General features: G+C 38.3%; 1 protein-coding gene across 2 annotated transcripts; it reads right to left on the bottom strand.

Annotated features, from left to right (window-relative positions):
- Nucleotides 1-9,348: 9,348 nt before the first annotated feature.
- LOC114315747 (potassium channel AKT1) lies at nt 9,349-25,162 on the bottom strand. Of its 2 annotated transcripts, none has more exons than XM_082903217.1 (11): nt 24,885-25,162; nt 20,457-20,822; nt 20,286-20,343; nt 19,873-20,190; nt 19,532-19,777; nt 19,345-19,443; nt 18,969-19,001; nt 18,643-18,828; nt 18,201-18,395; nt 18,028-18,103; nt 9,349-10,463 (listed from the first exon to the last, which is right to left on the bottom strand). In XM_082903217.1, exons 1-11 carry the CDS (start codon nt 25,067-25,069, stop codon nt 9,562-9,564), a joined length of 2,664 nt encoding a protein of 887 aa, XP_082759343.1. In that variant the 5' UTR covers nt 25,070-25,162; the 3' UTR covers nt 9,349-9,561. The 2 variants fall into 2 exon arrangements, with proteins under 2 accessions (XP_082759343.1, XP_082759344.1); XM_082903218.1 differs by lacking the exon at nt 24,885-25,162 and having other exon boundaries at nt 19,873-19,934; nt 20,063-20,190; nt 20,457-20,711.
- Nucleotides 25,163-72,089: the final 46,927 nt, after the last annotated feature.

A 72,089-nucleotide genomic window follows, 5' to 3' on the forward strand; every position in this document is an offset into this window, starting at 1 on the left:
CCACCCTCAAAATGCTGATATGAGCTAAAGCACACAGATTCATATCAAAAAGCAGCACACAGATTGAGCCCAGACTGCGTGGCACAAGGCATTATCATCACAGACGCATAAAAAAAACGAAACTGTGCTTGAGCAGAGCAGACTAGCAGATCAGAACAGATACAAACAGACTACCAGATCAGCAACAACCATCTTAATACATCTCCGGATCAAAAAGCAAAGCCCATCATTAATTTGCTGATATGAGCTAAACCATTGAACTGATAAATCTGGACAGCATGAGAGTAGATGAACCACTGTTGGTTCTATACCAGAAAGAACAAGCAGACTGCACAGCTACAGAATCCCAGCATATGTACATTACACAGATGCAAGTCAACACAGTACAAACACTATAGCAGAGGCTCCCTTCATCACAACTCCAGCCGTTCAGTCCATTGCACCTACCCCTCCCAAACACCTCCTTATTTGCCTCAGATTGGTACCAAAATCCTGTACAGAGAACTGAAAGTCTCTTAGATATGGGTTTACCCAGAAAGCAATCCTGATTTTAATTAATTCACAGATATCCTCTAAATTTGGGGGAGTTGCTCTAAAGACACACTCATTCCTGCATCTCCAGACTGACCACATTACTGCCAATGGAATTGCCCCCCAAATCAACCTTTCTTTCTTCTTTAACTTTCCCCCAGCCCACCACAGGAGGAGACTCTCCACAGTGCACGGCAAAGCAGATTGGACATCCCACCACTTTAGCATTTCAGTCCATATGTTCCACACAAATGGGCACCAAATTAAGACATGGTTCAATGACTCACTTTCGCTGTTACAAAACACACAAACTGTGGGGTCATTTTCACAGATCACTCCCAGCCTTTGTAGAAACTCCCTGGTCTTAATTCTTCCTTTCCAGGCAAACCACCCAAACAATTGAACCTTTGGAGGGACATGTTTGAGCCACAACAATTTAGTAATTCTCAGGGTGGCACCAGCATTACTCACCATAAAACTATACAAATCTGCTGTTTTTAGGATCCCAAGAGATGAAGCTGCCCAAACTGGATGATCTTCACACTCAACACATAGATCAGGGGCTGCTACCAGGAAATTATTGAGCCTAACCAATTCCATCTCCTCCCAGTCATATAGTTGTCTTCTAAAGTCAAGAGACCAAGCCCCTGCTATGGTTTTTTTATCAACCAACACTCTCAAGCACTCTCTTTTTTCCAAGGACAACCGATACAGAGTTGGAAATTCATCTTTCAAACACACAGATTGACACCAAGCATCTGACCAAAATTTGATCCGCACCCCATCCCCTACTTTCAGCTTGAAATTATGCAAATAAAACTCCTTTAGGCTACTACACTGTTCAGCAACCGAGACAATTCCATTCCACACCGCTGAGTACCCAATTGATGGATTTAAAGATGGAAGCCAACTAGTCACCTTCATCTTATATCTACTGCAAATGATTCTTTTCCACAAAGCATCCTTTTCGCTACCAAACCTCCACCACCACTTGACTAGCAAGCATTTATTTACATCCCTCAAATTTCTAATGCCCAAACCACCTTGATCTACTCTTTTTGACATGTCCTCCCATTTTATCATATGAATTTTCCTTTTCGCATCAGAACCACCCCATAAAAAATTAGCTTGAAGCTTCTCCAATTCTTTAGCAACCCCCTCAGGCATTTTAAACAAAGATAAATAAAACATTGGCAAAGCTGAAGATACTGATTTAATCAGTATTAACCTTCCGGCAAAAGACAGCATCTTCCTCTTCCACCCAGCTAATTTACTTTTCACTTTTTCCACTACTGGTTTCCAAGTAGCTAGCCTCCTTGGATTAGCACCTAGTGGCATCCCTAGATAAGTGAGTGGCAACGATTTAACTTTACAATTTAGGATTGCAGCCATATCATTCATCATCTCCGCAGAAACACCCACACCACAAACCACGCTCTTGTGAAAATTTATCTTCAAACCCGACATGATTTCAAAGCACCTTAGCACCCTTTTCAGTTTCCTCACCTCCTCCACCTTTGCTTCACTGAATAAGAGTGAATCATCCGCAAACTGTAAATGAGTTAACACCACCCCCTCACAACCTACTTTTACCCCTTTGATTAGGTTTAGCTCACGAGCTCTACTCAACAACATGTGTAGGCCTTCAGCTACTAAATTGAACAGGAAAGGGGATAGAGGGTCACCTTGCCTTAGCCCCCTTTGAGGGCTAAACTCTTCGGTAGGAGAACCATTGACGAGTACTGAGACCCTTGCAGTTGTAACACACTCCTTCATCCAATTAATCCATTTAGTTCCAAACCCAAACTTGGAGAACATATCAAACAAAAAACCCCAATTAATAGAGTCATATGCTTTCTCAAAATCCAGCTTAATGAGCACACCCTTCTTCTTGGCCTTCTTCCAACCCTCTACAACCTCATTAGCAACAAGTACTCCATCTAGAATATTCCTCCCGCTTAAAAATGCAGACTGGGGTTCACTAATAATATGTGCCATTATGGTTTTCAATCTGTTTGCCAACAGTTTTGCTATGATCTTGTACATGGAGCCTACCAAACTTATTGGTCTGTAGTCAGAAAGCCCTAATGGATTATCTCTCTTCGGAATGAGGGTTATGAAAGAGCTATTTATACCTTTAACCAATTTGCCATTCGTATGAAATTCTTTCACAAAATTAATGACATCGCCTTTCATCACCTTCCAAAACTTTTGATAACATAGCAAATTAAACCCATCCGGACCTGGTGCTTTATTCCCATCACAATCCATCACTGTAGATTTAATTTCTGATTCTGTAAATTCTGCTTCTAGCAGTCCGACACACACCCTGCCTTCAACTGATGGAAACTGACCCCCCAACACAGGTCTAGAAGGCCATAGCTCTGCATACTGTAACTTAAAAAATTCCAGCACTTTACTCTTCACTTGGCTTGGATCATCAACCACCACCTCCCCTTCTGAAATGGAGTTTATCTCATTTCTTATTGTTCTACACTTTGTAACGACATGAAAAAATCTTGTATTTTTATCCCCTTTCATGGCCCAGTTAAGCCTAGACTTTTGCAACCATAGCCACTCCACCATCCTACTCAACCTCCACATTTCAGCCCTAGCCTTACTTCTCTTCATTTTTTCCTCCCCATCAAGGGTTCTAATCTCAGCCAGCAGATCAAAACTATGAAGCTCACCCTCTACTAACTTCAATTTATTTATAACATTACCAAACACCTCCACATTCCAACTTTTAAGACCATTTTTCAAGAACTTAAGTTTCTGTGCCAGAATAAAACCAGCCCAGCCCACAACATTGGCCTCTCCCCATTTAGACTCCCAGAATCTTCTAAAATTTTTATGCAAAAACCAAGCATTTAGAACCCTAAAAGGCTTTGGGCCCCAATCCCTCTCATCCTCCATCATAAGGAGAGGGCAGTGATCCGAGACCAAACGAGGCAAACCCCATAACTTTAACTTGAACACCTCAAGCCATTTTGGATCCACTAACACTCTATCTATTTTGCTCCACTTCTCCCCAGCAAATGAATTACACCACGTAAATCTCCTTCCAAGTAAAGGTAATTCCGAAACCTCGCACTTATCAATGAACTCATTAAATTCATTCATACCTCTATCCCTTCTTGAGCACCCTCTCCTTTCCCCAATCTGTCTAATCTCATTGAAGTCTCCTCCTAAACACCAAGGATCAGGAAACTCCTCCTTCAATTTCAATAAACAATTCCACAGTTTCCCTCTTGAGCCGACATCATTCGGAGCATAAATGTTTATAATAACACAATTGAACAGATGGAATAAAGTACCTGATAATAGGATGAACCTTCTATTACTGCAGCAATCCTTCACTTGGAATACATCTGGGTCCCATATACATAATAACCCTCCTGCCGAGCCGTCAGCATCCACCACCATAAACTCCATTTTAGCTTTAACCCATATAGATCTGACATCTTCCTCAGAGAACTCTATCTTTTTTGTCTCTTGGAACAGAGCCATGTCTACACTCCTCTCCTTTAAGAGCTTCTTCACTTTGCTTCTCTTCTCCCTCCTACCCAACCCTCTAACATTCCATGAGAGCAACTTCATAATTAACCATGTTTACTCCTATCTACACCCCTGCTACTGTACTTTATAGCCCAGCTTTCTTCCCCTCTTCAATAAGCTCCATATCCTTCAATTCAAGATTCACTATTTCCTTCACCACTTCAGCCCTCTTGCCATTAAACTGCATCCCCAGAATTTCTCCCATTTTTACGGTTGCTTCGGCTTCATTCAGTATAAATCTCCCGTTGTCGACTCCACCCTCTCTGGAAGCAGATAGAGACGTTGCCGCCACCGCAGTACGCCAAGCTGCTGCCTTACGCATGGTTCGACTAGTTGAAGCACCTTTACTCCCATACAGCCTCATCATCTCGAATGGTCTTCTCCTTAACATGTTCTGATTAGATTTTCTCCTACTGTTACTTCTCTCCTTTACCTTTTCCTTCCCCTTCCTACATCTTGAATGCTTATTACTTGGCTCCTTCTCTTGGGCTTCGGAGAGGCTTGACAGTCCCCCACAATGCCGTACTTTAGCAGCCTTAATTCTTTTAGAGGATTCCTGCTGCCCCAGCCCAGTTTCAATTGGCCCCAGCCCAATTTCTGCCTGACACAGCCCACCCCCTTTCTTTAATAAATTATTATCACCCAAGACTACTTCTATGTTCACACCAGACTTTTCAAGGCTAGACCCTCGAAGACTTCTAACAAAACCTGGCGTATCCACTTGGTTCTCCAAACTCTCCCTGACAACCGTCTCCTCCTCCGAGCTGGTCCTCTGGCTTCGCACTTCCAGCATTTCCTTGCACAACTCATCACTCCTTTCTTTCCCCCCATCACTTCGAAAATTTTGGGCTTCACCTACACTCCTCCAGCATGTCACATTTTCCACCTCCTTTCCCACACTAGGACTACTTGGTCTGGTTTCTTGGCCCACCCCAAAGCCAACCTCCAGGTCCGCAGCTAACTCCTCCTCCATATCAGTAGCATCATCTACTTTCGTTCTGTACTTTCTATCCTCATCTTGTTCTCCCAGCACATTTGAACTACCAAACTCATCTACAACTTGTTGCTTATGACATGTACATGTAAATTTCAAAGCTCTGACCGTTACCACCTGTTCTTCGCAAACTCTTACTGGAAATACCATACCTCTGCATTCCAGTTGCACTACTGAGTTGATGGGCTCCATCCATTTAGTTGATACCTTGAGCTTAGCACACACAAAGGATATTGGTTGACTCATGTCCCCTTCAAGACATAGCACCTGCCCCCAAATCCCACCTATCTTTCTGAGGTTGGAACTATTCCACAGATGTAATGGGATTCCATAGCAACTTAACCATACACATCTTTCCTGCTCCAGGACCTGCCCAGCTTGTCCTTCAGTAATATCTTCACACCAATCCTTGATCAGCTCCTTAATAGCTGGTAGCTTCAATGCCCTCTCCTCCTTAGATTTGAACGTAATTACTACATCTCTTCCCCCACTTTCCCTCACCATGATATCCTCCACTCCTATTGCTGCCAATTCCTTTTTCAGACTAGCATCAGCAAATTGGGCCTTCAATCTTACAATAATGCTCTCAAACAACCATCTGTTGCCTGCCTCCTCTGTCTTTAATAGGATGTTTCCTATTTCCCCTATCCTTTTGCCTTCCACCGCCTCTGCATAGGATCTCATATCTCTGATGCCACGAGCCCCATCTCTAATCACTCCAGCTTGTACAGCGTTTGCTACTGGTCTCTGCACTTGCCTATGTACTGGTATTTTTCCATCTTTTTCAATTCCCTTCTCCTTCCCAAACTCTGCGTGGTTAACCTGTAATGGTCGATCGTCCACCCACAAGCCATGTGCCTTCTGTACAGCTATCTTGGCTGCTACACAGCAATTAAATCTCACAAAGCCAAACCTCGTATTAGAAACCTTCCTTCTCTTCTGCGGTATATAGACATCGAGGACCACTCCAAACTTTGAAAACAGATGAAACAGCTCCTTAGGGTTCAGCGATTCTGGTAGGTTATCCACGAACACGGTGAACACACTTGCACTTCCCCTCGATCTCCATGGCCCTGATCTTCCTCTGCCCTTCACGACTGGTATCCACCCTCCTGCCCTGACTGCCCTGAATCGTAACAGAGAACTTACACAATCTGCTTTCTGCCTTTTCGTAGTTCCTTTGCCTTGATCTTTTACTGAGAATCTTCAATGATACTTCGCACTTTGATCAGCGATCGGTGGAGAGATGATCGGCGATCGCTTTCCTCTCCTCTTCTCCTCTTTGTTCCTCCGAAGAATTGTTGCTGCAATGTAACCATGCCATCAATTTGTAACAACAAATTCTCATCATACCCGATTTATAACAAGTTAGCCTCTTCAAGGTTACATGTGATGTGTTCAACATAAATTCTAAGATTTTACCTTTTTCACATTTCATAGAACACAACCCCTTACCACTTCCCAACAATACACGTTCAAGTGTTCAACAAAAATTTAGAAATAACATCTCACTTCTCATATCCCAACTATATTGCTATTTTACTAATCATGTAATGTAATTTACTTTCATTCATCCTCTTGGCACAAGATAATAAAGAATTTCATAGACATTATTCTCATCTTCCAAAATCCCCAAATTTCTAGGGTTTTCAACAAATACCAAACATCCTCCCATTTCATGGTGAAATCCAATCAAAATCATATTTTCTTGAGTTTTGTAAAAAGAACATTCTCATGGATAGGAAAAAGATTGAGATAAAAACCCATTTCTTCAAAACTTTCTCTATATTTGGAGCAAAATCAAAATCAACACAAAAACTACAAGAAGGCTTTTAAATCACCATATATATAGCAAAACATGTATATATACTCAAGAAATCCCTACCTCAATGTTTGATGGAGAGGAGAAGATGAAACCCTAACTTCAGGGATGAGAAGAGCTTGGATTTCCACCACACCAAGTGAAGTTCTAGCCCTAGATCTTCAAGGTGGTGAGAGATTGATGATGATCTAGACCCAAGGATGGCAAGAATCAAAAGTTTTTAGTGTTTTGGAGAGGGTTTCTAGAGAGAATGAGGAGGAAAATGTGGTTTAGAGTGTGAGAAACACGCCCAAAATGTGATCTAACTTCGGCCAAAAGAGTAAAAAAAACAGAGATTTCGGACTGCCAGAGTGCCGCACTTGCGGCACCCAATCCCGCACGTACGGAGCGCCCTCCCCGCACATGCGGCCCTTACCCCCGCACGTGCGGTGGTCCAGCCACACCTCAGCCTGCACCTGCCTTTTAGGCAGGTGTAACTCCTCCAATTTGCCCTTATCTGCACATGCGGCCTCATCCCCCGCACGTGCGGCCCTGGCCCAACAGCCTAGAAAATTTCCACTTCGCTCCTGAGCACTCTAGACCTGACCCCGTACCTCCTGGAACCAGTGAAGTTCAACACCAATAACAAAACAAGAACGAGGGCTTTAGTTGGAAATAACTTCCGAATGTTTCAAACCCAACGGGAACAAAAGAGGACGAAACCAAAGAGAAGGAAAAAGGAAAGAGAGAAAGAGACTCTGCCGTCACAGTATACAAGATGCAACCACGTTAAAGACGATGAAGATGAAGGAACACTAGTAACAACATTAACAATACGAGTAACAATACCTTTACAGCTTCTTCTTTTTTTACCTATTCCACTCATTTGTATTAGCTCCTTGGTTTTTAGGCTTCCTCTCTTACTTGGCATTACAAGGAGCAGGAGACTTAGGTTTGCTTGGGCATGTTCTTGTAGAATGGCCAAGAATTTTACAAACCTCACATGCTTAATTACATACTTCTCTTAGTGTGAGTTTACCGTTTATATTTAGCTATTTGAATGAGAAGTTTTTTGTCATTACAACAAACATGTAGTTCCTAGCTACTACTATTTATTTATTAAAATTGTCACTTTTATTATATGTCACATTGCAGAAGTAGATGCAGTGGCTGATAGATAAATATTATGTCAATGCAGGTTCATCCAAAGGATGATGTCCCACAATCTAAGTGAGAGATTGGGCACAATGGAATGCCAAGATCAAAGATTCCAGTGCTAACCTCAGTTTCACATTTTTTTATTCAAGTTCTTACTCTTAATTACCTCTTGACTGTCCTGCATTCAATTCTAAGTGATTGAATTTAATAGTCATAGAAAGATTTGCCAATATCAAAATGTTAAGATTTTGGTCTACATCACAGATTTGTTGTGGTGATGAGCCAAAAATACTGTGGCATTTTAATCACTCTTACTAGTTAGCTAGCTTAGGATATCAAAAAAGCTTAGAACACTGGATTTGTGACTTTTGTCTTGAAAAACTTGGGTCCAACAAACTCCAACTTATTGTCAACATTCAGAGTCGTTAGTTTCACTTTTGTCGCTTAAATGATCACCATTTTTTCTATTTCATTTTTAAAGTATTGTTTCATCTATTTAGTCTGGAGTCTTTAATTTAAGCTAATGTGGGCTTATTTTATTTCCAAATTTGAATAACTTGAATAATACAACCAAACATTCATTTATCTTACCAACTATTTGGAAACAAGAGGCAGGTATGTTTGGTTGTAAGTTGTAAATTGTTTAATAAAGTGCGAGTAAAAGAACGAGTGTTTGTATGATTTGAATCTTTGACCATTACTGATTTGGTCGTGGCTGTCTCCAATTGGAGTTTATGAATTGAAATTAAAAATTATAGGGACTACATGGATGAAATTAAGACAAATTACAACAGTAGTCCCTATACTTTGATCATTGTGTCATTTTAGTCTATATAATTTTAATTGACTTGATCTTAACCTTGAGTTTATAATTTCATCTTAATTTGGTCAAATTGGTTACAACCTTTACCATTTCTTTTTTTGGAAAATATGCACATAAGTGACATTTGTCATATTTTTAAGGGCAAAATTATAAACTTACCAAACTCAGCAAGTTAACCTCAATCAATTTAATGATAATTTTTCTTAAAATACACTAACGATGTTATCGATTGGATTAAATTGATGCAAAATCTAAAATTAAAGATCAAAATTGAGTCAATTGAAAGTATAGGGATCAAAATGACACAAGTAATAAAATATAGGGACCATTGATGTAATTTATCCATGAAATTAATATTTTACTAAAGAAATTAAAAAAAAAAAATTACCTTTTTTTTTTCCCAAAACTACAACTTTGCAAAACAAGTTGAGATTTTTGTAACCATATCAACCTTCAAAATATCAACATTTTCTGTGACAATAGTTGATCTATCACCACCATCATTTAATTCAAGTCAAACCAAGAACTTTACATTGAATCACTTAATGAGCTGACAAAAAGGGTTTAAAAAAAAAAAAAAAACTATCTAAAATTTTAAAATTTAGGGTGTATATTTAAAAATTCTCAGTAGTTTTCTGATTCTATTTTGGGGTATGTAGAGCTAAGAGAAATTATTGATGCATCCACGCACCATTTTCAACTCAAAACCCCTCCATTTTGGCAATTAGGTTCTCCCATCTCACCATCACTAACAAATACAAGATGATCACCATCTCTGATCAACTCTATATCATCAATTTCAGCTCCATCCTTGGTTAGAACTTTAGTAGCCAACAAACCAAATTTTTTAGCACCAATCTCAAGTAGCTCTTGAAAACTCCGTGGAACTAGCACAAGCTTTCCTTTAACATCTCCCTTTTCCAGGCAACTAACGGTCACTCTTATAGGACAATCTCTATCAGCCTCAGCACATTTAGTCTGATCTATAGATGAAAGCAAGTCATTGTTGTTCCCTCCATTGGCTGCTGACATAATCCCAAATAAGGAATTGTGAAAGTTACTGGTTCTACGCCTTGGTTGGGATTGCCTCCATGTCCATTCAGTTACTCCGCCTGATGAGCCATCCCGGGACATGGGATAGATCGTTGGTTCACTTGTAAATCTCCCAGATACCTTATTTTCACGTTTTTGTTCTGGTATGACAACGAAAGATTGTGTTTTGACCGCTTTATGGGATTGGAAAAGGGTTTTTATGTCGTCATGTCCTTGCTGGTCTGCTAGGTCTCTAGGGGTCCAACCATGGATGTCTGGTTTGTCAATATTAGTTCCTTGGTCTAATAGGAATTTCACTATTTCGGTGTTTCCTTCACAAACTGCTACATGAAGAGCAGTGGATCCATTGCTCTTTGGAAGCGTTACGTCCCCTCCGTGATAAAGAATTTTTTTGAGTAACTCTAAGTTGTTTTGCTCCACAGCAGTGCATGAAAATTGACCCACATCGCCAGATGATATGGTGGCACCATTATCTGCTAGTATCTTGACCACTGGCTCATGATCAGCCATCATTGCCTCCCATATTGGCACATTGCCTTCCAAATCTGTAAAGATGTAGATATAGTTGACTCTTAGCATAAAATTAATGAATAAGTTGTCAATCTTGATAGCAATTTGTGCATGGTCAAGTGATCCAATAAAAAATTGTTGTAGCACAACATTTAAAAATAAAAACAAAAACAAAAAAAAAAACAAAAAAGTGCGACATAATGACTGGGAGATGGAGGCAGATATTGTAGTTGAGAAAATTGATACAAAAAGTGAATTGAATAACTGAAGATTGACCACACAAGTGTCGGTTCATATAATAAGTGAACTAATAGTTATGAGTATCACTGTCTGATAATGTTCCTTCAAATAGAATGCTAGGTTTTATGAAAAATATTTCATGAAAATGATCATAAAAGATTTTTGACTCTTAGATTAGATGTATAATAAATTACAAAGTATAATACAAGGATGGTGATTCGTTCATGATCATTTTTATGAAGCACTTTTCATGATGCCTAACATTTGGCTGTAACCTAATCTATACACAACTTATGATGAGCCAACCATCACATATTGGAAAAGTTTAAAATTAAAGGAGGGTCAATTTCTGCATTATTGATATATAAATTAAGAAATTTATGGGATTCAATAACCAAATCCCCCTAGTCTGACTCCCACATGCATGCAAGATCCCTTTGTGGATAAGAGTATAACAAGGTCTGTTGGCACATAAATTTCAACAAATTTATGTTAAAATTTCAAATACGGTCAATCAGTCAATGACACATATAGAGCTTATGATAGGTAATCACTTCCTAAAAAGAATCCATTGAAGTGCATAAATAAGACAACATCGTATCTCAAGACGTCATTCAAAATGCTCAAGTGACACGTGAAGCCTGCGAAAGATGACACCTGTAGAGCCTACAACAAGGACACCACACAGGATGAAACCCCAAAGATCAATCCGGTTAATAAGATATACGATTAATCAGATAACACTATTATTCAAAATTCAAATGGCGCTATCATTCAATTTGAAATTCAAATTGAAGATGAAGCATTCCTATCACCTGATGGCCCTCTATAAATATGAGGACCATCACACAAGATAGGGGTTCAGAAAATTAGAAGTGAAAAGATCAAAGAGAGAGAAAAAAAATTGAGAGCTAAAGAAGTCATTACAAGAAAGAAGAAGAGAAACCTAAAGAACTCAAGAGCCTACGCTAATGGCGATGAATAGGTAAAGGGTTCCAAACCCAAGAATTGTATTTTATAGTCAAGGGTTCAAAACCCATAACAATTTTAATAAAATATTTATTTTTCTTAAATTGTCTTGTGTTGTTTATTTTGTTCTTCATTAATCGAATGTTTCATTTGTCTAAAATGTGTAATTAACGATCTGAAATACAAATCAGAAATAAGAACCTGTTATTCAAATAATCAACACTGTTTAGTCCAAAAAAAACTAAGCAGTGGACATTTGTAACATAAAATTTTGAAATTCGTTGAAATACTTCATGTTTTAAAATTTTTGTCTACAAATTTTGGCACGCCCAGGGAGACTTATTTCTCCTTCCATCTTTTGAAGAACAAAATATATATATATATATATATATAGTTAAAACTTACTGATGTATTCTTTTACTATAGGAATGCTGAAGCAACTGTAAGGAGACAAACCTACACTCCGGTGGTTCTGAAATCACCAAGGGTGGAGATAGCACCCATCACCCAAGGGGCTCCGAAGCAAATGCTCTTGGCTGTCCCAAAGGTAGAACCAACGAAATCTTGGAAAGATGCACTTCTTTCCCCTATCACCCAAGGGGCTCCGAAGCGAAAGCTCTTGGCTGTCCCGAAGGTAACTGGTGTGACAAAAAAAGTCACACTTCTCCAGAAAGCTGAAAGTTTGAGAAAGATTACTGAAGATTCTGTGAAAGCGTCGAAGCAATACGCAACTGTGAAGGCCACAGCCCGAACGAAGAGCTTTCTAATTCAGGCAAAGGAGGCTAATCAGTTTGCAACTACAACTTTTGTTGCAGCTTCAATGGGGGTAAGAAAAAATGTTGTGGCCCAACTACTCAAAAGGATAGAAGACTCCATTAAAATGGTGGAGTCTTCCCAGAAGAAAGCCTCTGCTGAAAACATGGCCATCATTAGGGCCATTGGGAGGAGGGTAATGGCCCAAACTCCTGTTGATGGAAAAAAGGTCCCTGTTGTTGAAAAAACAGTTGCGGCCTATGAACCGATAGTTCTGTTCAGAGCACAAAATCGGTCAAACCAAATCTTAGTTAACTCTCAAGAGCCAAAGGAACACTCGTTGGCTCGACATGGTTCGAATAAGGAACACCCGTTGGCTCGACAAGGTTCAAATAAGGAACACCTGTTGGCCCAACGGGATTTGAATCAATATCAATTGGTCCGCCCTAAAAATATAGGGACTGTTTTGAAAATTCATGAGGAATTTGCAAAAACGCAAACAGTTCCTTCTATGCCCCTAGGGGCTCGACTTGATATGTCATCCGGTCCAGTTTAGAAAAGACAAAGGCGAAGAAGAAATAAGGCCTTAAAGAAACTGGAACTAAGAACAGTGGCAACAACTGTTATAAAAGCTATTGAAAGGGCTCTCTCGAAAGACGAACACCAAAAACAAATTGAAAGTCTTGTCTTTGTTGGAAAGTCAAAGGTGGATGAGGGTAAGCAGCACTTGGGAAATATTTCTACTTTGATTGAACTATCTATGGAGGGAATAAGAAAAGGGCCTATAACAAGGTCCATAACCCGTAAGGCTCAAAACAAAGCATTGCAGTCAGAAGCTTCAAATATGAGTAATGTTGTGGGGGTTGAAAATCCTTTGTACGAACAAGATGATTATATCTCGTTTGTTTCAACGAATATTGGAAACAATGAATTAAGAGATATCAACAAAGTCACAGTTATGATGACTGAGGTTGAGAAAGAAGGTGAAAATTCGCAGGTCCAACAAGACCAAGGTCTCAAGGAAAAAGTGGTGGCCCTACAAGAACAACTTGAGAGAAGAGAACGGGAAATGGCCGCTATGTTGGAGCAAATGCAACAGTTGCAGGCCCAAATGATAGGACCAGGAAGTGCAACCAAACAAATGACACAACCTGTTGTAGGGACATCCGTAGGCATACAAAGTACACTAGCCCCAGGGGGCAATGGTCCTTGTTACTCTGATCTGACCAGTGGTGGTATGAATCCAATGCTCATGGCCATGATTGATGATATGGTGAGGAGACAAGTAAAGAAAGTCAAAGAAAAAGATGATGAGAATTTTCGAATAATTACAAAACCTTACCCAACATGAGTAGATGCTGTTCCATTCCTTTCTGGTTTTTTCCAACCAGATTTCAAAATGTTTGATGGAACAGGAGATCCAAGATAACATGTGGCTCATTTCCTTTCAAAATGCGGGCCAATAGCCCAGAATGAGGCCCTGTGCCTGCAGCTATTTGTCCAATCACTTGAAAGTTCTGCATTTACTTGGTATGCTAATCTTCCTGAGGAATCAACCCTAAATTGGGATTCCATGGTGAAGGAGTTCCTTAAACAGTTCTGCAACACACAAAGGCGAGTTGGAGTACCAGAACTGATTGAGACCATGCAACGTGACAATGAGTCTATTACAGATTTCATTGCAAGATGGTGAGCTTTGACATTTGCTTGTCCTCAAAAGTTTACGCCATTAGAGTTAATTCGGATGTGCCTTAATAACTTTCGATATGAGCTCTCTACGGCTCTTATGGCTCAAACTTTTGAAGGATTCAATGATCTATGCACTAAAGCTTATGATATGGAGTTGCATCAAGCTAAGCGAAGGAGGCCTAGGGCCGTTGAAAGGATTGAGTCCTCAACTGCAGCTACAATCGAAACCAGAAAGAAGGGTCCTGTTGTAGTAGGGGCTAAAAAGCCCAAGGAATTTAAAAATGTGACTATGAAAGAGAGGTTGGAGAAGAAATATTCTTTCATGGATGATCTGATCGAAGACCTATTTGAAGATCTGTTGGAGCAAAAGTTGATTCCTCTCCCTGAGGTGAAAAGACCACATAAGGTAGGAAAGACCAACGATCCAAAGTATTGCCCCTACCATCGTTTGATTAGCCATCCGATAAAAGAGTACTTTGTTCTAAAAGATAAAATTCAAAAACTTTTGGACTCTAAGATTATCGAGCTCCCTTCTCAAGAGAAAGCATCTGCTAACCTAATCACTATCGACAATGATAATGAAGGTGAATGGGTTGTTTATCAGTCAAAAAGCATGAAGAAAAAACAAAATGCCATAGTGAAAACTAGAAGTGTGGTTGATTCGACAACACAAGGGCCAAAAGTTTCCAAAAAGCAAAAACCAAAAGTTTCTAGGAAACAGAAAAAAGCCAAAGTAAGTAAGAGAAAAGGAAAGAAGAACCCAAAAAAAGAATAAGGGAAGAAATTGGTCCCTGGTGAGCAGTTAGAGCAATGTCCCCTTGTCCCAGTCACATTGGAGGAATTTCTACCTTCAAAATTTCAATCTGTGGAGTTGCAGACATACTTGGATAAAAGGAGGGAGGAAAAGTTTACTTTGGCCCCTTGCTTAACCATCATTGTTTTGAGTGATGACGAAGAAGATGAGGGTGAAGTTGGTTCAAAAGTTAGGGAAGGAGATTGCATTACATCTCCTATCTTCATACCTGACTTACCAAAGTATACACCAACTTCTCCAGAATACACACCAGCCTCACCAGAGTATACACCAGCTTCTCCGGAGTACACAACAGAAGCCTTTTCTCCAAAATATTCGCCAATACCACCAATGTACTATCAAAGCACTCCAGAATATGTAAGGCGAGCAGAACAAGGAGACACGGGGTGTAGGTTCGACTCTAAGCTTGTGAAAAAGGCAAAAAAATGACTACACTTCAAGGATGATGAGGTGAATGGCAGGTGTATGTCGGATGATGAAGTATGGAAGCATTCAAGTAAACAAACAAAGACTTCACAAAGAAAGGGAAACAATGATCCATTTGGAGAAGTAGAGGCCTATTATGCTGATGCTCGCTTCTATACAAAGACTTCACAAAGAAAGGGAAAAGATGTGAAAAAGTCTGAAGATACTCCGAATGTCAAAGACGCTCTAGAGTCTACTCCAGTTTTAACAAAAAGAACTTTTCGATATTTGCCAAAGTCCGAAAGGAAACTAGGGGCAAAGGCTCTAGCCCCAATAAATCCAATTTTGGATCACAAGGGTGAGTTCATGTTGCCATTAAGGAGGACAGAATGCACCTATGTGGAGAAATATAATAAGATTGTGGTCCCTTCTAAAGGAAAAGGGTCGAAACCCATCATATTCTACTCACTTGGAGATGTTGAACAGAAAGTGAAAGTTGAACAAGTGCCAGAAGAAAACATCTCAAGTTTTGAGAAGCCTACTTTCAATGCAGAAATTACACAGATGTTGGTGAAAGTTGGTTTAGATCCTGAAAAAATACCAAAAACAATGACACCCTTTGACTTTGCATTAACACCTTCGTAGAAGCAAGCTATCCAACAAGGCGGTATTATCACCGCTAGGACATAAGGGTTAGGCTATCTGGGGGATGAGGAAAAATTTCCAGTAAACATGACTATCACTCAAGATGTGTTGGAAGATGTTGACCAAGATGAAGCTCAACCTGCACCAACAGAATTTGAAGCAGGAGGCCAAGCCACTGTGGATAACCTTCGTGAAATAAATCTAGGTGATGAAAGAGAAAAGAAACCAACCTTCATTAGTGCAAATTTAAAGGAAGAAAAAGATCGGCAATATATTTCCTTCTTAAGGGAGTATCGTGACATATTTGCATGGAACTACAGTGAGATGCCTGGTCTTAATCCAGAGATTGCAATCCATAAGCTTGCAATTCACCCTGAGAAACGGCTAGTTAAACAGCCTCAGAGGTGAACTTGACCAGAGCTTATAGCCCAAATTGAAGCCGAAATCGACAAGCCTATCAATGCAGGATTCATTAAGGAAGTCCAATATCCAACCTCACTAGCAAACATAGTGCCGGTCAAGAAAAAGAATGGTCGAATAAGGGTCTGCATTGATTTCCGTGATCTCAATGAGGCTTGTCCTAAAGATGACTTTCCCTTGCCCATCACTGAGCTTCTTGTAGATGCAACTACTGGGTATGAAACCTTGTCTTTTATGGATGGATACTCAAGATACAATCAAATCCAAATGGCACCTGAAGATGAAGCATTCCTATCACCTGATGGCCCTCTAAATATGAGGACCATCACACAAGACGGGGGATCAGAAAATTAGAAGTGAAAAGATCAGAGAGAGAGAGAAAAAAAAGTAGAGCTAAAGAAGTCGTTACAAGAAAGAAGAAGAGAAGCCTAAAGAACTCAAAAGCCTACGCTAATGGCGATGAATAGGTAAAGGGTTCCAAACCCAAGAATTGTATTTTGTATTCGAGGGTTCAAAACCCATAACAATTTCAATAAAATATTTATTTTTCTTAAATTGTCTTGTGTTGTTTATTTTGTTCTTCATTAATCGGAGGTTTCATTTGTCTAAAATCTGTAATTAACGATCTGAAATACAGATCGGAAATAAGAACCTGCTATTCAAATAATCAACACTGTTTACTTCAAAAAAACTAAACAGTGGACATTTGTAAAATAAAATTTTGAAATGTATTGAAATACTTCATGTTTTAAAATTTGTGTCTACAAGGTCAACTGAAGATTCAAGAAAAAAGTCAATGATTCCAACACAAATTTGTAATTTCTATCCCAAATAGGAAAGAGCAAACTGATACGCTATATTTCGGAAATACAAAGAAAATGATAAACTAGGAAAATTTGAGGATGTCGAACAGGATGATATCATTAAATATTTGAATATTAGGTGATAATATTACATGGCACATGTCAACGTGTTCCCAATAATGGAAATTTCTGTAATATCAGTGTGACAGAGAAGGAAAGTTCCCATTCCTAAATGTCAATAGTTTTGAACAATTGTATGTATTATTGTTCATCTATATTAAAAAGAAAAATGCTTTTATTTTTGACAAATAAGTGTTCTGAGTATTAAACAATGATATCTAGAGTCGACAAGTGTTTAGAGCCCAGATAAAAATACAAAAAAAATCAAATATAAGATTAGACTTTGCAATAGGATAATTGCAACCAGGGTATACAAGTAGAATTGCAATAATTGAGAAGCACATAGATGATCAAATTGACAAATGGGAACAATATTGAAATTTTAGTTATAATATAATTTAATAGATCTACAACTAATTCAGCTTTGGAATGAAGAATTGGTTGAAATGCTATTTTGTACACACACACACCAATGTATAAACTAAGCCATTATCTTTAAAAAACAATAAGATTGTTGTCATGTGTACTATGTGATCTACTTGACAAAAACAAAAGAGACTGATGGTGGAATCAAAAAATATTATTAAGAAAAACACTGATGAAGAGAAAATTGATTATTGAGAAGTAATTAAAACAAAGTGCAAGAAGTAATAAAATGGAAAACAATCAATAATCAAAGTAGTGTTTGATATTGTTACCAAAATGGCTTTGCTAACTGATCTCATTGGGTAAAGAAAATACCTCTGCTATTAGGACTTGCTCCATAATCGAGCAGGAGAAGCACGCAATTCTCACTTCCTTTCGACGCGGCTATGTGCTGATTTTACATAGAAAAAAACATTGAAATTAAGACAAACCCATATTTAGAAATTAATGAGAAACCACAATGCAAAAAGTCAGTGGCGTATACACACCAAAGCAGATCTCCCGTTGTTATCTGATTCGTTTGGATCCAAACCCCGTCTCAACAATTGATCCAACAACAGGTCGTCTCCCCTAAGTGTAGCAAAGCATAGGCTTAGAGGTAGGTCCATTCTACCATGAGCAAGCATGTTCTCTGTCTCCAACAAAACTCCCTCCATTATCGGGTCATTCTGTTCTTTCAAATGCTGCCCACAAAACAAAGAAGTTGAAATTCAATCTCGAGTTTGAAAAAACAAACATATGCTTGTGTATTCGACTACTAACTATGTCATATCAAACATTAATGACAAAGATAGTGGATTAAAAAAAAATGGGAAAATAAGAGGAATTTTTTGAGAAATGTTGGTCAAAGAAATACAAAATCCTACATCTAAACTGGCTTATTTTTACCGGTATGATCAAAATCAATTTGGGTATATCAGGCTTACATACCTGAAGGAGATTGTTCATGATTATGGTTCCATCTCCGACATTGGCTTGAACAATATTCAAGAATGTGGTCCGGTTCATACGCAGTAACTGGCATAATCGTTTAGTCCTCATTGTAAAGAGTTGTGGCCTATAACATAGCACACCAATCTCCCCACAAAGATCACCTGTTTTCGCCTCTCCAATGACCTGCAAGGATTAAACCATAATTTTACACTTGGGACATGCATTTTGTCATGGAAACTCTGAAATCTTTCAATGTCAAAGTTTCAATCAAGTCATTTAATTGTTGGCAGACTCCTTTTGAGATATTCAAGATTCAGACTTACCTGTTCAATTCCGTTTTTGAAGACCAATAGCTCCTGTGAAATAATCAAACATTAAAAACTCCAACAGAAAGGATTTACAATCGACTTATAGTAATCTATTTCTGTTCATTTTCGTTTTCATAATATTTTTTTTGAAAAAAGACTAAAAACTAGTTCAGTGAAAATAAACTCCAAAAAGATGTTTTTTGAATTTTCAAGCACTATTTTTGCGCGCCAAAAAAAAAAAAAAAAAAACTATATGAAAATGATGAGAGTATTTTTAAAATTTTCATTATTCTTTCATCAAATTAGTTTTTAGTGTTTTTTAGAAAATAGATTTTGAAAATGAAATCAGACCGTTCCAAAAAGAAAAAGAAGGATAAAGCTCCATAATTACCACAGCTCCGGTAACAAGTATGTAGAAGTCTGTGGGCGCTTCGTTCTGCAATATCACGTCTTCTTTGGGAGGAAAATACTCGGCTTTCATCTCCGAAACCTTTGAAATTAATAAACCAGAAAACACAACATTAGGGGACATATTCGAGTGAAATACGCAGTGATCATGCTAAATCTTGGTATATTACCAGTTGGAAGAGCAAGTCATTGGACACGCCACGAAACAAGTACACCTTATCGACAAGAGAGTAGAAAAGAAAATGTGAAATGCTTGATCGGATGGCTTTTGGAAGCGAATCAAGAGTCTCCTTCTGCTGCAGGCCCTCCGAGTCTGTTCTGTACTTCAAAGATAAATGCGCAAGCATCTGATCTTGCAGGCGAGCAGGCAAATGGTTTCTCTGTGCAAAATATGATGCTGCTTGAATTGTATCTCTCTGTTTTAAAATACACGAAACAATTAATGGCATAATAAATAAACAAAATTAAAAGAGAATTCATAAAAAAGTAACAAATATTAAGATTTACTCACAAATTCTCTAGTTTTACTGGTACCGTGGACAACCAAGTTGGTCATATTTCCTATCAGATATGCTGTCAGTCCGAGGTTGAAGAACATGTAGAATATATCAAATACCATCTCCCTTGTATTTTGAGCATGCAAATCGCCATATCCAACAGTTGTGAGAGTAGTGATAGACCAGTAAATTGATGTCACATACCGGATCCATAGGCTCTCGTGAAGGAAGTCATCCATGGATGCTCCAATCCATGTCTTTTTTGGGTCGCGATAATGTGCAGCAAGAAGGTAATAGAAGCATCCAGCACAGTGAACCGCGAAAAGGGTGACCTATAATAGCAACCAAAACAAAATAAAATGCTACACTGTTGGAAAAACCGATCACTTTGATGCAGAATAGCCCAAGGTTTCTCAAATTTACTTACACAAATAAGCTTTGCACATCGAACCCAAAAGTAGTTGAAGTTCCTATCTTTCTCCAATCTGTTTTTGAACAAAGAAAACGAGGATTGGGAATTACACGAATACACATTTCACCTATGCCATCATGCTATCTATAATTATATGCTCGTTAAGATTGAACGACAATAGTTTACCTGGCAAATAGAGCACTAACTCTACGAAGACGCCAGAGGCGAAGCATGTTGAATAAGCCACATGAGCGTAAAGGTATAGGAGAAATCTTCCTAGCAAGTTCAGAAGGGAGTGTGGATACGACATCAAAGACTAGCCAAGAACTTGCATATTTCCAAGCAATTTGATTTCGATTGTCAACAATTAGGTAAGTTGTTTTGTCAAGGTATGCTACAAAGAACGTGAGAATGATATCGTTGGCGAAGAATCCGTTGACAACATTGTCAGTAATGCCTAGTAGCCCTTCTGGCCTATCAAGGAAACCAAATTCGAATGGAGATACCCAAGCTGTGTAGATGACTAGAACAACCAAAAATGTCTCCCATGCCCTGCAAATATTAGTTTAACTGAGCTAATTTTAGTGGAAAGAGTGTTCTTCAACTTGGAAGTATCAGAACAATAATGCTAAGTGTACAGAATTATGACGCATTATCTACAAACAAAATGTAGTGTGGTCGCCACATAACAATCAGAAGGGATTTTTGTGCAGTTTTCTGAAGTTGGGTTTTTGTGTTTCATTCTTTTTGTTTCCCTCAGGTTCTGGTTTCTCTTTGTTGGTCTCTCACCAACTAGGAGGTTGGAGCTTCCTAGCTCCAAGCTTCTCTTTATTGATGTAATTTTCATACTTCGTATGTGTTTATCATCAATAAAGCTTTTCTTTTGCCGTTCAAAAAAAAAAAAAAAAAAAAAAAAAAAAAAAAACAATCAATCAGAAGGGATTTCAACCACAATGCATTTTCTTTGCACTTAGCATTATTGGTATCATAAACCTCTGAGATTTGTCATATTAGTGAAAAAAATTCTTACATGGAAAAAACAAGACGGAAAATATCAAGTTGTAATTGTAGAACAAAAATTAGTGAGATCATTTTTTCCAAGCAAGAACAATAATCCTATGTTTGGATTGAGTGATTTGGAGAGAAACGAAAAGAAATGAAGTGATATGTATTTCTCTTATTTATTTGGATAACCTAAGTAGAGAGAAATGGGAAGAAATGTAGAGAAATGGGAAGAAATGTAGAGAAATTGAGAGAAACTCATTTCTCTTATAAGCCTCATTTTCAATCTTCCCAAAAGTGGAGAGATTGGGAGAGAAAAGAAATCACTATTTTCATAATATCAATTTTGTCCCTATAAAAATAAAAGAAATAAAATGATTGAAAATATAAAAAGGTTATTTTGGTAATATAACATAACATAACATAATGTCTTTTCTTTTCTCTTAATGAAACCTCACCAAACAAGAATGAGAGAAACCACAATCATTTCTTTTATTTTCTTTTCTCTTATTACTTAAGTAATTTTTTCTTTTCTTTTTTCTCGTAAATTCCTAAACATAGTGTAAAGAAGCCAAAATTATGCAGAAAAGAAGCAGAAGGGATTCTACAAGAAGAGTAAGTTGAAAAAAGTCCACGAAACCGAAAAAAGCAGATTTTAGAGGAAGTTGTTCAATAGAAGTAGTTGTTGTTAGTCTTTAGTAGAAATTTTAAAATTTCTTTCCAAAGTCAATCATATCAATAAAGCGGGTTTGGTCTTAGTTTTTGAAAAGCTAGTGATGAAACAAGATCTGGATTTGTTTGCAGGTGATAATGATGATGATTGATGTTCACTCCTGGCTCAATGTGCTTAACGAAAAAGGAACTCTATAGACATTTTAAAATTGTTTAGGGTACCTAAAATATAAAACTTTTTGACTCAAAATTTTAAAAAATTAACTGAAGATGAAAATAACTATAAAGCTTGGAGATGAAAGAAATGCTAACAAGTACAAAAAAGATACTGACTGACCCATCAAAGTGATTCTGCAAAATAGTCAACTGGAATATTTTTCAATTGCTCCCAAATTGGTGGAGAAAAAAAAAAATTACTGTTGAAAATGTAGTGTGACAATTACATTTTTTTTTTTTTCTTCATAGAATCAAGTCCTTTCTTTTAAATTTTAAAAAATCATATTTTAGAATCCAAAACTACGAGTATGAAACACAAAATTAAACAGTGTGGTCGAATATAAACGGAATAAAAAATTTCAAAAGAAAATTTGGAAAAAGGCAGAAGAAGAATCAGTTAGTGTGGCATATTTCTAGAGATGGAGTCCTCTTTTCAAATCAAAATTTTCCATCAGACCGATCCAAAATTCAAAAGCACGAAAATAGAGCCAGAAAGAAAAATCATATTCACATGCTGTTCATGCTCAACCTACATCGTTAATCTTCAAATTTTCCAGGAAAGTGAACTAGAAAATTGCAGGCCACCAGTTAGGAATGATTTTGGTCTTTCACTTTTTTTACTGTGCAATTCCAAACCCATGTGCACAACCAAAACTAGCAACAGAGAAATTTACCAGAAAGTGTTTCAAAACAGATTATAATAAAAACTTGGGTAATTATATCGGTAGTCCTTGTATTTTTGTTCCGTATCATTTTGATTCTTATAATTTTAATTAACTCAATTTTGATCTTAATTTTAGATTTTGTATCAATTTGATCCAATTGATAAAGCTGATTAGGATTTTTGAAGGAGTTTTATTGAATTAGTTCAGGTTAACCCACTAAGTTAAATAATTTTACAATTTTGTCTACAAAAACATAATATATGTCACTTATGTGAGTATTCTCTCTCAAAAAAAAAATAAATAAATAAAAGACAATTGTAACCAATTAGACTACATTGAGACAAAATAATAAATTTAGAGTCAAAATTGAGTTGATTAAAATTATAAAAATTAAAATATAAAGACTGCTGATATAATTTTCCGTAAAAGCATTTTGTAAAAAGGGATAAAGTGTATGAGAAGTATAAAAAATTAAATAAAAATAGAAGGACCAAAAACAAGATCAATATTTGTAGAGTAATGCTACAGACTCCAAATAATCTATCAAATATTTTATCATATCTCTCACATTGGTGTGGGACCCACAAGTTTGTGTGGATCCCATACCCATGTAAGAGATTTGATTACACATTTATTTGGAATTTATAGCATTTCTCATATTTGTATGATAGAAACAAGGCATACAAGATTGAGTGTTGTTCTTTTCCACATGCTCTCAAGAAGAATAGAAATGATACATTCCTTTAATTTGAAAACTCTAAGAGAGCATTAATGATGTAGAAAATCAAAAATAATAATAATAATAAATAAATAAATCAAGGCTAAAACAACACATTACATAGGACCCACATACTAATTAAAGCTATTAGAACTCTTAATTTAGAGCTCTCAATCTTTTTTTAAGAAGAAAAAACAAACAAAACAATACCATTTCTTTTTAATTTTTGGAACAACACACAAAAAATCAAAACAAAATGTTGTTAGTGTCAAGCTATTTACTGTCGCATAGGCGTTTTTGTCTTTTTCTCCGTATTTACGGATCATCAATAAATTGAGTTGCGCCATTGTCATCAACCAGAAAACCTTATAGAAAAGAGAAAATTCATCTTAAAATGTTAATTTTTTGTTATAAAAAAGTTTTGCTACTCTTTCTAAACATTTATTTTTTAATAATAAAATTATTATTACTCTTATCATATTGTGGAATCTTTATTAATACAATCAATAAGATATAGTGGAATTCTCAAGATATAGAATGTAAAATCACAAATTAATAATTTTATTGGCATTCCAAAAAAAAGGTTTTTTTTTTTTTATTCAAAAATTTGTTTTTTCAACCAAAACCAAACAAGTTTTTTTCTCTGCACTTTTTTAAGTAAAAAAACCTGCTTTTTTGAGATTACCAATTAATAATAGTTTCTTGTATCCCAAGATTTTCCAAGAAAATAATTACACACCCAATTAGAAAAATAAACATAGACTTGAACACAAAAGATAGAAGAAAATCAACTATATTTATAGTGAAGAGCGAAAGTGATAGAAATTGAACTGAAAAATTAAAACAAAAAGTAAAAAAAAAAGAAAAAAATCTTGCAAGCCTTTGATTAGGATGAAATGAAGAAGAAGACAGAAATTTAAAGTAACTTCTTGCAAGCACAAATTCAATTTTTTTTTTTTTTGGTTTTTTTTTGCAAAAATATTTAAAACTAAATTATAATGCTAATATAATAATAATAATAACAATAATAATAACTTTTTAAAGTTTCCATTATTTTCCTACCAAAAAAACTCAAAAAAAAAAAAGTTTCCTTTTTTTTTTTTTTTCCACTTCCAAGAAAACAAAAGAAAGAAAAGGAAGTTAGTAAATGGCACTATGCGTTACTCATCAAAGTAGGACAAAATTTAATGTTACATAGACTTTAGAACTGTAACAAGATACATATATGATATGCAAATAAAATAATATATTACATATATACAATACAAACACACACACATATATATATATATATATATATATGAGAGAAGAGAGAGAAGATGAAGATGACTGAGAGAGAACCTGTAGCGGCCGTCATAAGGGGAGATAATGAATCTGTGGAGCTTAACAGTCCGGTTGCTTCTAGCACCCAGAGATGGAAGAATACCTGTTGAGATGCTGTAATGGCTTCCATCTCTTGACAACTGTTCAATTTCTTCCTCAGAAGCACCACACATTCCTCTTTTATTACTCCTCCACATCATCATATTTTGACTCTGTTTTTGCAAAAACACTTTTCTACCGACTGCAGAGAAACTGATGACAAGAGCTTTCTTTCTTTCTTTCTTTCTTTCCTTCTCTGTTTCTATATGTATGTATATAGAGGCTATATATAGAGAGAGAGAGAGAGAGCAAGTCGTAGTTGTTTTACTTATTTTTTGTTCATTTGAGGAGAAATTTGAAAAAAAAAAAAAGAAAAAAAATAGATAAAATATAAATAAAATAATTTTGTTTCACATATCTTTTTTTTTCTCTTTTTAAATCTTTCTTCAAATCTCTCGCCCAAACACAGTAATAATGAACGATTTTGTAATTCTCTGCCCTTATCCTGTATGATATTGATAAAGTGCGGATTTTTGGTGCATGCTGTGACTACATCCATGCTGTCACTCTCCGTTAAATTTATTTGTGATCATATTTTAATGATTTAAATTATTTATGTTATAGAGCTTGTTGAGTATACTATTTATATAAAAAATGAATTTAATTAGATAAGTATAATTTCATGATCAAGTCAAATAATGATTTTAAAAAATTATTAAAATGATCTTGGCCATTTATTTTATTTTTTTCTGAATAAAAATATGATCTTATTGTAGGTTACAAATATCTAATTTACTTATTTTTTTCATAAATAATTTACTTAACAAATCTTACCATATTAATAATTCAAATTATTAAAATAAATTTAAAACATGCCTTCAAAAACTGACAACATAGTATTATACCTATCTTTTATAGCACCAACCCTAATTCGTGGCTAATGGGGGTGTTGGGATTCAGTGGGTGTTAATTTTGTACTAATTTAAAAAATAAAAATATTAATAAAAATTAGAATTATTTACATCAAAATGTCTTCAATAATTAATGACTATCACTTTACATTTATTTATAAGGAAAATGTTTGGTAGCTCAAAATTTTGTGATTCAAATGGCTCAAATCTGTCAAAACGACGTCGTTTTACACTCAAAATCTGTCAAAATGATGTCGTTTTGAGTGATTTAAGCCATTTGAGTCACAAAATTTTGAACTAAATCTCTACATTTTGACATATCAACTATAAAAATTAACCCTAAAAGATAAAATGATATTCACTTAGTTGAAGGGATCTGAGTATAATTAATTCTAAAAATTAGAAAGGTAAGAAGTTTAGAAAAAATGTAATTAATTCAACATTTTTCACGTAATTATATTGATATTCCTTTTAGTAAGATTAAAATAATTGAAACTGATGCAAATAATAGATAGCCACTGAAATAAATAAAGATAAATATATATTTTAGTTTAAAAAAGATGATAACATCATTCTTTTTTCATTTATATCACTAACGAATTATTGATAAAAAAATGGTTCAAATGTTAAATAAATTAAAACCTTAAGAGTGGTTAATGTAATTATGTAAAAAGTATTTTTTTCAAATCTGAAGAGAGGGAAGTGTAATTTATCAAAATTAGAAACAATATAGTCTATTATATTACAACACTAGTGCCCTATATTTTTATCTCAAATTTCATTCAGAAAAATCGATCTATGACTCAAGTTTATTCTGTATATGGAGTTCACACTGTACCAAATCAATCTCTACCATACAATTTCATTATGGGTTTAACCTAGCTAACTTTTTTGGGTAAATAGAATTATTGTTTATATTAATTAGAGTTAAAGATGTAAAATGATAAATAAATGAGTAACAATGAATGCTAAGTGTTATGTTTTACTGTTTTAATCTTATTATATTGATCAAAATTAAATCATATATATATATATATATATATTTGATAAATATAATCAGGACAGAGCTGGGGTAGAACGAGGTATGGAGAGAAAAATTCATCACATCTCTATTCTGTCATTGGGACAGAGAAAACCCACACAGGGTGAGGCAGGGATACAAGGGCGAGGAAAAATTGTCATCTCTATTTTCAAGAAAGGGCGATTCTATTTGCATCATAAATTATCTTGTTACACCCTTTAATTATATTTTTTTTGTTATAATTTTATCTTTGTATCAAATTACAAATATATATATACACAAAGTTTAAAATTTTAAAATCCTAATTTGTCTATCGCCCATATCCTTCAACCACATCTATTGTTGACGTTAGCGTTTGCTCCACTCATAGCCACATTCCAACCCCTCCACATCATCTCTCTTTACCACCGCAAACCTCTTTTCTTTTTGACCACCCACACCAAGCTATCCCCATTTTTGGCCACCATTGTAACCGCTATTTTCTCTACCTCGTCACCTTACCTCATGGTCCCCACCCTTTTCCCTCCCTAATGGTCCCTACCCTTTTCCCTCCCTTACGACCACCACCCTTCTTGTATCTTGCCTCTTTTACTCCTCATTTTCTTATAGCACTCTCATTTACCCTTGAAACCTTATCTATCTCTTTTCCTAACTCCCCCTTCTCCCTAGGCCCCTTTTCTTTTCCACCACCTTCATAGCCTCGTTACCTACCCTCAAAGCTCTAACCTCCCTCCCATTTTCGCTAGTCTCTAGTCCTTTCTCTTTGTCAATATCCTAAGCCTCTCCCCTGACACTCTTATGCACCTCTCGTCCCTTTCTGTTTCACTACAACAAATGGCACTTTTGACAACTAAATTTTTTGATTGCTAGACTATCATTGAATAATTGTCGGGAAAGGTAATTGGCGACTAAAAAAAATTTAGTTGCCGAAAGTCCTCAATTATCGACTAATGTTTTAGTTGCCAAAATCTTTCATAAAAAATTAATATCGTATTTTCAACGACTAAAACATTTCATCACCAAAAATCCTCAATTGCCGACTAATGTTTTAGTCGCCAAAAGCTTTCAAACAAATTAATGTTGCATTTTTAGCGACTAAAACATTTAATCATCACAAATTGAAATTATTTGGGACGATTAAAGTTTTAGTCGCCAAAATTTTTTTTGTTGTTCATCTTATTTTTTTAGCTACTAAATGTTTTAGTTGCCAAAAGTTTAAATTTTTTTAGCTACTTAAAATTTAGTTGCCTAACGTCCATTTTTTTAGCTACTAAATGTTTTAGTCGCCAAAAGTTTAAATATTTTTAGCTACTAAAAATTTAGTCGCCTAAAGTCTGATTTATTTTTTGGCCACTAAAGTTTTGGCCGCCAATTTTTTTTTTTCATTTTATTTATTTTTTAGCCACTAACTATTTAGTCGCTAAAAATATGTACTTCCTTTTTGGATACCAATTGTTTAGTCACCAAAAATATGATTTTAGGTTGTTTTATTTATTAATTTTTCCACAACCTGTATGTATTCGGTGCAACATGTACCATCTGTATAAACAAAAAAAAATACATATATTATCAACTATTCCGTAATTTGCATCCATTCACTTCCAACCATCCAAAAAAGAATAACTTTTAATATCAAATTTCATACAAACTAAGTATATTCTAACCTAAAATAATAATTTCATACAAAATATAGAATCATACGAAAACATGTTCTCCGTACACAAAAAAAATATATATATATATTCACTATCATGCCAAATGGCCATTTGGCATGGTACAAATTACCAAAAGGTAATTTATATACCACGCAAAAAATATATGTTTGATGCCAAAAGTTATCTGTATGATTAATATTAATCCACACAAAAGCAAAAGACGACCAAATAGTGGGATCATACAAAAGTGTAAATTGTTCTCCATACACAAAAATAGAATATCCACAACTCCACACCAAAAGCCATCTACAAAAAAAAAAAAATTGCACCCATTAGTACCAGAAATGTATGTAGAACTTGATAGTCTGAGGCAAAAGATCAGAGGTTATTGTCAATGAATTAAATTTTTCATCTTCTTCAATACTCTTTCCATTATATAATCTTAGACATGGTTGAAGTGTTGACTAAAAAGATGACATTTTTTTTGCATATATATATATATATATATAGCAGATGCATGGAAACAAGTAGCAACACTTATTGCCATAGAAAATATCAGTAGATTCAGTACAATAGACTCAAGCAGCACAATTCATGTGAATAACAATAATCACTCACAACATTTAAGATTAAGAGCAGTGATAAAATATGTTTGAAGACTCATAAAGTAGTTATCTATAATTAATAGTACATATGACATAATTAGTCATCTAAATATGTTCGATTTAGTTTTAGGCCTTTTTCACTCTAACTCTCAATCTACGTGTGATAACTAAATGCTGTATGTTTCCATAGGTCCTATTTGTCATGAAGAAGCTGCGCGTGACATCCATAGTGTTTCGGGAGCTGTTTTGCATTTTTTGCTGCCCAAATGTCCTTTTTCAACTAAGTTTACAGCGTTTTCGACTCTAACTCCCAACCTAGGTGTGCTAACTACATGTCATCTATCCCCACAGATCCTATTTGTCATAGGGAAGCTATCCATGACATTTATAGAGTGGTTCACGGGTTATTTTGCATTTTCACCTCCCAAACGTCCTTTTTCAACCAACTTTAAGGCGTTTTCTAGTCTAACTCCCAACTTATGTGTGCTAATTACATGTCATCTGTCCCCACAAATTCTATTTGTCACGTGAAAGCTGCCCATGACATCCGTAGAGTAGTTCAAGGACTGTTTTTCATTTTACGAGGACAGTCGGAAGCCATATCTAATTAGTGTTAAAATGATTAATTAACATAAGGGTATAAGAGCCCTAACTATATGCCATCCAGTATACAAAACCTAGTGCCTTCTTTCCCCTTTCACTACTATGAACCACATAAATAATTTTTTCAAACCTTTTTCCATAGACGATTCATTGAAACACATATATAAGGTGAACATGAGTTAGGTGCATGTTTGTCCCTCTAGAACCTAGTTAAAAATCAACAGGAAAGTTTGGCACACATGAAAACATCTAGGATGTAATTTCCTCATATAGCTTATAACGTTGCTTCAGTTATGCAGTGACCATTTTAATGCATCGTATAACTTGATGGAGGTTATTCGAAAATCATGCATTTTTTTTTTACTACTTATGCTCAATAATGTAATATTCTTTGCATATAGAATTAGTGAAAGGAAATAATATGAAGGCCAGTAGAACTGCATTAAACATAACCATCCCAAAAGCAGCAACAAACCCACTCCCAATTGAATCTTAAATCCAATCTCAATCCATTACAGAGGTGCTTCAATTCAAATAAAGATTTTTATTTGTTGTGAGGTGTCTTGTATTCGCTATACCCCCAATTGGCGCCCCAGAGGGAGGGGGGGAAGGGTGGCACAACGGACCGGAGGATTGCACCAAAATTGATGTTTATGGACCTGTAATGTTAGTTTCAGCCCATTAGTTTTTACCCTATAAATTGTATCAATTTATACGTTTTAAGAGGTGTAACTAATCTGTGAGCAATAAACAAGTGAAAATATATCAAATCCATGTATGACTTGATGGGTATTGCCCAACAGTAAATAGAAAGCCCAACAGTTATTAAACTCAACAACCACCACAAGCTCAAACTAGAGAAGAATACAGACTACCTTATATGGTCTTATGATGCTGCAGCCCATAATCAGTTCTCTGTATCTGACCTATATGCTTACAGCTCTTCCCTCCTTGGCCCTAATCTAAGAATTTGCAAACAGGTGTGGAGCTCTTTGTTGCCCCCAAAAGTCTCCTTCTTTTGCTGGCTGGCCTGGAAAAATAAAGTGAAATCTTCAGAGTTCTTGCACAAGATTGGCATACTTGATAGCAGTACTTCGATTCTCTGTCCATTTTGTAATTCTAATCCTGAAACTAATATCCATGTCTTGCTCCATTGTCCTTTCTCTTGGCTGATTTGGTCTTCAGTGATTAAAGAATGGGGGCTTCAATGGTGCATTTCAAATTCAGTAGCTGGTTTATTTCATTGGTGGATGAGTGAGAAATTTCAGAAGTATGTTAGAATAATTTGGAGAGCCCTCCCCTTAGTCATATTGTGGTCTATTTGGAAGCATAGGAATGACTGTGTCTTTTCTAAGGCTCAGCCCAATTTTTCTAGTCTGCTGGATCTCATCAAATTTAGATCTGCCCTCTGGCTCAAAGCATCAGTCAAGGATTTCCCCTTCTCAGTGGATGATATAGTCTTCAAGTGGAAGCAGATCAGGGGCTCAGATTGATCTTCCTTGCTGCTATTTTACTCTGTTCTACCTGCTGGAAGGCAGTTCGGCTATCAGTCTGGCTCCGCTGTCTGCTGCATTAGTCTGTTCTTCCTTGGTGCTCTGTTCTGGCTATGTTTAGGTCTAATTCTATTGCTAATTTGCAATTTGCTGCTGTGATCACTGATGCATCAGCTCCTCCACAGTTGGTCAGTTGATAAGCAAAGGAGTTATCTGTTGGTCTCATCAGTTGCTGGATGTTGGTTCTGGGTTGGCCTTGGCTGGTCTGTTCTGTTGGTCTGCTCTGTTGGTCTGATCTGTTGGCCTTGGCTGGTCTGATCTGTTGGTCTGCTTTGTAAGGTCTAGTATGGTTTGATCCACTGTCTTTGTGCTGTGTTGTGGTTCAGTGGTGGTCTGGGTTTCTTGGCTGCTGATCTGTTTTGTTTTTCTTCTTCTGTTTCTCTGTTGGTTTCTCACCAACTGGAGCTTGGAGCTTCATTTAGCTCCAAGCTCCTCTTTATTGATGTTTTATATTTTTTTGCATATTTTCATCAATAAAGATCTTCTTTGCCGTTCAAAAAAAAAAAATCGACTATATGTACAAACTTCATATTGGCAAAAAAATAAACACCAAAAAGAGTATCAAATTTCTTGCTATAAGAATTGAACTTGAAAACTCATACTACAAAGTGGCGTTACATAAATTTCAAGTACTTGATTCTCTTTCTCCAAATCACTCTGCCTTCTATCTGAAAACACTTACAATTAAGGAATGGCTTGTCTCCAGTCTAATTATTGGATTGGACTATGTTGTTCGAGCTCATAGGCCTACCATGGAACTTGTTCTGATCATTTAAGCCATTCATTTTAAAGGTCATTTTGTGTAGATCATCCAAAAAAAATTAGGGTGATCTGATATACACAGCTACAAAATTTTCTTGTTTTCGGAAAATGTACAGTTTATTTCAAAATCATTCATATCGTTCATTTTCTCAAAGACAAATAGATATCAAATCAATATGAGTTTTTGAATGGATAATTTACAAAAAGTGACCTAAAAAATGAACAATTTACATAAGCAAGACAAGACCATTATAAACCTCATGGGTCTGAAAGCCTGACAATTCATAACCTATAATTATTGAATCACGTGAGAAACTTTAACAATGATTTTATGCTCGTGAGTTTAGATTTTAGGGAGAGTTTTTTCTCTAGTCCATATCGAACTTGAGAGGTCTTTGTGGGCTCACCACAGAACCTGTATTGATAATCCGAACCGTTGAATGTGTAGAACTCGTCGAGTACTTCATTCTCGTCAAAAGTTATGTTGATTGAATACGAATAGCAACTTGATCAGATCATATTTGCGTCAACGATAAATATAATTTTAAAAATAAATTATTGACACAAATGTGACCTGATCAAATGACTATCGATATTCGATCAACGTAATTTTTCAAAGGATAAAGTATTCGACGAGTTTTACACATTGAATGGTTCGGATCATCGATGCGGATTCCATAGTGGGCCCATAGAGGTCCAACAACACCCTCCAATTAAAAAACCCACCCGGAGAGAACCCAAGTCCTAGATTTTAATACATGGGGACAAAAATCTGGCATCTTTATTTGTGAGGTAATTCACTTTTACTCCAATATTTTGGCCCCAAAAGCATCGTAACCCTTTATGACTTGTGAGTTTTGAACTAAAAGTGTAAAATGGATTAAAACTCGTTAGTTTTAGCAAGTTGTGATTCAAGCCCCAAGTTGACCAGGAATCTGTATGTTAAATGATTCTTTTGTCATTGTTTCTTCAAATAAGTTCTTTATTTTATATCAGGTTTTAAAGAGAAAATGATAGAGAAAAAACACTAGTCTAATTTTAGAGAAGAACTTCACGGACATGTTTAGTTTGAAGGAGAAAAAGGAAGATAAAGGATTTTTAAGTAATGGTGAAAATTGTACATAGAAGAAAATTTGTTTTTAAAAAAAAAAAAAAAAAAAAAAAAAAGAAGAGAGAGAGTATATATAGACTTTCCCAAAAAGCTTTTTGAGAATTACAAATCAATGTACAAGACCGAAAGTAATTGCTGGAAGGTGCCCTCATATTTATGTAATTACATTTGGTCATTTAGACTGCATTGTAATTCTCCCAAAAACTTTTATCAGAATCATACTTGCATTTTAGTCCAAATTGTATGGCTATACGCTTATGTTGGAATCGGAGGGAGTCATGTCAATATAATAAATTCAAATTTTAGAGACAAAAATTTAAAGATAAAATCATTTTTAGGAATGGAATATTTTAATGATTGAATTTTTAACGACAAAATTGAATATTTGGAGATGAATCACTATCTTTTTGGGGCTAATTTTTTTGTCTTAAAAAGTAATTTTTGGCATCAAATTGTTGTCCACAAAATTAAATTTATTAATGACATTTTTTAAATTTTGTCACAAAAAGTTTGTCTCCAAATATATTTTGCAATAAATTTTTACTTTTTGAGACAAAAACAAAATAGTTCCTCAAACCCTTATTTTTTTTGTTTGTGATTTTGGGCAAACCAAATGGGGTAAAATGTAATTATCACTTTATTTATTTTTCTTTTATTATTTAGGTAAAGTTCATTTTACCTAGTGGTTTGAGAGAGGAACACTTTACCATATAGTCAAAAAAACCTCATGTGATTTCAGATTAAAGTGTCGCTTCTATTTTTCTATCTAAACTAACGGAATATATATCACATACCAGTTTTTAGAATGGGTCTGATTTTTTTAAAAAAAAAAAAAAAACTAAAGTGAAATTAATACAACAAAAAGACAATTTTACTCCATTTTCTCTAGACATAAAATTAAATTAAAATGTTAATTAAAATAAAATAAAATAATATATAATTAAAGATTGATTTAAAATATAATTAAATTAAAATAAATAATAATTAAGGATTAAGGATTGATCTAAACTATAATTAAATTAAGATATATTAGGAATATAATAAATAATTAAGAATTTAGGATTAATTGTAATTTCAAATATAATTAAATTAAAATTAATTTTAAAAGTTAGGAATTACAATAAATATTTATAAATTTAGGATTAATAGTGATTTAATTGAATTAATGTGAGGAATTATAAATTATGTATATAAGAGATGAGGAAAAAAGAAAATAACAAAAGAGTAATGCTACGTAACTCGAAACCAGCTCCCCCGAATCCCCCTAATTTCAAAAACAACATCGTTTTTCCATTTATTTTTATTTATTTTTTGGTTGAATCAGAAACGAAGAAGAAGGGAGAAGAAGAAGAAGAAGAAGAAGAAGAGAAGGGTGAAGAAGAAGAAGAAGAAGAAGAAGAAGAAGAAGGGAAGGGAGAAGGGAGAACTGGACAGGAGGGGGCATAAACCAGGGGCGGAGGCGAGGCGGAGGCCGAGCTGCTGCGACGATCGGTCGACGATCGGCCGAGCTTCTCTCCCTCTCTCTCTCTGTTTCCCTCTCTCCTCTCCTCTCTCTTTCTCCCTCTCTCTCTCTTGCTTTCACCCTCTTTTCTCCCTCTTTTCCCTTTGTTTCCCTCTGTTTCCATTTTCGGGGGATTCGGGGGGGAGCTCATTCGAGCTCCCAAGCTTTATCCATAACAAAAAAGACATAGGATTTTAGTCTATTATAGTTATTTTATATTTGTAATTAACGGAATTAATGGTTACACTTTAATCTAAAATCACATTAAAAAATGATGTTACGGTTTGGCCCAGTGAATGGATCGGACTGGTCCAAGCTCCTCAAGCTTAGGTCCAAATGATCAAGCTCACCGGATAACCTGCAAACAAGTTCAACGGGGAACGAGGTAGTCCCCCAGTAAGCCCTCCGACGAGCAAGTTAGGAAGAGAAGTAGAGTATAGAGGGAGAGATTAGAGATAGAAAAGCTTAACCTTCTTCTTGTCTTCAACGTTTGCTTATATCCTTTGGTAATCATTTCGCTGTCCCTTCCGACCTGTCCTCCTCACCGAAAGTCTATGCTGTAGCTTACCTTGTTCAGGGTAAGAGGACCGACCGCAAAGGTTGGCCGAGTGGGAGGGTCGAAGACGAGGAGGGCCGACCGCGAGGGGGGGCCGACTGCGGAGGTTGGCCGAGTGGGAGGGTCGGCCGCGAGGAGGTCCGACCACGAAGGGTGAGGTGGAGGGGCGTGGGCTCGAGAGGCGGCGTGTCACGTGGTGATTTGAAGTGGAAAAGACAGGGTGAGGGGAGGAGTCAGTGGATCGTGGTCGTACACGTGGCAACATCCCGCGGGGGGGGGGGGGGGAGATTAGGCGCTAGATCAGAAATGAAACGATAGGTCATTGTGGGTGTTGAAAAGACAGTTTTGGCGGATAATTTGAAAAGTTTTCAAACTGACGAAAATTAATTGGGATCCTTGGAATACGGGCAAACCGTGGGCTTTTGGCATCATTCGATTCACCTACTTGTTTACAAAAAATCAAAATATTCCAAGTGTTAATTCCTTTGTTGCTCACGATACACCTCTGCAACACTTTTTCAATTTCCTTGCACCTGCATCCGAAGCGATTCACAGACATACCGTAGAGATGGCCCAAGAAGAAACTGCGAATGTCAGGGGGGTGGATCCACTTGGTGATGATGATGCAGTGGAGTTGGCGCAGCAATACCGGACGGAGAGGATAGGGGAGTTGGTGGGACGATCCCATGGTTCCACCATGATAGCAGCTCCGAGGGCAATCAGCCAGGCAGAACTAGATGACTGGTACACAAAGGTAGACAGATCCACTCTTACACCGGCGGAGTTGGAGGGAATAAGGGGGAAGTACCAGATTCCTTTGGAAATAGGGTTGAGGCTGCTGACATCTACCGAGAGGGCATCGGATATACGGCCGAGGGAATTTAGCTTGTACGAGGAAGCATTGCGAGGAGGTGTGAAGCTACCGCTACCTCAAGTTGTAGTTGATGTGTTGAATAAACTAGATGCGGCGCCAGGTCAGTTGATGCCAAACGCTTGGAAAATCTTGATGGCGTGCGCGAGTTCCTGGCCGCAAGCAACGGGAGGGTTGGCCTTGACGGTAGATGAGTTCTTCTCGTGCTACAAGGCCTCCGGCCAGCAGGACACTTGGGTTACACTGCAAGCGATGGTGGGGCGAGGTCTGGTGGCGGGTCTGCCATCTTCGGTAAAAGGCTGGAGGCCAAGGTGGCTCTTTGTGGCGGCGAACGGCGGGGCAGGAGTTCGTACAACTTGGAAGGTGCCTACCAAATCGATCGAGCCCAAGCGGGGGAGGAGGAGGAAAGGAGGTTGTTCGCGCTTGCGGGCAAGTATACGGAGTCCCAACTGGGGCCCGCTCCGAAGCCGGTCGTGAGAGAGCGGATCCGACCGCGTCCCAAGCCGTTGGGGGAGAAAGACTTAGGCAGTTTTGTGCCCCGACCGCCCCCGGTGGATCCTGTGAAGGAACAGGCGAACAAGGAGGAGGATGCTCTGAAGAGGAAAAAGAGAAGGGTGGGGAGGAGTCAAGAAGAGCCTACCCAGAAGAGAAAGAAGGAAGTGAGGACAGAAAAGACCAGTACGGCAAAGAAGGCAGAGGGGGGGAAAGTGGAGGAGACCCTAGGAAGAGTAATGGCCCCAGTAGTAGTGGACATTGCCTCAGAGGTCAGGGAAGTTGTTCCAATAGTGGCGGCGATCGCCGTAGGGGTCGCGAGGGTCGCCCCTGAAGTGCTGGTAGAAAGTGAGGCAACTGGCCCTGAGGGGAGAGCAGCCGTAGGGGGGGCCTGTACCCCACGAAGGGGGAGTTAGCCTGACCAATGCGATCTACCACGCTCGTGCAGTGGCTGGGCGGCTGGAGGGAGAAGAAGGCCCAGCCAGGACAAGGGCAGACCGCCTTGTTGGAATTGTAGAAGAGGCAGCCTTGCGCTCAGCAGCCAGATTCAACGAGGCTGAACTTCTGAGGGGGTTATGCTCCGCTCAAATGGAGGTGACCACCTTAGCAAGGGCTCTGCTGAGGAAGGCGGGGGCTACCAAACTCAAGGCAGATGAGGCTAAGACTTAGCTTGCTAAGTTGAAGAAGAAGAGTGCAAGTTGGGAGAGTGCCCGCTCTGATCCGCAAGCGGTGAAGGTGGAGTTGGAGGACACACGCCGCCAGGTTGTGTCGCTCGAGTTCCAACTGGCTGGCGAGCAGAAGAGGTTGGATGAAGCCCAAAAAGCCTGCGCGGTCGCAGTCGAACGACATGAAGAGGCGATGAGCAGTAATGAAGAGCTGGTCAGGCAGAAGGATGAGGCAGACATGAAGATTAGCGATCTGCAGAAGGAGCTGGAGGGCGAGCGTGCAAAGGCACTGGAAGAAAATGAGAGCCTTCAGAAGGAGTTGGAGGTAGAGAGAGCCAAGGCAACTGCTGAAAGGGCGTCCCTAAAGAAGGAGTGGGAGGAAGAGAGGGCTAAGGCAGCCTCTGAAACGGCGACCCTGCAGAAGGAGCTGGACGAAGAGAGGGCGAAGGCAGCCTCTGAAAGGGCGGCTTACCCCGATCTGTATGTGGCGACAGTGGATCAATTCAAGGGGTCTGCTGAGTTTCAAATGGCAACGGTTGCCGCAGTCGCCAGCAGCTTGGCGAGGGAGGAGTCTGGGGGGGCGGGCCTATCGAGGACGACCACTGGGTGCAGAATTGAAGCGGAAGTGATTGAGAGCTTCCAACAGTCAGACTTCTATAAACACGAAATGGCTGAGTTCTGGGACAATGGCTGGAAAATGTTCAAACATAGGGCTGAAGAACTATTCCCAGACTTAGACCTCAGTAGTGTAACAATTGGTGAAGATGATGTGGCTCAGACCCCCCTGGATGAGGGTATTGAAGAAGAAGACATTGTCTCCAGTGAGGAGGAATGAGTGAAGTGAAGAAAGTTTGTACTTAAGAGAGTTTTTTTTTTTTTTTTGAATGGCTGTAATGAACTCATGTACAAATTTCTGAATAAATAAAATTGCAATTATGTTTTCGTTTAATTGTCTGTGCGTGTACAGCTGAAATGAATGAGATGTATAATTCATTGTGAAGTGCAAAATGAAGTTAAACTTGTAATAAGAAGTAAATGTAAGAACTTCTCAATGTAGAGTGAAGTTGAAGTTGTAATAAAAACTCAATGCAGAGTGAAGTTAAGAACCCCTCAATGCAGAGTAAAATTGAACTTGTAATAAAGACTCAATGCAGAGTAAAGTTAAGAACTCCTCAATGCAGAGTGAAATTTAAAAGGTAATAAAATTATAAGTTTGTGTTTGCAACACTGCTGAAGTAGATTAGTGGTTTATTGGAGTGAGGCTTGGCTTGTAAGGGAACAGGCTGACTTGTAAGAGTTTGATTGAGAAGAAAATGACCTGACTTGTAAAGAAAACGTGTAAGAAGGTCTTTGGAATTTGACTAAGCAAAGAGTGGTGTAAAGACTTGGACCTGAAATTGTGACTAAGTGTGTCTACTAATTCCACAAGTACGAAGTTTGCATAGATGGCTTTGACCGAGCCCTACACGCGTGCTTAGTTGGGGCTTAAGCTATGATGCACTAACGTCGTAAGGAACTCAGTTTGATCCTGAAATTGTGGCGCTTGGGCCGGCTGAAACTTGTTATGCTTAGTCTGGCAGAGGCTTGGTCTGGCAGAGGCTTGGTTTGGCCGAGTGCTTCATGCTCAGTCTGGCTGAGGCTTGGTCTGGCAGAGGCTTAGTCTGGCCGAGTGCTTCATGCTCAGTCTGGCTGAGGCTTGTTGATGCTCAGTCTGGCTGAGGCATTTTAGTGCTCAATCTGGCTGAGGCTTTATGATGCTCAGTCTGGCTGAGGCTTGTTGATGCTCAGTCTGGCTGAGGCTTGTTGATGCTCAGTCTGGCTGAGGCTTGTTGATGCTCAGTCTGGTTGAGGCTTTTTAGTGCTCAGTCTGGCTGAAGCTTTATGATACTCAGTCTGGCTAAGGCTTGTTGATGCTCAGTCTGGCTGAGGCTTTTCATGAGTGCTGCAATCAAAACGTCATTAAGACACCATACAGAAAACTGAGATATATAATTGATGGCAAGGGAAGTGTAACCCAGTTAGTTAAAAAGTTACATTGCGTAAGGAGATATCAAGAATGCGTAAATTTGCCCAAAAGAAAATACAATAACTGAGCGATACAAAAGTAGGAGCTTATTGAAAGTAACGTTTCAGGTGTTCGGCGTGCTATGGGTGGGGGAGGTCTCGACCTTCCATGTCCTGAAGTCGGTTGGTGCCCGGACGTGGTCTGGCTTTCACAACGTAAGGTCCCTCCCATTTGGCTGCTAGTTTACCCTCAGTCGGATTTTTGGTGGCAAGAGTTGTTTCTCTCAAGACAAGGTCCCCTACAGCGAACTCCCATGGTCGGACTTTCCGGTTGTAGTGTGTTCTCATTTTCTGTTGGTATGAGGCCAGTCTGACCGCGGTGGTCTCTCTGAGTTCTTCGATTAGGTCTAGGTCTGCCCGACGGAGCTCTTCGGTTTGTGCTGGATCCGGATGTAGAACCCTGGGAGTAGGCAGACCGATTTCTACTGGAATAACCGCCTCAGCGCCGTATGTTAAACGAAAAGGGGTTTCCCTAGTGGGAGTCTGAGTTGTAGTTTGGTAAGCCCAGAGTACATTCGGTAGTTCCTCAGCCCAAAGTCCCTTAGCAGCTTCGAGCTTAGTTTTGATGATCTTCAGGAGAGAACGGTTGGTGACCTCGACTTGGCCATTGGCCTGGGGATGACCGGGGGAAGAGAAACATGGTTGAATCTGGAGGTCGACACAGAACTTCTTGTACTTGGCGTTGTCAAATTGTTTGCTGTTATCGGAGACGATGGCCTGAGGGATACCAAATCTGCAAACGATCGACTGCTAGATGAACTTGATTGTATTCTGCTCAGTAATGGTGGCAAGGGGTTATGCCTCTACCCACTTGGTGAAGTAATCAATGGCGACGATCGCGAACTTGGTCTGACCTCGGCCGGTGGGAAGTGGACCGACCAAGTCGATCCCCCATTTGGCGAACGGATAAGGGCTACAAAGTGTGATCAACTCTGTAAGAAGAGCATGGGGGATGTTGGCAAAACGTTGACACTTATCACATTTGAGCATGAAATCAGACGCATCTTGATTGAGAGTTGGCCAGAAATAACCAGTACGGAGTATTTTGTGGGCCAAAGACCTGCCGCCCGAATGATTGCCACAAATTCCCTCATGGATTTCCCGCATTACATAGGTTGCTTGAGCCGAATTGAGGCATCACAGGTATGAGCGTGAAAAACCACGTTTATATAAGACGCCACTGACCAGGATGTAATTAGATGACCGGACCCTGACTTTGGCGGCCTGCTGTTGGTCATCTGGGAGTTCTCCCGTTGTCAAAAATAGGAAGATGTCGGAGGCCCAAGGCATGGGTTCGTTTTGGAGGAACTGCACTTCTTGTAAGTCGAGTGAGATGGCCGGGTGGGCTAGGTATTCGAGGCGGACACCGTGGCTGAGGTCGGACTAGTCTGCAAAGGCCAACTAAGCCATCTCGTCTACCTTGGAGTTTTCCGCCCGAGGTATGTGCTTGATGTGGAAGGTATTGAAGAGGTGAACAAGGGGGAGGGCCATATCCCTATAAGCCCGCATTGTGTCCTCCTTGGCATCGAATTCTCCCGTAATCTGACCGACGATGAGCTGGGAGTCGCTGAACACCCGGATGTGGCTGACTCCAATGTCCTTGGCGAGGCGGAGTCCTGCTATCAATGCCTCATATTCGGCCTCATTGTTACTGGCATTAAACAAGAAACGGAGAGCACATTTGAAATAGCCGCCCTCAGGGGCAGTGAGAATGAGGCCAGCCCCACTACCTTTCCTGTGGGATGATCCGTCCACGTTGAGAGTCCATGAATGCGGGTCTTCTAGCTCGGTAGGGGTTGGTAGGGGTGGGGGCGCAGCGGTTGGGGTAGGATTAGTGAATTCCAGGATGAAATCCGCGACAGCCTGTCCCTTAATTACTATTCGACGCCAGTAGGAGATGTCAAACTGACTGAGTTCTACTGACCACTGCATGAGTCTGCCGGAAAGTTCTGGTTGTTGCATGACCTTCTTCAATGGTTGGTCGGTGAGAACCACTATGGAATAAGCCTGGAAGTAAGGACAGAGCCGTCTGGAGACGGTGACCAAGGCCAATGACAATTTTTCTAACAGCGGGTAGTTCTGCTCTGCTCCCTTGAGAGCCTGATTGGTGTAGTAGACCGGTCGTTGGACAGAGTCGTCTTCCCTGATAAGAGCTGCACTGACTGCGGTGCTTGAGACGGTTAAATAGAGGAAGAGGGGCTCGCCCGTAATTGCTTGTGAAAGGAGGGGGGATTTGCCATGAACTGCTTCAACTGCTGAAAAGCTTCTTCAGATTCAGTTGTCCATTCAAAAGTTTGCCGAAGAACTTTGAAGAATGGTAGGCACTTATCTGTTGCGCGGGAAATGAAGCGGTTGAGGGCCGCAACTCGGCCAGTGAGCCTTTGAACCTCCTTAACCGTTCTGGGTGACTGAATCTCAATCAAGGCCTTGATCTTTTCAGGGTTAGCTTTAATGCCCCGCTGACTGACCATAAAACCCAGAAACTTCCCAGATCCTACGCCGAAGGCGCACTTCTCTGGGTTGAGCTTCATTTGGTGCTTGCGTAGGGTGGCGAAGGTCTCTCACAGGTCGGACAGATGATCAATAGAGAGTTTTCTCTTGACTAGCATGTCGTCGACATAGACTTCCATATTCCGACCTATCTGATGATGGAAAACGGCATTGACCAACCGTTGGTAGGTAGCCCCAGCATTCTTTAGTCCGAATGGCATCACGCGGTAGTGGTAAGTACCTCGGTCGGTAATGAAGGATGTATGTTCCCGATCGGATGAGTGCATCCCCAGAGAAAGCATCCATGAAGCTGATCATTTGATGACCGGCCGTGGCGTTGACCAGCAGATCTATGCGGGGGAGAGGATAGCTGTCTTTAAGACAAGCTCGGTTTAGGTCAGAGTAATCGACATAGAATCGCCATTTGCCATTGTTCTTGCGGACTAGGACTACGTTTGACAACCATTTAGGGTAATCCACGTTTTGATGAATTGGGCCTCAAGGAGCTTGTCAACCTCTACGGCTATAAGTGTATTACGCTCTGGATGGAAGATGCGCTGCTTCTGGCGGTAAGGTCGGAAATGGGATTCGATGCTGAGGCGGTGAGTTATGAAAGAGGGGTCAATGCCCGACATGTCTGAATGGGTCCAGGAAAATACATCATTGTGCTCGATCAGAAGGGCGGTAAGGTCGGCCTTAGCTTGGGGGGATAGTTGGCTGCCGATCTTGGCAGTCTTCATAGAGTTGGTGGGATCGATGGAAACCTCGACGAGCTCCTCAACTGGCTCTCCTCTAACCAGCTCGTCCTCATCTCGGATGTCAAGTCCTTCAATGATCATGGCCTCCTTCAGCTTGACTTCCTTAAGTGAGGCGACATAATATTCCCTGGCTACAGTCTGCGCTCCCTTTACGGTCCCGACGCCCAGGTCGGTAGGGAACTTTATGGCGAGGTGGTAGGTTGAAGTGATAGCTTGGAAAGCGTTGAGGGCGGTGCGGCCAAGGATGATGTTGTAGGCAGAGGGACAGTCGACCACAAGGAAAGTGACCAACTTCGTAGTCTGTCGCGGGTATTTGTCGATGGTGAGGGGGAGATCGATGGAGCCGATAGAGGTCACCCGGTCGCTAGTGAAACCGACCAAAGGGGTTTGGAGGGGAGATGGGCTTTCCTCCCCAATCTTGAGCTGGCGGAAGCAGTTGAGGAATATGATGTCTGAAGAACTGCCGTTGTCGATGAGAACCCGTCTGACCTTATAGTTAGAGAGGAGGGCAGAAATGACGAGAGAGTCATCATGAGGATAACAAATGCCTGTACAGTTGGCGTCCGTGAAGGTGATGGGCTCTATCCACTGCTTGGGCTGTTTGGAGGGTCGGTCTACCGTGGCAATTGCTCTGTCCGAGCCTTGCCTTATCTTCCGGAGCTCTCCCCTCTGAGCGGAGCGGGATGGTCCGCCACAAGCAAGGCCACCTAAAATGACTCGGATTTCACCAACTGGCGGAGGGGGATTGCCTGGTGGCCGAGGCTGTTGTGGGGGGCGATCATGGCCTTGGTTAGGTTGGGCTGGTTGCCGGGGTGGAGTATGTCGGCGGTTGTTTCTGAGGGGCTCGGTTCTTTGCCTTTGTTGTGGGCGGGTGTCCGTGAACCGGCTGAGACACCTTTGACGAATGAGGGTCTCGACCTGATCCTTTAGGTTGATGCAGTCATCAGTGTTGTGGCCATGGTCCTGGTGGAAACGACAATATTTGGACTGGTCTTTCCGGTTGGAAGGGGTCCGTGAAGGTAGGGGCCATTTGAGGGGGTAGTCCCGTTGGATGTGGTGGAGGACTTGTTCCATGGGAGAATTAAGGGGCGTGTACCACTCGAACTGACCGGGCGGTTGGGCTGGTGCCGACCGGTCAGCGCGAGGAGGTCGGTCGGTATAGTGGGGTGTTTGGCTGTTATACTGGGTGTTTCTGGGTTCTGAGTCTTTTCTCTTTTCTCTGGGGGTCAGGTTTTTAGATATTGAATCCTGCCGAACGGCTAGTGAATCTTCGGCATTCATGTATTTCTAGGCTTTGGAGAGTAGGGTGGCCATGGAGGTCGGGGGGTTTTTGGAGAGGGAGAAGAGGAAATCGGACGATTGTAGCCCGGCCATGAAAGCCGTGAGGATGACCTTGTTATCATTTTCTGCTACCTGCAGGGCTTTGGTGTTGAAGCGGGTAACGAAACTGCGCAACAACTCCCCCTCGGTCTAACGGATGTTGAGGAGTTGGGTTGCAAGGCGGCGTTGGCGCTGGGCTCCAATGAAATGGCTAAGGAAGGAGTAGCTGAGATGCTGGAAAGTGGAGACAGAGTCTGCTGGTAACTAGCTGAACCACAGTCGAGTTGACCCCTTCAGTGTCACTAGGAAAGCCCGATACATGATCTCGTCAAGGAAGGCATGGAGGATCATGAGGGTACGGTAAGTCTCCAGGTGGTCGACTAGGTCCGTTGTACCGTCAAAAGAGTCAATGGTGGGCATCTTGAACTTGGCGGGCAGAGGTTTGTCCCGGATGGAGGCAACAAATGGTGAGCTTGCCGTGGTAGAGGATTTATGCTAAATGTTCTGCATGACCCCTTGGAGCTGGAGCTTCATTGCTCGAAGTTCAGCGTTCCAGAGGGGAATGTGGTCACCATGGTCAGTCAATGGGTGCTAGACGCTACTGGCTTCCCCTTCAGGGCCTGGTGCCACGACCGAAGGGCGTGGGTGTGGGTGTGGGGGTGGAGGTGGTAGATTTTTATGCGGGGGAGGAGGTTGCAAACCCTCCAAGTTGGATGGATAGGGTTGCGGAACAGTATGGCTCGGGGCTCTTTCTTGGTTAGGTGGGATATCTGGAGGTGGTGGAGGAGGCATCAGAAGGTTTCTTTGGAGTAAAGCATTTATCAGGGCCTAGTTTTGTTCGGCCATGCGGTTAATGCTGTTGGTAAGCTTAATGATATACTGTGGTGGGTTGTTTGGATTGGGAGGGTCGGTTTGATGGTCAGCAGCATTATGGTGAGAAGCCATGGATCTATTCGTGACCATACACTTGGATGGATAGGAGGAAAAGGTTGTTAGGACAGGGTCTTCGGCTACAATGAGCACAACTGGCGTCTGGATAAGAACCACTTCCCACAGACGGCGCCAACTGATGTTACAGTTTGTCCCAGTGAATGGATCGGACTGGTCCAAGCTCCTCAAGCCCAGGTCCAAATGATCAAGCTCACCAGATAACCTGCAAACAAGTTCAACGGGGAACGGGGTAGTCCCCCAGTGAACCCTCTGACGAGCAAGTTAGGAAGAGAAGTAGAGTATAGAGAGAGAGATTAGAGATAGAAAAGCTTAACCTTCTTCTTGTCTTCAACGTTTGCTTATATCCTTTGGTAATCATTTCGCTGTCCCTTCCGACTTGCCCTCCTCGCCGAAAGTCTATGCTGTAGCTTACCTTGTTCAGGGTAAGGGAGTCCTATTCCGACGGAGAGGTGTTGTCGTAATAAATGCTGTGATGGGCTGCATTAATGGTGATGTGCAGTGGCAATAACTTTGCAGATCTTTGTCTGCTGATGTGGCTCGTCCTTCACCTACCGTGTGTCTGAATGTCATTGGTTCTTTATGCCATGTTGGACTCCAGCTGTCCTGGACCTCACCAGCTGGATTATGCGTCCAGCTGGGTTATGCATTGGGCTCCAAGTGATGGGCTTGGATTGTTCATAGTGATTCGTGACCTTTATGAGCTTATACACATCAAAAAAATTTGACTATATTTAAACTATGAGAAAATAAAAGGTTTTCTATTCTCAAATTAGAGGTAAAATAAATTTTGCTATTATTATTTTTACGATGATGTGCATATGTTTGTTTTAATGTACGATTCATTTTTTGTCTTCTTCTTCTTTTTCTTTTTTTTTTTATTTTTTTTATTTTATTTAAGATTGGATATCGTTTATGGTTAATTGTCGGATTTAGACATCCATATAATTTTATAAAGTCAACATCAAAAGATTGTCTTATTGGGTCTTTGGCGTGATTGCAATTTTGGTCTTCCTTTTTTTAATTGTATGATAAAATTCAAAGTTTCAAGATGATAATTGGTAAGAAATTAAAAAATAGAGTGAAAATTAAGTAAAGCAAAATGATTTATAAATACAATTTTATGCATAAAAATTATTCAAAATAATATAATCATGACATTTTTATAAGTATGTTCTACACCATAGGAGTTTTGATTTGAAATAAAGCCACATAATTCTATAAAAAATAAAAAATAAATAAAAGCAAAACAAAAAAAAAATGGAGGAATTCTATAATACACATCATATGTGCCACTAATGACGTTTATGGTCTCTAATTATGACTTATTATAGTGTTAGTTAAGATTTTATTGTAAATCATTGTAGCGTTCTAGCTCATTGTGATGTCGGTTATAATATTATTTTGCTTAAAAAGTATCCGGATTTACTAAAGTTAAAATTCTCCGTTTTACAATAAAATTGATCCATTATCAAATTAATTTGGACTTACATCTGTAATCTAAACCCTTTATGTTATACGATTAATTAAGAAAATTATCTATACAAAACACCAAGTTAATCCAATATTGGTTGTTCGTACGATTAGAAAATTATATTTTTGTTTTTCATTTTTATACAGCCTATATATTATTAAGAATAGTTATCAATGTGTTATAACATATATGTGATTTGATCATATGATTATTTATGCCTGATCAGTCCAATTTCTTGGACACATGTTTTTCTCAGTTTGTCATATGAGATGAACGGATTTGATCATTAACATGGGTACAAATCGTTGACGTAAGATCTTCAACTTCAACAAATCTAAACTCTAATCCAAAAGGTTTTAGGTTTGATTATAATTTTTTGTTTTTCATTTTTAGTTATGATTATAGCTATCAGCACTATAAATATCATGACATTTGTAATAATCAATAATATAAATGTTTAAAATTTAGGACAAACTTTGCTTTATCCCCTACGGTTTGGACCATGTGCAATATACTCTCCTAACGTTAAGAAATGACCACAAACTCCCACATGATTTTTGAACTAAAATGTATCGTTAAACATTTCATCCAACTAGTTAGATTTTTATTCTTGGCAATCCCGTTTGACAAAACTCCTTTGAGTTGTAATTTTATTCGTTCTTTTAAAACAGTGAGGCTATGAGTTGTCAGATGCGAATCCAACCCGAACGTGCTTTGCAGAGAAGTTTGTGGTGTTTAATTCTTTCAAGATTGCCACTTCGTTGATTATGACGGGAATTAAGCTGCCCGGTCAGCTCGCGGGGGTCCAGGGGATAGCACCCTTTGGTAGGTCCGGGGCAGCGCCCAGGCGGGGTCCAGGGGCAACGCCCCCGAAGCAAAATGCAAAAATGCATATAAAGTTGCCTTTCTGCTCGAGCGGAGAATGCTGAGTTCCAGAAGTTTAGTTCGCCTGCAAAAATACTGGATGTTTTTTTTTCCCGCCCGAGCGGAACTTTCCGCGCTCAAGCGTAGGTTCGCTCGAGTGGCCAATCTGACACTCGAGCGAAGATCGCGGGACAGTTTTCTAAAAATACGTGTTTCAGTCCAAATCGAGGATTACTTCTCCAGATCTTCTACTTGGGTTCTAGGGTTTATATTTGGGGATATTTTGCTAGTTTTTTCTGATGTTTTGATTGAGTATTCAACTCATAGTTTAAAGAGTATACATCAAACGATTATTTGTTTGTCCTACACAAAAGAGAGAGCTGTTCTTTGGTGGATTCTGAAGAATTCGAGCCTAAAGCTTTGGTGGATTCTGGAGTGGCTCATCGTAAAGACAATTCCGATGTGAAGACGGGGTTGGAAGAGGCACATAGGGGTTTGTTCAATTTGGGCGTGGATTCGCTAGGTAATTGAGAGTATACCTGTGTAATTCATTTATATCTTCTTAGTGGATTGTTTTGTGACTGTTGGCCGTAGTTTTTTTTTTTTTTATCACAATTGGAAGTGCTCCAATTGCGGTTTTTTCACGTTAAAATCGTTGTGTCGATTTGTCTTGATTGTTTGATTGGGATTGTTTTATGGCTTAAAATTGATACATAATCACAAATTAATATCTAGTGGATTTCTAGATTTTTCACAACTTAACAGTAAATGTTAAACAAGTGGCAGACATAAAGGATTATACGCTCATTTTTAAATTTTAAGGGGGTAATAAAGCACAAGGTGTTAAAATGCACTTTATATTCCAAACAAATGAAAAAAATATCCGTAATTCACACACTTAAGTTATTTATATATAGGGGTATTTTAGTCTTTTTTATTAAATCGTTAACGGGTCTAACGGTGCACTTTAATCGACAAAACACATGGAAGTTATGTGGTCATTTCCAAATGTTAAGGTGATAAACCGCACATGACTCAAATCAAAGGGGGTAAAGTGAAATTTGCCCTAAAATTTAAGTGTAACAATTTTATAAGATTGGAAATCTTATGATGTGTACCCCTAAAACCCCTTTGGGGGTGCATACCATATGAACCCTAGGACAAAAATGTGTAAATTTATCACAAAATTTCGTAATATCAATCAGAAAATATATAATCTTACTACAAAATTAGTATAATAAAATGTTCAAAATTTGGTGGTTGATTTTGTAAAAATTTATGACTTGATTACGATATTTTTTATTATATCAATTTATGACGAGATTACTTATTTTATTTTTTTGATCGGCAGGATTACTTATTTTTATAATTGATATTATATAATATTATGATATAATTCCACATTTTATGATAGAGGGCATGTACCATTTCCCTTATAAGATATTACCTTAAAGAAAATGAGATACAAAATGCACCGTACATACGTGGCTCCTCTAATAGGGAAATGCTAAGGTGTGCGTTCGTTTAGAGGTATATATCATATGTATTTTATTATAAAATATGTAATTACAGCACAAATTGACTTAATAAAAAGTATCGTAACTAAATTATAAACTTTTACAACATTAATCACAAAATTTTAGATATTTTCTTATGCCAATTTATGTTGAGATTACGCATTTTATAATTGATATTATAAAATTTTATGACAAATAATATGTTTTTGTGATAGAATGCATATGCGTGCAATCCTGTAATATAGATGAACAATAATGATTGAGACTTCCTTTTTTTGGGACCCCCACAACTCCCTTTGAATCTTAACCATTGTTGATGTGGGCTCCACACATACATAAGTGAATCCCACACATACATCAATGGTTAAAATCCAAATGGGATTGTAGGGTCCTAAGTATTTTTGATAGAATGAAACTTTGATAGTAGAAAGCAAGAGAATAAATCTAGTTTGAGAGCTTCTCTCTCTAAACTTTTATCTCCTTAGGGTTTCCCGAGTTTGTGGTTGCTGGTGGTGGGGGAGGGGTTTCCGGCGGCCTCCGGCCTCCTCTCCTGTCCCCCTACCCCTCTTTTGCTCCTTCTTTTCCTTTCTTTGATTTCTCATAGCTTGGAAGCTATGACTTTCCATCCTCTCCCTCCTTTGTGAGGTGTTTTTCCCACATCCATTCACTCTGAGAATGGCCTTCTCAGATCCGCGCCGTCCCCGCTGCGTTCACCGCCTCTTCACCGCCGTCTTCTCCATAGCTTGATTTGCCTAGGCCAGATTCGCCTTAGTCGCCTTCTCCGCCGCCTTTTCCTCGCCGTTCTTCCCCATCGCCAAATTTGCCGACGCCACTGCCGGATTTGTTTGGTTGTGGGCCTGTTTTGCTTGGTTTTAGTCTTATGTTTGATTTCTTTGTTTTTATTTTTTTTCCCTTTGGTTTGTGTTGTGTTTGGGTTTGTTTTTGATTGATTCTCTTAGAGTCCATCTATGCGGATTTGTTTAACTTACCCTCATTGTGGTTGGGATCTATGATTTATTTCAAACATGCTCTATTGCCAAACTTTTATGACCGGCTTTGCTTCACAGTACGAGCACGAGTACATGTACGTTTGAATTTTTTTATAGCTCTCTTCCTTAGTGCTTCTTGCTTTATTTTCTCTTTGTTTGGTGTAAGTTTTGGGTTGAATTGACTCTTGTAAGTGCTGTTTTGGCTTTTATTAAATGAAATATTTCTTCCGATTAAAAAAAAAATGACAATTTTATTAATTGTCAGGAATCGTATTATATAGGTGATAAAATTAGAGAGTGACTATTCTCATTCTATTTTGTTTTATATATATTTTTCTTTATTTTTATTATACATAGAAAGGGATGTATTTAGAGTAAAATAGAGTGATAATAGTAACTACGTATAACAAAGACAAAAAATAAAATATATTTAGAATAAAATGAAGCGAGGATAATGAATCCCTAAAATTATTGTGTGAATGTTGAAAAATTATTCAATGCCCATAGAATACTACGTGGCACATGTCACAATTATTGCTTCCCATCACTCAACAAAAAAAATTACGGTAGCACTAAATGCACTAATTAGTGTACTAATTAATGTATCAATTAAAGATGTGACATAATTTAAAAAGTTTTGAGATTTGTAATGTGATTAATGAGTAGGGTCAATAATACCATGTAATTAGGGTTAGTACACTAATTAATATACTAATTGATGCATGTAGCATTATTCAAAAAATTATGGACACTAACTCCATCAATTACTGGAGGTGTGAGGCACTACTTGGCCGTATTACAGGGGCATTGAATAACCTCTAGTTAATGTTATTAAAAAGTTTTATTAATTAAGTTATTGAAAAGTTTAGGTTTTTTTTTTTCTTTTTTTTTTTTTGGAAATTGAACTTTTTATTTTTGCATTTTTTTTGTTCTCTCTAATTTTTTTTTAAATATTTAAAGAAATTTTTTTAATTCTTAAATACACATATTATAAATACACTAAAAAGATATAATAATTGTGAAAAAAAATATTTAAAATTTTTTACTAAATACGAAAACACAAAAAATAATACATTTTTTTTATATTCTTGTGTATTCATTAATTTTTTTCAAAAACAAATTACAAATATTTTTTTTTTTTGGGTACATCTGGGTTAGGTAGATCAAAAAAGTAAAAAAATTTGTTTAAAATGTTAAAAAAAATACGAAAAATAAAAAATTTATTTTTTAGAAAATCAATCAAAACCAAACAAGGTATTATGAAAAAAATATTAAATTATATATGGTTTATTTGGTATCATTTATAAGTTAGTTTTTATGATTATAATTTTTTAGATTATTAGCTTAAAAAATCTAAAATAAATTATAAATGTTTTTGATACAGTTTTTAATAATTTGTGAGATAACCAACGAGGTTAGCTCAATTAGCCAAAACTCTTGCACCTTACTAGGTCAACGGATGGCAGCGGTTTGAATTTATTGTGTATTAATTGTGACTTTTTTCTCCCAATTTGAGAGTTTCTTGTGTGGTGTTTTGGGAAGTTAGTAAAAAGTTGAGTTTTTTGCTTTTTGGCTTTTTTGGTGGCTTTTTTTGACAAAAAACTGACTTTTTTGGCTTAAAAAGCCAAAAAGCCAAAAAGCCAAAAAGCCAAAAGCTGACTTTTTTGATGTGTTCCCAAAAATATTTTGAGCTAAAATAGTCACAAAAAGACAATAAGTTTAAAAGTTAATAAGACAAAATGTCACGTCCAAACTATAATCATTTTATTTTTTCTCTCACAAAAGTCAAAAAATTTATCCCAAACAAGATTTTTTAGGCCCAGACTAAAACAATCAAAAATCCAAAAAAACCAACTCACAATCCAAGGTGGATTATGTGCTACATTTTATGTTTATTATTATGATTGTAATCATTGAGTATAGTTATGACAAAAGTTATCGAACTTTTAGGTCTTAAGCATATTTAAGAGTTTCAAGCAAGTTCAAAAAATTATGACAACTCCGTTGCATAGTTTGAATGCGTGAGAGCTCGAATCCTCTGAAATCCCAAAAGTGTTACTCGAATACTTATAATCATTGGGATTTTGTTTTTTATTTTTATTTTTTCCTTCTCGTTTGTTTGAAGAAGAAGAAGAAGAAGAAGAGGAGGAGGAGGAGAGGAGAGAAGAAGAAGAAGATCTGAAATCAAACCCACTTTCCTTCACTTTCCTTCAACCACAAAATTGAACACAAAATTGATTCAACCACAAAATTGATTCAACCACAAAATTGAAACCCATCACAAAACTGAAATAAAAATCAAAATCAAACCCACCCACCGAAAAATCAAACTCAATCAAATACAAAAATCAAACCCACCACAGATCTAGATCTACTAGAAAAAAAAAAAAAAAAATCAACAACAAAATCTTCATCAACACATCATCATCAACAACAACAACATCTTCATCAACATCACCATCATCAACACCTCATCTCCATCTTCAGAGCCAGAAAAAAAAAAAAAAAAGAAAAAAAAAAGAGAGAAAACACAGTCTACGTCCATCACCGTCCACCGTCGCACCCTCGCACCATCGTCGCACCCTCGCACCATCGTCGCCCCGCCCTGCCATTACCGTCGCCTCTCTCTCTCTCTCTGTGTTTCCGTCTCTCTTCTCTCCTCTCTCTTTCTCTCTCTCTTTCCCTCCCCTCTATGTGTTCAGATATAAACGAGAAAAAAATTCTTTTTTGCCAAAACGACGTCGTTTCGGCATTCGGGGGATTCGAGCTCTCACGCATTTTCCAAACCATAAATTCTTGCTTAGGAATGGCAACGGGGCGGGGCGGGGCCGGGGATCACCTTCCCCGTCCCCGATCCCCGATGGTAGAAATGTCCCCGTCCCCGTCCCCGATCCCCGACGGGGAGCCTGTCACCGCCCCCACCCCCGCCCCCTAACGGGGATCGGATTTCCCCGACCCCGAAAATTCCCCGTCAAAAAAAAAAAAAAAACCAGCAATACAGACGTCAGTGTACAACTTATAGATCAAATACAACATCAAAAATAAAATAAAATAAAATCAGCAGATCAACATAGTAGATCGGAGGCAGATCTACCGTCGTAGACCCCAAATCAACACAGATCGGAGGCAGCGAAGGAGGATCGAGGCTACGTTGCCTCCGATCCACCACCGTACTATGGCGATGATGGCGAATTCACTACACAGGAGGTCACGGATGGGCGAAGTGGACTACGGGGAGAAGGAGAAGAGGCGATGAAGGATGGTGGTGATGGCGAGGAGGGGAGGAGGCGACGGAGGCTTGGACGCTTCTTTCTCATCTCTCAGATCAGTCACACACAGAGTAGAAGAGGGAGAAGAACGAGACAGTGAGAGAGAGGGAGTTGTTGAAAAGCCACTGAGTTCCTAGACATATATATTATGTAATATAATAAACAAGCCACTCATATATATTATATAATATAATAAGGCACTGAACTAAGTCTGAACACTAAAACATATATATTATATATATAGATATACACACGCGGTGAATGATCGGGGCGGGGCCGGGCCGGGGCCGGGGCCGGGGTTGGGGAACCTATCCCTGTCCCCGGCCCGAAAATTATCGGGGATTTAATTTTTAATACCATCCCCGGCCCTATGGGGATAATTTTCGGGGAAAAACCGTTCCAATCGGGGTCGGGGGATCGGGTCCCCATCGGGCCGGGTTTAAATTGCCATCCCTATTCTTGCTTAACAAAATTTTACTTTTTGGACCAAATAAATTAAAAAATTCAAATAATATACTTTAAAATTACAACTAAGTGTCATTCATTAATTTTTTAAACAAATAAGTTAAATAAATTAACTTGTAAGTGCTACCAAACGACTCCATTAGTGGCCCAATTCCATGATTTTTAACTCATATGTTTCTTCTCCAAAATGTGCATCATCTCCATCAACATTTAGATCTGAAAAGTCATGAAATAAATTCAATCAACATAAATTTGAAAACTTACGAGTTTAAGAGTAATTACAAAATAAATTGAAACTAAGGGTCAATTGGATGAATGTTAAGGGATTTGATCATAACCATTCACAAATAATAATTCAAATTTAAATATGATAGTTTATTTTTGAATTTCAAGATTGAGTTAAATTTTTTTTATTATCAGGGATTTAAAATAGCCACTAGATTGTCTCAATTTGGGCAATCCAACTAGACCGTCTAGTCCGACCCATTTAAGACTCATTTTTGGTCCGTCTCGATAATTTAAACTATTTAATGTATACAACTCATCAACTATTTCATTCCTGCAAAAAATTATGTTAATTGAATATCGATAATCACTTAATCAGTTCACACGTTGAAAGAAATGTGAACTGATCAAATGACTATCAATATCTGATCAACGTGATTTTTTGCAGGGATGAAGTATTCGACGAGTTATACATATTACACGGTTCATATTATGGATTTGGATTCCGTCGTGAGCCCACAGAGGTCCAACGGCACGGTCCAATATAATTACTACTGAAGATAAGCCTAGGCCTTTAAAATAACCATCTAAAAGAAATTAGGACAAATTAAACCTGTGCTCCCTATATTTTATCTTTTTTGTCATTTTGATCCCTATACTTTCAATTGACTCAATTTTGACTCTTAATGTTAAATTTTGCGTCAATTTAGTTCAATTGATAATATCGTTAGTGATGTTTAAGAAAAATTATTACTAGATTAGTTGATATTAACTCACTAAGTTGAGTATGTTTATAATTTTACTATTAAAAATGTGGTACATAACACTTATGTGAATATTTTTTATTAAAAGAAATATTAAGAGTTGTAATCAATTGTACTAAATTGAGACAAAGTCATAAAATTATAGTCAAAATCGAGTAAATTGAAATCATGTATATATATATATATATATAAGTAGTGTTTTTCCACTTACTTAGGTGAGACATTCTTAAAACTTACTTTTTTTTTTCCTAATTTTTTTTTATCAGTATGCATTTTTCACTTATATATAAAGTTCTACACAAACTCAATTTCAATTATAATAACCAATTTTATATGGACTCTATTTGGGAAATACATATATTTCATATATTTTTTTTATTGTGTATTTAGTTTTGTCATTATTAGATTTCTTTTATATAATTGATATTTTAATTTAATTATTATGCTATTTAAAATTTTTTTATCTTGATATACAAATAAATTAATAAATAAAAGAAACAAGATTAATTTTAATTTAAAATTAAAATTAAAGTTTGATTTTAATTATTTATTTTGATATCTACCATCGTTACTATCTACATCTACATTCTACATCTATAATTTGAAGGCCAAGTTTGGAAAGACTAAATAAGTACACTTTTTGACTTTTTATGAAATATGGGTTGGATTTGGGTTGGATTTGAAATGATGTGTTAGAGAGGTGATGTGACTTAAATAAGATAATGTGACTTAAATAGGATAGTGACTTTTTGACTTTTTGAATTTTTTGGAGGATGCCAAACCTGGCCTAAATTTCAAAATTACGTATATGGAAAGTCAACAAATGAATTTTAGCCATATCTTTTAACAAAATCTAAGCCATATCTAATTTGAAATTAAAAAACTTCTAAAATAATATTTGAAATGCGACCCTAATATAATTTGAAAATTTGAACATGTTTGTACATTTTTGAAAAATAAAATATAAATGTCGCGTGAAACAAGTGTGAAATTATTTTTAATTAAAATTTTAAAAAAGTAATTTTCTTTTATATTTTTATATATTTTTTCTATACTATTGACATATTAATATTAATTTATATTTAGTTTTTTATTCAACATGAAATTTTTTATTACAAAATATTTATATTTAATTTAAATTTTATATACCTATATACAATATGTATGAATAATTCAAAAAGAATATTAAAGAAAAAAAATCAATACTACACATAATTAATTTATGTATATTCTTCTTAATCCAATCACAACATATTTATATTTAATGTTTTAAATAAATTTTGTGTAGTTTTATTTCTATATATTTTTATTTTCAAAATAAATATAAAAATAAAAATTAAATTAAATAATTACAATCACTTTTAGTTTTATATTACTAATTCTCTTTCTTATTTAACTATTATTTTTAATATCAAAATGAGTGTTTATTTTGCTATCTTATAATTTAATATATATCATATAAAATCATTATATGATAATTACACTTTTATAGTACAATAGAACTAAAATTATCAAAATAAACAAATAATGTAACTAAATTTATTATATATAAGTATTCAAATAACACTTTTATAGAATGATAAAGTTAAGATTATTAAAATAAATAATTTAAATTTAAATTATTCTTTTGTAACACATATCATAGTATAAAATATCATTACATTAATTAAAGTTAATTTCATTATGGTTTTATGTCAGACATCATATTTCCAAAAGTCAATTACATACACGTGTAGCGTCCAATTTGATATTTATTGATTAAAATAATAGAACTCGATACTTTTTTTGTTTAATTTTTAGAAGATAAATTGAAAATATCAAATGATAAATAGTGTGGAGTATTATTAAAGAATAATGATTCATTGAAAATAATTGTGTATATTTAAGGCACCTATTGATGTTTTTGAATAATTTCTAAATAAAAATTTTGAATTTATAATATTACTAATAATGCACATTCATGAGCTCTGTTAGAAAGATATACAAAATAATTTGGCTGGAATAAAAATTAAATTAATTAGAACCCTCTTGAGAACTGGAATTATTAAGGTCATAGAGATTTTGTAGCTGGTTCCCTTTGAGGACATTGCTTATGATTTGAAATTATAAGTTTTTATGCATCAATGTGAATAACTTTTATGATCTTACTGATATAAGTATAAATCCTACATTTGAGTCAAACCATCTTAAGCACTTTTTTGTGTAATAAAATACTTAAATATTGTCGTATAAAAATATTATAATTAAACACCACTTGAAATATAATTAAAGACTTGATGCATCTCTTTAGACATAACAAAAAACATAAGAAATTAGCAAAGACCTTTTCGATTAATAACTAAAATAATACATTGTGGGTTATAATCAAGTCATAATTTGTATATTATAGAATTTTTTGCTGTTTTTATTTTTTTTAGAAAAAAATATTTTAATACAAGTGAAATTCATGATTTTTGGTAAATTTGATTAAAACAAATAAGAATTTGATTTTAGATTGAGACTACACATTTTTTTTTAAACTTTGAGACTACCTATTTTATGTAGGATCACACACAATGACAAAAATTTTCATCAGCCATTAACAAATCTGTTTGTATTTAACTTTCAATTATTAAAATTTTCTACACATAAAGTATTAAGACTCAAAATTAATTTTTCATTTTAAAAATAAATTCTCGTACATCGCACAAGTTTCCTACTAATTAGAGACTAAAATGATACAAGGACCAACATCTATGGACTACCCTCACAATTTGCATAAGAAATTATTTGAAATCATGTTAAATAATTCTCTTTTTAGATAAAAAGGATCCTAATAAAATATTTAGAGAAAATTTTATTTTTTCTTTTATACTTTGCCTCGATAATCAATTACATTCTCATACTTCGATTAATTTTAATTTTATGTCTAAAGTTTTTAAAGTCATATCAATTTAATTCCTACCATCACATTTGAAGAAAAAGTTTTAAAAAAATTACATTTTGGCCCCAAATTTCAAATTAAAGATGTAAACTCACAATCTCCTACCCAAACTCACCATTTTTCCTCTCTGCACCTCTGCAATTCTGCCAACCACCACCACTTGCGACAGCTAGCCCTCCTTCTCCCTCTACCATGATAGCAGGGTCTCTACCGATTTCAATTCAACACTACCTCTACTTTTCCATCATTCTATATATATATATATGTGTGTGTGTGTGTGTGTGTGTGTGTATGTGTGTGTGTGTGTTGTTTTCTGACCACACTGCCTACCAGGTACTCAGTTGGAGAACACTGGCAGAATAGATTGTGCCCGAACGACCTGTAATAGAAAGATGAGATTCCGGCAGTGGTTCTTTCACCCGGGGACACTCCGACGATCAAGTTAGTAAACAATATCTCTCAAAGATAACCAATTATGCTTAACTCACAAGCCAGAATACTAAAAACGTACCTTAGACCCACGAGGATGCCTCTCTTTTGTAGCCAACACTAACCTGGTCCTTGTAGAAGCGTAGCTTCTCTTGGACTTTGGCCCAATGCTCTTCCTGGACTCTCCAATAGATAAAGATAAACTCCGTAAGAGTTTTATCCTTTTCCAGGCTGAAGTTCTCCCCCATTCTAGGACTCTTATCCCTTATCCATTCACCTCGGATTCCGGTATCTCCGCAGATAACCTCGGCCTAGTAGAGATCATCGCGGCGTCGTGACTGGAACACCTCGGCTGGCACTTCGGTGCCACCTTGGCAACGTGTTGTCATCCAAAAAATATGTTCCCATAACTGCCCCCTAGGTTCTATTACCTCAGCATTCTAAGGTGATGGAACCTATATCATTTGAACCCATAGCACGTCGGTTAAACTTGCTCTGTCATTTGTTACTGAGGTCATCATTTATCGGCTCCATACGTCCAAGACATATAATCTGTTTTCACCAATACTTTAGAACCAATAACCAAATTTGTTCAAGTTATTTAGCCGAGATCGTCTCCCTAGCCGAGGTCTTTGCTTCATTAAATCAAGAACTCCAAGAGTTTTAACACGTGTATGAGCTGTCACGCATAGTATTTCAACTGTTTTTGCCATGCGTCTCTTCCCCACTGAACCATACTTGACACGCGCCATTAAGTCGCATCGCACTTGCGTGCGTCGTCTGACAAGCACGTCGTCCTAGGCACACTAATTACGATTTGTTGCCTTTTCATGTTTTGACAAAAACACTTCCCTCTTTCTTCGCCGTTTCACTTTTGTATCTTCGTCTTCTTCAAACTCTCTCTCTCTCTAACATTCATCTCTCAAATCCTGCATTTTCATTCTTGAAGCTTTCTGCAACTACTTCATTCTTCCCCTCCGGCGAGGCTTTCGATGTTCTGCCACTCGTACCACCTGCGTTCAACTCCGGCATACCTCACACTGGCTCCATTTTCTTCGGTGAGTTACTATTTTCCCCCTCTTTAGTTTTTCATACTCTGTTGCCTCTACTTATTCGTCATGATGAATATACTCATAGTCTCATGTCTTTGTTTGTGTTTCAAATTTCACCCTTCGCATGCTTAAACATGTTCTGCTTTACATACTCACATGCTGTTCACACTTTTGATGTTCTTGATTTTTGCTTTCTGGGTTCTGAACCAAGTACAAACATTTGGTATTCTGTCACTGTTTTTTTTTTTTTTTGAAAAATGTTCTTGAATTCCTTCTTGCTTCTGAATCATGTTTTTTGTCCTGTTTTCTTGTTGTCTTTTTCAGATTCTTGCTTTCAATTCTTGTTTCCATAGTCTTAGGTTTGAGACTTGTTCTAGAACTTACAAACTTTAGAAAAAACTGAAACAAATTCCCTTTGATCATCAAAAACTCTTGCCCCAGCATTCATTTAGGTTTTACCGAGGTCCTTTAAACCTTAATAAACCACTTCTTTTCAGAAACCCAACACCTTCCTCCCTAAGCCGACGTCATGGGTATGTAGAGGTGGAAGGTAGACACCCCAATTAAGCTAGAATATTTCAGGCAGGAGTTTGCCATCCCTGCCGACGTTCACCTCAGGTTGGCTAGGGAAGAGGACTCCATCATGCCCAAAGACGACTTCATGCCCTTTCCAGTGGTAGCCTTCATAAAGTGTGGACTTAGGTTCCCTCTTGACATCAGTGTGGACTTAGGTTCCCTCTTGACATCCTCTTCCGAGAAGTCCTTCACTAGTATAAACTCAACCCAATGTAATTAGCCATTAACTCTTACAAAGTCATCAATGGTATTATTGCCTTAGCTAGCCGAGAAAATGCTAGGGTAACTCTAGCTGACATCCAGTACTGCTACACCATGTGTGGCCTTAAGTCAGAAAAAAGCTACATTTACTATCTTAAGCCGAGGTTGACAGAATACATACTCATCGCCGACCTCCCTGATTCCAACAAGGGCGCTGGGGACGATTACTTCATCGTCTCGGGCAACTGGGAGTTCCTTCCAGATGATGACATTCACCTCTACCCTCTAAGCCATACATTGTTTAGAGAGGGAGATAGTAAGAGCCAAGTGTTACTTTTACTTGCTTCTCAATTCTTTTTCACTTTGATATTTTTGTATGCTCTAACGTCTGTATGTTTTATTTTGCAGTTCTTTCTTAAACTCCAAAGGACTTCTGCAAAAACTTATATATTAGCAAGGATTTTAAGAAGCTGGTGGGTCTGCTAGTTGATCAGTGAAAAGCCCCTCTGCTGCTCAACTACATCCTGACGTACAAGTCTGTACTTCCCGACATCCGAAGAAAAAGCAAGTCCCCCCCTTCTGCTACCACTCCTGCCACAACCTCGTCACCTCGGCCAGATCAAGGATCAACATCTAGTCCTGTGGAGTAACCATTAACCTTTGCACCACAACGGATCCCACATTCTCAACACCAACGCCGGCGTCGAGCTCCATTGTTCGCACTGGCAGGCAAGACTCGAAGCCGAAGACGCTGAAGTGTCGAGGCGTCCTCATACGATCCAGCCAACCCGCCAATAGCTCTACCAGCAATCCGCCTTGGTACTAAAGTTACCGTTGCTATCTCCTCTAACGAAATGGGGCGACAAAAGGCCGTTGTCGAAGACCTTCTTGCCGACATCCCCAATGTCACCACAGTCGAATCTTCCCAGTCTCAACCCAAGCCGAAACCAAAGAGGCTGAAGAAAGCCCAAGCCAAGGCAACGGTGACTCAAATCGACTCTAAGGACACCTTGCCAATCTCAAAAATAGCTGAGGTAAAAAAAAATGCCTCTGCCGCTGAAAAGAGGCCCATAGAGGCTGCTCCCTCTGAATCCACCCGGTCAAAGAAGCCAAGGTCAGAGTCTGCTCCAACCTCGGGGTCCCTGAAGTACGAAACCCCCTGGGCCCCTCCAATTACCATTGAGGACAAGCCAGTCAGAGTCAGTGACAATGCTATTGACATTAAAGTCGGCGTTGCCCTCTCTACTACCTTGCTCCTCTCAAAAGACCTCGAACGCGACGCCGAGGTCAGCGAATATGAAAACTTCGCTCTCCGTACAAGTAAGTCCCTAACACTTGGTACTTTTCATTCTCTGTTTTTCCATACTTAGAGAATTTTACTAACTTTTGTTTTGTCCATTTCTTCTAGGCGATCCAATACGCCCACTTCTTCGCGATGCAGGCTTTCGATATTAAGAAGGAGTTGGTCAACAAGACCAAGGAGGCTGCTGGCTTGCTGAAGACCGTAAACAGAGCTGAGGCTAAGATAAAGACACTGATAGATCAGGCCAAGGCAACTAAACAGGCCCAAGACGAGGCCGAGGAGAGGGTAGGTGTTGCTGAGGCCGTTGCTAAGGTCCTTGAAGCCGAAAAGAAAGAGGCCAAAGCAAAGACCGCTGAAGCCCAAGTCCAGCTCATCGTTGCCTTGGCCACAAAGGACGCTGAGATCAAAGCGGTGGATGAGAAAGCATATGCTGAGGGGGTAGTCGACGTCCGTGAGGACTATAAAAAGTAAGTAAAACAGGCATGCAACAAGGGTTTCGCCCTTGGTTGGATGGCTGCCTTAAAGGAGTTGGTTGTTTCCGAGGACTCGCTTCTCCGAGAAGATAGCTGCATTGTCCTGCCATTCCCACCCACTCTAAGAAAATCCGAGGACGAAGCTGAGTTCGAGGAGAAGACCGAAGCCAAAGAGACCGAGGAGACTGAAGCTTCTGGGGCCAAGTCCTCAACTCTGAATGAGCAAGTTTTAGACTTGACTCACGATGATGAGGACGAGGTTGAGATTTCTAACAAGAGCTTGGATGATACACTGCGTAAAATCGACGCCGAGTTCCAAGCTAAAAAATCTGCCCAGCTGTCTGTCGAGGCTGACACAACGCCAATTGTCGAGGCAGGGCAGACTGTGGAAAATGCATAAACTTTAGTTTTTCCTCCTTTTAGTACTTGCTCTGTTTTGGACAGCTGTAAATCTCTTTGTCTTGAAACAATGTTAACTTTGTATTTGGCCGATATGCCACTTTTGTAATCTGAACAAGTAGTCTCTTTGTAGGTTGAAGTGCCTTTTTTCCCTTTGAATGCAAGTTTTCTTTTTTTGAGTAAGTGTTTGAATGCTTGTCTTTCCTTTACTGTCTTGTATGATTCCATACTTAGAATATTTTGCATGTCTTCAAAGTACACCTAAGCTGTGTAATCTCCTTAGGGTAAAAATACCTCAGATATATCCGTTGAATGTTTATCTCGACCTTGTCTTAACACTTGAAAAACATTGTAAGAAATTTTTTCATAAGTGTTTATCTAAAACATGCCACTTCACTTTCAGTTATCAAGACTTCTGTTTTCCATTATTTTCCAAGTCCTAACAACATGGTAATCTCGGCAAGTACGTAGGTACTTCTTTCAACATAACCTTGGCTTAACTTCAACTTGTAAATTATTTCTTAAAATTTCAACAAGTGTTAAACCAATTTCTTTTCAACATGACATCGGCTTAACTTCAACTTTAAATTTTTCTTAAAATTTCAACAAGTGTTAAACCAATTTTAGCTTGTAAATTCTAACTTCCAAGCATTATTTTCCAACTCTCTGCCCCCTAATGTGAACTTAAGTTTTACTTATGTTCACGTTAAGTATATACCTATGATCTTGTCGCCGAGATCAGATTCAAACAGAGACTGGCCGACGTTATCAATCTCGGTCTCGGATAATCTAACTAATATGTATTAAGAGTCATTCAAAGTTTTCATTCTGTCTACATAGCAAATCTAGGTCAATTCAACTTAGTTCAACTTGATTATATGCAAGTATAGTTCAACTCTGCCATATAATAAGTCTAAGTTATTCGTCATGTTTCAATTAGAAACATCACTAACTTAGTTTAACTCTATTATAGGCAAGTATAATTCAACTCTGCCATATAATAAGTCTAAGTTATTTGTCCTGTTTCAATCAGAAACATCGCCAACTTAGTTCAACTCTATTATATGCAAGTATAATTCAACTCTGCCATATAATAAGTCTAAGTTATTCATCATGTTTTTATCAGAAACATCGCTAAGTGACTGGTCAATCCTTTTACAAATGTTTGAAATAAAAAACCGAGCTAAAATTTTATTAATTACTTCGGCTAATAACAAAAAAAACTTAAAAACAAAAGAAAATTTTAATGATAGAAAAACTTCAGGTTGCAAGTATTCCAAGGCCTTGGCAACTCTTTGCCTTCACTGTCTTCAAGCCGATATGCCCCATTACCCAAGATTGAGATGATTCTATAAGGTCCTTCCCAGTTTGGGCCAACCTTGCCCTCTCTGGGATCCTTCTTGTTGTCGACGACCTTTCTCAAGACAAGGTCCCCAACTTGAAACTCTCGTGGGTTGACCTTTTTGTTGTAAGCCTTGGCAAGCTGCTGCTGGTATGCCCCTAGTTGGATTGCTGCTTTCTCTCTTCTTTCTTTTAACAAGTCCAAATCTCAGGCTAAAAATGCATCATTAGTCCCATTGTCTATTCCCTGGGTTCTAATCCCTGGGATACCGACCTCCAGTGGAATAAACTACTTCTGTGCTATAAGCCATGGCGAATGGGGACTCTCCAGTTGATCTTCTCAGCGTAGTTCGCTATGCCCAGAGTACATTGGGCAACCCATCCACCCACTTTCCCTTTGCTGCTTCCAGTATCTTCTTGATCCCATCTAAGATAACTTTGTTGGATGCTTCTGCTTATCCATTGCTTTGAGGGAAACTTTGAGTGGAATAGTAATCCTTTATTCCTTGATAATCGAACATAGCTCTTACATGCCAAAGTGAAACACATGGGTAATTGGATACCAGCAACGAGTCGCCACCTAAAGGAAAAGAAAATGGAGTGGAGTACGACTCAAAGTCAATAAGGCATTTAGATTGAATCCTATGAAATTTACTTTATCGGTGCTGTCAAAGGTGGTCATCCAGTCTTAGAGCCTCGCAAGAGTTGAAGCCTTCATTTTTAGAGAAAAACCCCTAACTTTTCCACTTCTGGTCGAAGGAGTAGTGGAGGATCACCTTTTAAAGAGACATGGTTATTTGGGTGCTTGACAGTTGGATAGCAGAAACCGGTCACTTTTGGCTCGACTAGACAAGTTTTTGGCCAGCCGACTTCCAAAGTTACAGAAACAGTGTCGTTTAGTAGTTCGAATTATTGATTTTGTTTTAGGTTTTGTTTTGAATCTTATTCATTCCAATAGGTGCAGATAGGTGTGTTTAAGTTATTTTTGCTGTGTTTTGCGTTTATTAAGTTGTATATTATATTTTGGTCTGTCGTAGGCTTGATGCAAGATTTAGAACTCATCTAAATACAACCATTCTCTATTTCAATTTCAAAATAAAAGGTGTTATGTGCTCAAGTGCGGTGCCATGCATGTTTAGATGTCCAAGATGATCCAAAATCAAGAATGTTGCTTTCATTACTTCCTGGTCAAAAACTGTTGCAAAGTTTTACAAAAACCTATACATGATTTTCTAACTACAAAGAAAAAAAACAATAATAATAGATATATGTAGAAAAAGAGAAAATTAGGATGGGCTCGCCTTCTTCGTCCTCTTCCTCGGCGAAACCTCAATGTCATCTCCATTAGCACCACTGTCCTCATCTTCGTCCTCATCACCACCATCATCCTCAGAGCCACTAGCATCCCCACTACCACTAGCATTATCCTTAGAGCCACTAGTCTTCTTGCTGCCGTTGTCTTCATCCTCAGCATCATTATCATTGGCATTGTTTCCCTCAGAGTATCAATGCATATCTTTGCTGCCCTCACCATCGTCGAAAGTTTCATTTGTAGCAGCATCCTCCTTCGCAGAACTAGTAGGAGTCCTTTTTGAAGAGAAATAGCTCTCCACCACCTGACCACCTCTACCCTGCCTCTACCAGGTGCACCTCTACCTCGACCTCTATCAACACCTTATCCTCGAACTATAGTTCGTCCCTCTCTTCTCCCAACAATAGGAGGAGGCATCACTAGCATCGCATCAAGCTGGAATGAGGGGTTGACAAGAAACAGAATATCAGATTGGAGGAGTATAGAGACAAAGGCAGACTATCAGAGCAGAAACATGTGACAAACAATATAGAATAAGTTGGAATGAGATACTTGAACTCCAACAGCAGTAAGGGCATGCTTCCTCCTCCGCACTATGTGGACCAAAGACTTGATCACATCGAGACATTGCTCAATGTAGACTATAGTAGGCAACAAACAAAAATGAAAACATGAGTAAAGTAGAGTAAATTAGTATACTGGTATTTGAGAAAGCTATGGAAGAAGTAAGGCATACCAGTCTCATGTTCGAAGAAAATGTGAGCACCTAGTCCTCAGGAAGCTCCAGAGAAACCTCTCTAAGGGCACCACTCGACCTCATGTATCTGATCAAGGTTGGGAGTGCAGAAAGTTGGTGGCGGGGTCAATCAGTAGAACAATAGCTATAGGAGCAGTGCCTCAAGGGACGAGAGTATGTTATAGGATGGCATGATGTGGGACTACACAAAAATGTAATAGTATCTAGGCCCATGGAATAAATCTGCATCCTAGCCGTCGTCCATTAGGGCCTCGAGCTCAACTATGTTCGTGATCACGTTCGCAGTCCTCGTGCGGACAGGTGATGGGAATGGGACATCAGAAAGCACTTGATCCATAGTCTAGTGAATAAAGCACTCTCCCAAGAACCAAGCACGGCTAAAGGGACCCTAAAAAAAGATCCTCATTTGGGAGGCTACCAGGATCCAGCATACCGCTCTCTCTCAACCTGGGGCATAGTAACCCAAGGATGCCAGTCGATCTGCATGCATAAGGGAATGAGTCGTGATTGGAAGTTGAAATGAAGAGATGAAAGAAGGCAGAATGAATATAAATCAGTGTGAGTTTTGAATGCTTACCTGAGTGGAGGTCACGATATCGAAGTAGTAGCAGAAGTGGGTGAAGCTACGAGGCTGGCGGTCTCATGGCCTGAGGGCACTGTCAAAATACAGAGATTGGGGCACCGCCCAATCAACCTCATGCTTGGGGAAATATGAATACAACCATATCTGCACAGAATAGGGAATAACATCAGATAATGGTCAAAAGTGGCGATCAGAATAAAGAAAAGCATGCAAAATAGAGAGAACGAGGAAAAAATGAACTAAAAGGGACAAAGTATACCTCCCAAGCCCTCCAATATCCTCCAAGTGAATTCGCCTTACAGCGGGAGGATGAGCTTGCATAGCTGAATAGGGTGGCTGGGTTTGCACATCTCCAATCATAATCTCTTATCCGGAGGATGTCTACTATAGCGGTCAGGAAGTATAGCCTAACGATATTCTCCTTGTTTGCAAACAGAGTAGTACTGAGTACATACAAGAGGAAGTCACATGCGTAATGGGCTATGGTCTCAAGTGTGTCTGGATGTGTGCAATGGAATCTCTCATAAAGCGAACTGTACCGGATGATCCCCGAATTGTCCTGTGGGGGAATGGCCTCGAGCAAGTAGAGTTAGGCAGTGTCCCAATACTCTATGTTTGAGTCGAAAGGGATGGGATCACCCCTATTTGAAGGCTTGTGATCATGGAGAAGTCATATCAGCCTTGGGAAGTGGATGAGGCATGTCAATATTTGGAACAAGAGGAAGAGCATCCTCGTGGGGAATATCAGTGTCCATGGGGAGTAATGGGTGTAAGCAAACCGAAAACTGAGGGAGAGGGAGAAAGAAATCCTAAAAATCGAACCCGGGTCACTTGAAAATCTAAAAAACAAAGAGAAATGTGAGAAACCAAATAGAATGGAAGGAAGCTAGGCTCAAGCCTTGTGAAGCACGCAAGAAGGACTGGAAAACTCAAACTCAACCAAACCACAAACTAATTGGTTCAAAATGAAAAGGAGAAGGGTTGTTTCAAGGAAAAACGGGCGTGAGTCAATGGGAAAGGAGAGGGAGTGAGAATCTAGAGAGAGAGGGAGTGAAGAAGAGAGGAAAGGAGTTTTAGATGGTGTAGGATCAAAATAAACCATTAGTCTATTTTTATAAACTTTTCAGGAGGCAAAAGATCAAAATTGTCCTTGAAAAAATTGATATGACTAGCCGACCCAATTTTCGGTCGGCCGACCAATTTTGTGACCGGTAGCCAAAAGAAAGGACTGGCATTGTTGTTTTGTATAAGCAGAGTCCCTGTTTTGCTCAAATGATTTGCGTTTCTATCTGGGGAAAGAATTAGTGTTGATCAAACGCAATGTAGTCTTAAGCAATCAATATACATCTGAATGAATCAAACCAAATAACAAATGGCCAGTGAATACATGAAGAGTGTTGTATTAAACAAAGAGGGGAAATATTGCAAGATATCACAAAAGGGGGCTTCTTGCCCATTACAACTGTTTTGGTATATCACAAGAGTGCTAGCTGTTATGCCGATACTATACAAAATGTCCTATTCCTTCTAAGAACAACATTAGGAAAAAGACACGTCTAAAGCTGATCTAGGTTGTGGAAGAGAGGTTGCAATGATTCAGGAGATATGAGAGGTCCCTTGGTGCATCTTTGTCACTGTCGGAATTATCTTGGTTGTCGAAACTTTTCACAGCATCAGGGATTACTTCTGTGACGTCCTCATCATCGTTACTCACCACTGAAGAATCTAGACTAGGTGGTTGAGATAGCTTCAGATCCTTGTCCAGAAACCAAGAGAGTTATTTATGAAGAAAGAGTGAAGAACAGTAGTGTTGAATGGGAGATAGATGAAAAGTTCAAAGAGGTAACCTCTAAAAAGCTTGGAAAATGAGAAGAGAAGAAACCTATGTGTGAGGGACTTTCATTATGTCCATGTGCCGGCATTGGGCCAAGTTCGTAAAAGTGACTATGAGCCTAAGCAAAACTCAGAGATCATCCATAAGTTTTTCTACGGCTCCACACTCTTCTTCCGTTGATGTTGTTGTTGTTGGGTTCCTTTGGGACAATATGTGGCTCATCTCGACTTTTACGTGCAAGTGTTTTTCTACCAGCAAGGCCTCTAGAGCAAACTCTTGCATGCTCCAGCTCCAAGTCCGAGACTACGGTGTCATCGAAACTACCATCAGAGGGGTTAAAAGTATCTGGGTAATGAAGGGAGCCCATAATTAGAGAAGAACCAGGAGAGAGAGGAGGGAAGGTGTTTTCATCCATGTAAAATGAAGTGAATGTGGGTAAGGCCACGTAAACAACAATTTCGGGTGGACATAAGCAACATGTATACAATTTCACACCTTTTCATTAAACTATTAGTAGTTGAAAAGTCAAGGCAACCTCGAGGCCTGCCCAAATGGGCTAGTCGGATTAAGGTTTGATCGACTAACCATAAAATGTATCTGGAAAATGGCAGTAGGTAATTGGGTCCAATTTCAGCTAGAGCAGAGAAAAGGGTATGTTGTGGATCTCAGAATGACAATATGTTTAGGTATGTGTTCAAATGTGTGTTCAGGTGTATGTTCAGATGTGTATTCAAAAATGGAATAAGTCGAGAATCGAGAGTTATCCATTTGCAAAAAAATAGTAGATATATACATGGGCTACAGTGGAAAATTTGGTTACAAGATAAGTGATTACAAAAGTTTTGTTACCTTCAGATGATTACATTATGACCTAACAAGCTATACAAGGCAAAGGAAAATAGAAAAGATGACAAAAAGTGTGACTAGTAAAAAACAAGGGCTAAGCAGAAGGTGCGACCATCAGAAGAGGTAATGGAATGCCAACTTTACTAGTCCCGTTATCATCACCACTAGCATCACTGCCAAAGTCACTGCTATCAGGGGAAGGGTCGTCGAAGTACCCTTCAAGCTTGTCACTCTCCTCTCCATCATCACTGCTAATGATGATCACCTTGGAAGGAGCAACTTCGTCCTACAAAATAAGAAGTGTGAGTTGGGTAATAAGAGAGTTGTATACAACCATTTAGATAAGAAGATCAATTTCAAGTAGTTAACCTCAGGGTAGAAATCAGGAAAGTGCGGAGGAAATGGGCCTGAAGGTAAAAGACCTCGTCCACGTCCATTTCCATGTCCACATCCTCCATGACGTCTTATGCCTCGTCTTTCTCCAGGAGCTTGGCCCGTACTACAATATCACCCTCTACCACAGGCCCATGTCTAAATAGGCTCATCATCTGCCAAATGTCCACTGTCCTAGCCACCGCCAAGAGGTAGCCCCATGCCATGTTTCTTGGCATAAGTCAAGGCGTAGGGAAACTCCAGGTCTACACCATCAGTTATGGCCATAGTAAGCGCCTCAACCATAGTATTGCTGGACGAGCTATCGTTATCCTCCAGGGTGTCAAGTTCATCAAAACTAATGGGTGAACTAGGAGGAAATGGAAGGAAATCCTCATCAGCCATAGGTAGTGATCAGAAATGAGTTCAAAGAGTTGGAGAGTAATTTTCGAATGGAAGTGAATGGAAGTTGGATGGTTGTGCCTTTATATAAACTTTAAAAGATGTGAAAGGTCAATTCTGTCTCTGGAATTGCCCGTTAGGGTTGGCCGACAACAATTGAATTTGGCCAGCTAGTTTTTTAGCCGGTCAAAGCATTATCAGTAATATGTTGAGTTAAAGGTTCTCAGAAGCCTGCAATTGTTGTTCAGTGGCGTATGGTTATTATCCCTATCACATTCTAAGGTACAGTTGTTCAATGACTCCACCAAAGAGAAAAGTTTGCTCCCTATTATGTTGTGTTTTTCCTGTATTTGCCTCAGTAACATGATGCTTCTATTGTTACAATCACTCCTTACACATGTGTAATGTGTAAGGTATGAGCCCTCTGTTAATACCGCCTGCTGCGTGAATTAGAGGTTAATACCACCCTAGGTTAATACCTCTTTTTGCGCCGGTTGGCGGTTAACACCACCCTCGGTTAATATCGGTCCTTGCGTGGATTGGTGGTTAACATCACCCTCGGTTAATACTGCCCTCTGCGTGGGTTGGTGGTGAACACAACTCTTGGTTAATACCACTCCCTATGCAGGTTGGCGGTTAATACCACTCTCTGTTAATACCGCCCCTTGCAGAGGTTGGTAGTTAACACTACCCTCGATTAATACTGCCTCTTGTGTGGGTTGGCAGTCCCTCGGTTAATACCGCCCCCTGCGCGAGTTGGCAATTAATACCACCCTCAGTTAATACTGCCTCTTGTGTGGGTTGGCCTTTAACACCACCTTTGGTTCATACCCCCCTATGTGGGTTAGCGGTTAACACCACCCCTTTTTCTTTCTTTGCATTACGGTGTGTTTGGAATGTGTTGTGGGGTTCCTTATTGGTGTGACTGCCAGTTATATGCGACTTTTGGCTGCGGTCATCATTTTCTCTGTTCCTCCTATGCCACGGCATGTGTGGGTTTTACATTTATTTTATTCGTGTAGAGCATGCTTGTATGTGTTGTGCATCATTCTTCATACTTTCCGTAGTTGTTAGCTTGCTTTATGTTATTTGCATAAGGTTCTCTTCTTTTTTTTGTCCTCTTTATAGCTTTATCTTTGTTCCACCTTGTCACCTTTCGTGGCGTTCACATCATCAAGCTTTTCAAAACTCCGGTAGTGTGGTACACATAAGCCCAATTCTCAAATCATGGCAGCGCGTGGCACATAAGCCCAACTTTGCAAATATATTTCGAGCATGGCATTTGCATTCTGCCCCTAAAATATGCTGGTTTGATTCCTTATAAAGGGATATGTAGGCAACCCTCGGGTTCAACCAAATTTTATTTGCATTTTATTCGTTTGTCCAAGCCTTATGACCTCGTCAAAAGGGTTATCCTCAAACTTTGACATTCACTCACGTCATGAAATGACGCATCAAGCTCTGTCAAAGAAGGGCAACTGTAGACACCCAATTTTTAACTAGTCTTAAGACTTGGGTGCTCTCTCTTGGGCACCCAATGATGAAAACGAGATATACTAGTCCTATGAAGTCCTCGTCTAGAAGTCTAAGGTATGAGCCTTTAAACCAACCAAACACCTGTTTTGGCCAAAGTACTTTTCATCCAATGGAAAAAACTGTTTTCAAAATGGATTTAATTGTGTAGTTCCAAACATTGCCAATATGTCTTAAGGCTCATCTTTTCAAAATCAAGATGTTGTATTCCTTCAAAACAAACAGAGCAATGGATACAATATAAGTAAATGGAAATGGTGAAATCTTTTGAAATGCTTATTTCTCCTCTTAATTCAAGCCTACCTTACCTTGTTGATCCAATGATGTACTTTCTGACTAACTGGACAACATTTGATGGCCAGTCAAAAATGCATTTGGCCGATCACCAAATGGAACGGTTGGCTGAATGTTTCAGGTACAGAGCATTTTCAAGAATTTCAGCTTGTTTAACGCACTTTATGTAAATATCTCAAATATTTATAACATGGGCTCTATAAATAGAGCTCAACAGCCTTTTTTTAAGGGTTAAAAAAATTTTCCCAAAGCTTATACAAGCCTTTGGTCCTGTCTCTCTCCCTCATTCATTCCTTACCTATCACCTTCACTTTCCAACATTAAAACTTCATTAAAGCTTGAACATACCCTCTTGGTTGAAGCATTAGGACATTATACAACATATCTAAAAGAACTTGAGGGAACCAAAAGAGAGTTTGTAAAACAAAGGGACTCACCATCTTTAAGATGTGAATTTTCACACTTTCAATCATTTTTCTCCTACTCTTTCTTCAATTCTAGCCCTATATTTTCATCATGTAACTGTTGTAAGTCCTCATGGATGTGGAGAGAGTAAAATTTAGCCACCCATCTATTGAGTTGATAGCTTTTTATTTCCATTCTTGCTTTCTTTAGCTTAGTTTCATTGTTGTTATGTATTTGGATCCTTGTGGATATGTTTGGAAGTAGCAATTAGCCATCTATTCACTAGTTTAATATATAGAATAGCTTCTTTTTTTTTTTCACACCTATTCTTCATCTATCCTTCCCCTTAAGCATATTAGTCTATGTGTTTAGCCTATGCTCAATGCTAATGAGTAAAAGGGTGTCTCATAAGATTACTTAGGGGATTCTTGGGATTTGATGTTAAAAGAGTTGTGTTTTCCCTTTTCGTTGATTTTTTTGGAAGTAAAACAAGAGATTTTGAGCCAAAGAGTGTTGCAACCTCTCTTTTTAATCATTTGTGAACATAGAAAAGGGTGGAGACATCTTTGTCCTATGAATAGGAGAGGAGTTTTCAATGGCTTTGATGAATTCCTTGTTTTGAAAGTAAAACTTCTATTAAGAAATAATCTGCATTAATCTAAACCCTCTACTTAATAGCATGGATTTGAGTATTAA

The sequence above is a fragment of the Camellia sinensis genome, chromosome 13 (genome assembly GCF_055761805.1).
Source record: "Camellia sinensis isolate YWXY chromosome 13, ASM5576180v1, whole genome shotgun sequence".
NCBI lineage: Eukaryota > Viridiplantae > Streptophyta > Magnoliopsida > Ericales > Theaceae > Camellia > Camellia sinensis.

Coding starts and splice junctions, on each gene's coding strand:
- LOC114315747 (XM_082903217.1), bottom strand. CDS start 25,069: ATGATGATGTGGAGGAGTAATAAAAGAGGAATGTGTGGTGCTTCTGAG. Junction 18,829..18,968: donor TCAAAAACGGAATTGAACAG/GTAAGTCTGAAT, acceptor TAATCCTTGCAG/GTCATTGGAGAGGCGAAAAC. Junction 18,396..18,642: donor TCATGAACAATCTCCTTCAG/GTATGTAAGCCT, acceptor TTTTGTGGGCAG/CATTTGAAAGAACAGAATGA.